Raw genomic sequence first — 64,384 nt, 5'->3', positions numbered from 1 at the left:
TACAATTTTCACCTTCTATCTGAAGAAGCAGGGGCTTCCTCAGGCTGGGTTTTCTGGAATGGCAGGGTGACACAAGGTTGAGCTCCCAGAGCCAGAGCGATGGCCAAGGTGGCATAAACCAGGTATGGGTCAGACAAAAGCCACAAGGGCTCCTGTGACTGTTGTGGTCAAGGGTCAGCCAAGTAGGCATTAGGCCATCCATCAGGTAAAAGCGGTAGCCCACGAAAGGCATACTGTGAACTCCCCCAACTAGCTCCCCTTCATTAGGACCCTTCAGACCAGGTAAAGGGGCTAGCTTCTCTGGTACTGGAACTCCAATTTAGCTGGGGGCTCTCAACTAATTGATCTGTTAAGATTTCCAGTTCCTTCATGATTCAGACTCAGTACATTATAGGTTCTAAGGAATTTATCCATTTCTTCTAGGTTACCCAACTTTGGACATATTCACAGTAGTTTTTAAGGATCATTTGTATTTATGTGTTATAAGTTGTAATGTCTCCTCTTTAATTTTGATTTTACTTATGTGCATCTTCCCCTTGTCTCAGTGTAACTAATGATTGGTCAATTTTGTTTAGCTGTTCAAAAAACTAACTCAGTTTTAGTGATCTTTTCTATTTTATTCTAGTCTCTATTTCTTTATTCTGTCTCTGATCTTTATTATTTCCTTCTTTTGCTAACTTTTGGTTTTTCTCCCTAATTCCTTGAGGTGTAACATAAGGTTGTTTATTTGAAAATTCTTTCTTTCTTTTTTTATGTAGATATTTAATGCTATGAACTTCCCTCTTAGAAGTGCTTTGTATCATATGGAAGTAACTGAAGATGACACAAAGAAATAGAAAAATATCCTACGTTCACAGATTGGAAGAATTAATACTGTGAAAATGTTCACAGGACACAAATCAGTATATAGAAACAATGCAATCCCTATTAAAATTCCAATGCCATTCTTCACAGATATAGAAAAAGAATCATAAAATTTATTTGGAACCACAAAAGAAACTAAATAGCCAAAGCAATCTTGACTAAAAAAGAGAATAAAGCTGGAGGTATGACACTACTGGATGTCAAAATATATTTCAAAGCTATCATAATCAAAACAGCATTATACTGCCATAAAAACAGACATGACAATATGCTGAGTAGGATAGAGAGCCCAGAAATAAACCCATACATGGAGGTCAATTGATTTTCAACAAAGATTTCAGGAATAGACAATGTGGAAAAGACAATCTCTTCAATAAATTGTGCTAGGAAAACTGAATATACACATGCAGTAAAATGAAAATAAACCCTTATCTGACGCCTTATTCAAAAATCAACTCAAGATGGATTAATGATTAAGTGCAAGAGCTGAAACTGTAAAGCTACTGCACGAAAACATAGGGGAAAACCTCCATGACATTGTTCTGGGCAGTGATTTTCTGGATATGACTCCCAGAGCACAGGCAACAAAAGTAAAAATAGACAAATGGGATTGTATCAGACCACAGAGCTTCTGTGCAGTAAAGGAAACAGAGTGAAGGACAATACACAGACTGTAAAAAAATATTTGCAAATCATACATCACGTAAGGGGGTAAGATCCAAAATATGTAAAAAGATCTCAAACTACTCAGTAATAAGAAAAAATAAATAAATGTATTGAAAGATGGACAAATAACTGGCATAGGCATTTCTCAAAAAAAAAGTCATACAAATGGCCAATAAGTATATGAAAAAATATTCAACATATCTACTCATGCATAAGAGAAAGGCAAATTAAAGCCACAATGAGATAGCACATCATGTCTGTTAGATTGACTATTATCAAAAAGATGAAAGATAATACATTTTAGTGTGGATGTGGACAAAAGAGAGCCCTTGTGTGCTGTTGGTGGTATTGTAAATTAATATAGCCATTTTGGAAAACAGTATAGATGTTTCTCATAAAACTATAATTAGAATTACTATATGATATAGCAATTCCACTTTGGGGTATATATTTAAAGGAATTGAAATCAGTATGGTGAAGAGATATCTGTACTTCCACGTACATTGCCCCCCTATTCACAATAGCCAAGATATGGAAGCAACAAAATGTTCATCAATAGAGGAATAAACACAAAAAATTTGGTATAAATACACAATGGAATAATGGAATAGCCTCATTAAAAAATCAGGAAATTCTGTCATTTGCATCAACACACATAAACCTAGAGGACATTATGCTTAGTGAAATAAGCCAGGCTCAGAGAAACAAATGCCACATGGTCTCACTTATATGTAGAATCTAATAAAGGTTAACTCATAGAGGTACAGAGTAGACGGCAGGTTACCAGAGCTGCTGGCAGTGGCGTAGAAGAGGTGGACGAGGAAAGGGGAGACGTTAGTCAAAAGGTATACTTTGGAGTTAGGAGAAATAAGTTGTGGTAATCCATTACACAACAAGTTGCCTATAGTTATTAATAATGTGTTGTGTATTCCAAAATAGCTAAAAGGGTGGATTTTACATTATCCTGTCACAAAGATATGATAGGTATTTTAGGTGACAGTTATGTTTATTAGACTGATTTAATGATTCCACAATATACATTTATTGAAGCATCACGTTATACCCTTTAAATATATACCATTATTATTTGTCAATTAAAAATAAATTAGAGCTTTATAAAGAACCAGGTTCCTGGCCACTTTACATTCTGAACAAATACTACAGGGAGCTTCCACTGCTCTGCATCCTCCCCTGCCCTTGGTAATAAATCTTCCAATCCATGAACAAGGATTATTTTTCCATTTATTTAGATCTTCTTTTCTTTCTTTGTAGTTTTCCACATATTTGATTCTGTACGCATTGTGATAGAATTTTACCTTAGTATTTCATTTTTTGGGTGCTATTTTAAATGATACCGATTTTGTCTTCATATCCAATTCCATCTTATCATTGCTGGCATGTAGGAAAGCAATTGACTTTTATATGTTAATTTTGTGTCCTGAGGGCATGTTACAATCATACATTAATTCTAAGAGTTTTTATTATTTGGACAATTATTTGCTATTTTCTATATATGTTATGTTATCTGCAAATAAAGACAATTCAATTTTTTTCTTTCCAACACTACATAATTTCCATTTCTCATCTTATTGTTTTAGCCAGGGCTTGAAGTTTGATGTTAAGTAGAAGTGATAAAAGAATACATTTTTAGATAATTTCAGATCTTAGGCTTAATCTGTTAAGTTTCTCATAATTAAGTATGTTTTAGCTGTATATTTTTAATTTTTTAAAGATTATTTAAAAGTAAAATAAGTTGTATACAGTTTTTCTTTATTTCTATGTGGGTACTATCAATTTATTTTCCTTGTCTTCTAGCTTTTAGGTACAATAGGACAATATAGTGATGAATGTGTAACAACAGACATCCCTGGCTCTTTCCCAGTTTCAAAGAAAATACTTGTAAACTCCTAAGATTATGACTTTGCATGATGAAGTTTACTATAAATGGATTGAATCAGGTTAATGAAGTTTTCTTTCATTCTTACTCCTGAGTTAGAACAGAGTTAAGTGTTGACCCCACAACTGCAGCCAGGGGAAGGGCTGAGAGCCACCAAGGCCACACTCCTCAGGCTGATGACCATAGCACACACCTATGGATGAACCTTAATCAGAAGAGCAGAAACTGTCCTTCCACTCACACACCCATGATCAGTCTAAGAAGATATGAAAATCCAGTAACAGTAGAATACTGCTAGGAAAGGGATAAGAGAGGAGGAGAGATTGAAATGTGATTAAATCTAAGTCACAGGAAGACTTGGAGGCCCTGAGGGAAAACCTTCTTTCAGTAAACCATCTCGTCCCTGACATACAAGGTAGCACTTCAGCAGTCTGAAGACTGTGGTATACTGAGGGTACTTTCTGCAAAGATCAGGAGCACAGCAGCAAGTTTTACTTGTAAACATTTTACTAGCCATTTAGTGCCTTCCTAGCAAGTGGAAGAAAGAAAGTATAATACGTATTTCAGCAACAAATAATTGAAAATAAAATTTAATGAATTCAAGTTAAAATAGCAAACAAATTATAAAATACTTAGGGGAGAATTTACAAAGCATGCAAAATTTGTCCACTGAAAACTAGAAAGCATTAGTGAGTGTATTTAAAGAAAGCCTCATTAAATAGGGAGATACATCATAGTCATGGAGTGAAATATCTGTGTTTTCCTAATTAACTAGTTTGCTTTCCATGTCTCCCCTTTCAGGACTAGTCTTGATAGAGAATAGGTGTTAAAGAAAGGTACGTAGAAAATAATAAATGTAAATTACATAAATATGAAAACAAAATTGGATAAAATCATAAAGAGGGCCATGGTATGTTTTATGGAAGAAAGCTTGGAATTAGCCTTGAATAATGTGGAATTATTAATATTAATTGGAGTGTAGTAATCAATGAATTAAAAGGGGGTCTATATGTTTAAAAATATAATGGATCAAATCAAGATGTGGCTTTCTCTGGATCATTGTAATACAATGTAAGGATTAAGGCTGGGGGATATTTGAGAATGTTGGTAGTATATAAGTAGAGTTCTTAGCTTTTTATTTTACTGATATTTATACCATGCCTAGAACAGTGCCTGGCACCTATCTATTGTCAACTAATTATATATTGAAAGAAGTAACTGATAAATAATGGAGTTCATTTACTACCAGGTTCAAGAGCTTTACTACAGTAAAGGCTGGAAGGCATCTGAGATTACTGAAATATTCAAGTAAGATAGTTTCATATTCAAACATTTTTGAACTATTTGTTTTGTGCCAGTTAAAACTTCATGAAAAAGTGGTTATGGATGTGGAAAACACTCCTTAGTTACTGATAGTGGAGGAAACAATCTTCTGTCATTGTGGTTTGTTTTGTGTTCTTTAATTGCTTTTTTGTCCATTTTTCCATTTCCTAAGTTTTTGTTGTTGTTGTTATTATTCTCTTTCTTTGTTTTGTTTCTTTTATCAGAAGCTCAGTAAATAAAGAAAAAGTTAAGGTCTCAGATGAGATGTGTATCTCTGGATGACAGAAATATTCTCTGTCTCTAGATTGCCACCAGACTCCTAAAGGACATGTCTTCAGTGTTATAAGCCCTGTTGCAGTCATGGTCCTTGCTGCCCTGAAGCACACTTCCAGGTTAGCCCAACATACAGGGACTCACACATTTGTTTTCTGAAGCTTGGATTTGTGTATTTTAGCACTACTAATGGGCATTTCGATATCAAACATGCTATGAACAGATGGTAATCTGTTCCTTATACTAAAGAGGTGATTATTATGAGAGAAATTAAATGTTATAGATAACGGTGAATAATGGTAACCAGGGAAGATGATGAGAAGACAACATGTAAATAATCGTGCTGATGCAATGAGGGGATATCTGTTCTGTTTTTTTGTCTCTCTTAACCTGACACTACCAAGGTGGGCTTTGAAGAACTGAAGCCTCTTGAATGTAAAACAGACACTATCAAGCAGAAACTACATAATATTAATATCACTTAGCTGCACAAACGATGGTGTCAGATAAATCTTGTTTTAAAGTTCTAGATTGGCCAGACATGGTGGGTCATGACAATAACCCTAGTACTTCAGATGCCCAGGTGGGAGGATCACTTGAGACCAGGAGTTTGAAATCAGCCTAAGAAACATAGCAAGACCCAGTCTCTACAAAAAAATTTTAAAAATTAGCCAGGAGTGGTAGCATCTGCCTGTAATCACAGCTGCTAAGAAGGCTGAGACAGGAGGATCGCTTGAGCCCAGGATTTGGAAGCTGCAGTGAGCCGTAAGCTGCACATTAGCCTGGGCAACAGTGAGACCTGTCTTGAAAATAAATAAATAAATAAATAAATAAATAAATATACATGTAAAGTTCTGGGTCCATGATCAAGCTATTTAACTTCCTAGAGAGGAAAATTTCATGGTGATAATACCTTCTCCATGGGAATTGCTTTTTACAATTATTTGTAATAATGCAGGTAGATGTATACACAACCCTTAACACTGCAGTGTTTTTAATCTAGTAATGCTAGATCTTATGATATTTTAAATATCACCCTATGGGATTATAGTTTAAATCTGGCTTGTACCAATAAGCAAGTGTTGAGATTAGCAGCTATCTTTTTAAAGCGATTTAATGTTCCATTCTGGTAAAATCTGTTACGTAATGAATATTATGTGGTACCGGGGACAGTTTGGTTTGCAATGGTTCTTTTAGTGGCTGCGGTCCTACGTGTTGGAAAGGTGCCTGGGACACATAATATATTTTTGGTTTTTAGTTGCATAGATGTATAATTCATTGAGCTAAAATATTTAAGGGACAATATTCAGTTGCTCCCGGATTCTCTTTATAATTAACAGGTTCAGAGAGGTCTACTTGCTCTACAGGTAAGTGCAGCCTAGGCTATTTTCCTTTAGCTCATGACATTTTATTTGCTCTATATTGCAGCATCATTACTGGCTGATTTAAATATAAGTTCTTAGAAATCAGAGACTTCTATTGCTTATTTACATCTAACACACAATCTCATGCTGGAGGAAATACAAATAATGGATATTTCAATGATGATACTTTTATTGAAAACATTTTGGCATTTCTATAGTTTCACTGAGGAACAGAAAAAAAATTATTTAATTTGTATTCTTCCTTTCAGTGTATTTATTATAAATTTTAATATAGCAGAATGAAGAAAATCCCCCAACCCCACACCTATAGATTGTTATTATTATTATTTACTGCAATTTAATATGCATTCAAAGTACATTATCCTTCTTGTGCAAATTTTTTTTAAATGAAATGCATCACACTATATATCTAGAATCAGAACACCATAGGATTAAAAATAAGTTTACCCTGGACTTTACTACTTGTTAACTTCGAGGCAATATCTAAGATACTTGACCTCTGTGATTCATTTAGATGAGGTGTGTAATGGAACATTACCAGGTACATTATTAAGTGACCAAACCAAGTTAAGTATTTTTAAACAATTTGTCTTCTGCCTTCACATATAACATATTATGGAATTTGAAAAAAAATACCAATAATATTAAAACATTTTGTTAGTTGCTCTGTTCATCAAATCAGTATAGTATTAATATAATATATTCACCTAATCTAATATGTCTAAACTTACCTAATTACCCCTCTTCATACCCTCAGAAAGATACAGCACAGACAAGACTCCAAATTAACAGAAAATAATTATTTGGGAACACTTTTTCTCTCTTGAGCCCCTATCTATCTGTTCATTACCCTGGTAGACAGTAGAGATAAACCTTCAAGGGCTTTTCCCTTTCACCTACATCAGAGACAGTCCACGTCAAATATCTACTTGGTTTTTCTTTTTCCAGCGCCCCAAGCATAGGCCACCTGTAATCTCTCTAGAGCCCTAGATGACTTAGGTGAGTAAAAGGCAGATAGCCCCTTTCCTTGTTTTACTCCCTTCCTAATTTCCCTGTAGAATATGGAATCGATGCTTAAAATAGAAAAAAAGTGCTTTGCAAACTTGTGGGCCTCCCCACAGACTGGCCCACCTTGCATAATTTTTTTAACGTAATGTCTGTGGAACTCTCTATTTTTAGAATTTTCAGACTGTAGTGTAACCAAAAGGGTGATATAAAAAATTGAGGAAGAAAAATGAAAAAGAGATCAAAATAAATTGCAATTTGTATTTGAAAAGATAAGTACTTGGAAAGGCTAGTAAAAAAAGAGGAGCAGTTTGAGAAATTTTTAAATTTTATAATAAAATGTAATACTGCTTAAAACTCATCTTTATAAATTTGAAAAAATTATTATAATATTTTGCTAAATGAAAAAGTTTATAGTTAATATCAATATGTAATATAATACAAAAAGAAAATAGAGACATACTTAGAAATTAGGATATAAATTGTTTATATATATAACTCATAAATTTTGTTTTTATTTTCATTGTGCTTCTTTACATATGCTTTAAGGAATAAGCAAAAGCTACTTAAAATAACATCCTACTTTAATTTCCAAAAGCCCTTAAAAAAAGAAAAACTAATTTTCCTTGTAATAAAATCTGGCTGAAGTCCAGTTTGGCAATAGAGGAATGCAATCAGTTATATTATTTTCCAAATATTTCTCTGGTGTCGTACAGGATGATGGATGCTATCTGTATATTTTATTCTTTCTCATTATACTTGAAGATTGGAGGTGTTTTCCTCACTGCCCCATCATGCCACTTACCAATGGCACCTTCTTCAAACCGTCTATCTTCACGCTAACTGGAATTCCAGGCCTTGAATCTGTGCAACACTGGATCGGGATCCCATTCTTCATTTCTTTTATCCTGGCCATTATCGGAAATGGCGTCCTCCTCACCATCATCCGCACTGAGCGCAGTCTCCATGAGCCCATGTATATCTTTTTGGCTGTGTTGGCAGCTACTGACCTTGGCCTGACCTTATGTATTACCCCTAAAATGCTGGCGATCTTTTGGCTGCAATCAAGGGAGATTCACTTTGAATCCTGCCTAATCCAAATGTACTTTACTCACACTTTCCAGTGCATGGAGTCTGGCACCCTCCTGGCCATGGCCTTTGACCGGTACGTGGCTATCTGTGACCCCCTGCGGCATTCTGCTGTCCTCACTAAGAGGGTGCTCATCGTCATTATTATGGTGGTGACCATCCGAGCCTCTGTGATCATCATCATTTGTCCACTTCTAATTAAGTTGCGCCTGAAGTATTTCCGGACCACACTCATCTCTCATTCCTACTGTGAGCATATGGCTGTGGTCAAGCTGGCTGCCGAGAATGTCAAAGTCAACAAAGCATATGGACTCTTTGTGGCTTTCTCTGTACTTGGATTTGATGTGATCTTCATTTTCTTGTCCTACGCCTTTATCTTTCAGGCTGTCTTTAAATTGCCACAGAAGGACGCACGACTCAAGGCATTCAATACGTGCACAGCCCACATCTTTGTCTTTCTCCAGTTCTACATTCTCACATTTTTTACATCCTTCATACACAGGTTTGGCTTGAGTGTCGCTCCTTATGTGCACATTCTACTGTCTAATCTTTATCTCCTTGTTCCACCCCTGCTTAACCCTATCGTCTACGGAGTGAAGACCAAACAGATCCGAGAGGGAGTTATCAAAATGTTCACTCCCAAGAACTAAATTACAAGCACTCTAATTTCTCTTCCATTCTTCATAATAATGTACCTAGCGATTCTTGTCATGCAGAGTTGTACCATGTTAATCTTTGTATTAATGTTATTTTAGTTTCCACAGGATACAGATTTTATAAATAAAATTACAAATAATTTACATACACATTTTCAGACAGCATTTTAATTATTTAAATCATTTTTACCAATGCTAATAATGTTTTTTATGAAACTTCATTTATAGTTTTTATTATCCTTTTAGATGTATTCTATCTTTGGGATGAAGTCAATTTTATACAATGTTACTTTAAGTTGTATGCTTTATACCAGATATTACTGTCACCAAGTATTCTCATACTTTCTACCACTAGGTTCTAAATTATGGATGCATGGTGAAATTTTAGCATTTTATTAATAATTGTTAGTAAATTCTCAATTCTGTAAGGCCCCAATAGCTCATATATACATTTACATATAACATGCTACAGTATGCATGTAAAATTCCAATCTCATTTTTTTGTAGTCACTGTGAGTTTTACACTGTATGTTCTTATTAGAACCAAATGTTTCCTATGAAAACAAAAACTAAGTGTCATTTAATACTATTTTTATCATCTTTTAATTTTCTAGAAGTGACTTATTGCAGACTGAGAGTTTATTTAATTTTATAAAAAGCTTTTTGTTTATTTTTTCTCAATGTCCCTATAGAGTAAGGAGAATTGTGTTTTTCAGGGATAATAAAGAGATAAATCCATCTAACTTCCCTGGTTTCCTACCTACTAAATCCAAGAGTGTGGGAAAAGGCCTTACTGTCTGTTCGTCACCAGGCTTTAGTCTCTAAGTAGCTCAAAATTCTAATTATTCATGTATAATATTACCTATTTCTCAACATTCTCAAAGAATATAACTCTAATGGAATATGTGTACCTTACAATGATTTAAAGACTTTAATATCATCTTAAGCTTCTAAAAATCCCCACATTTGCTTCTATGTAATGATACATGAATTACTGTATACTCCATGAACACTTTTTGAGTAGAAACTTGATTAAAAAATAAATACTCAAACTATAGTTTCAGGAGGCACATTTCATATTTTTGTCTTCTATAAGGTCCAGATAATGATTAATATCTCACCTTTTATTTCATTTTTGTAAACATCAGTTCAATATTCTCACTTGACTTATTTTTTTCTAATTTCTCTTGGTATTTGGATTAAAAATGCACATTATGTACCAACTTGGTATTTGACTTTTCACCCAGAGCTCTACTTGTTTTCCACAACAGCTGCTCCATTTTATATTCACTCAAGTAATGTCTGAGGGATCCCATTTTTCCACATCCTAAACGTCACTTGTTAAATTAGCTTATTTTTATTATAATCATCCTAGTTTATGAAAAGTGGTACCATTGTAGTTTTAATTTGCATTCCCCTGATGACTAAAGATGTTGAGGATATTTTCATGTACTTATTGGAAATTTATATATCTTCTTTAGAGAAAAGACAATTAAAATTCTTTGCCCATTTTTAATTTTTAAAATTTTGTACTGATGTGTAATATTTTTGCATATTGATGGGGTGTGTGTGATATTTTGTTATGTGCACAGAATATGTAATGATCAAGTCAGGGTGTTTAGGGCATCCAACCCCTTGAGTATTTATCATTTCATTAGTTGGTGCCAGGTTTTGGGAGCTTTCAAGTCCTCTCTTCTAGCTATTTTGAAATACACACTGCATTGTTGTTATAGAACATTAGAACTTATTCCTTCCATCTGACTCTATGTTTATACCTCTTAACCAAACTCTCTTTATTCCTCCCGGGACACACATATGCATCCCTATCAACGTCTGGGAGTTTTCATACTATTCTCAACTTTCATGAGATCAACTTTTGTGGCTCAAACATGTGGGTGAAAACATGTGACATTGTCTTTCTGTGCCTCACTTATTTCACCTAACATAATGACCTCCCGTTTCACCATGTTGTGGTAAATGTCAAGATTATATTCTTTTTTATTGCTGGATAGTATTCCATTGTGTGTGTATAGACATATATATTCATATATGTATATTATATATGTATATATACACACCAAATTTTCTTGATGCATTCACTTGATGATGAACATAGTTTGATTCCATATATTTGCTGTTGTGAATAGTGATGCAAAAAACATGAGGGTGTAGGTATTCCTTTGACATACTGATTTCCTTTCCTTGGATAAATGATATACTGATTTCCTTTCCTTTGGATGAATACCAAGTGGTGGATTGCTGGATCACATGGTAGTTCTATTTTAAGTTATTTTTTTTGAGAAATATCCATACTGTTATCCATAATGTTGTTCTAATATACACACCCACCAATATTGTATGAGTTCCCTAATCTCTGCATCCTTGCCAGCAGTTGTTATTTTTTGTCCTTTTAATAAAAGCCCTTTTAATTAGAGTGAGATGATAGCTCACTGTGATTTTCATTTGATGGTTAGTGATATTGAATATTTCCTTCACATACTTGTTGGCCATTTGCATGTCTTCTATTGAGAAATGTCTATTCATATTCTTTGACCACTTGTTAATGGGATCATTTGGGTTTTTTTGTTGATTTGTTGAGTGTCTTGGGTTCCTTGTTTATTCTTGTTGGAAGAATAGTTTGCAAATATTTTCTCCCATGGAAAATGTTGTCTCTTCACTCTGTGTTTCCTTTCCTGTGTAGAAGAATTTTAGTTTATCATAGTCACGTTAATTCTATTTTTCATTTTGTTGCCTATGCTTTTGTAGTCTTACCCATGAAATCTTTCCCTAGACCAATGTTCTAGAGTATTTCTCTATGTTTTCTTCTAGTAGTTTTAAAGTTTTAGGTCTTATGTTTAAATATTCATTTTGACTTGATACTTTCATATGGTGAGAGAGAGGACTCCAGTGTTATTCTTCTATGGATACCCAATTTTCCCAGCACTGTTCATTGAAGAGGGGCCCCCTTCTTTGGTGTATGTTCTTGGAGCCTTTGTCAAAAGTCAGTTATAAGTACTTGGATTTAGTTCTGCGTTCCCTATTCTGTTCCCTTGGTCTATGTGTCTGTTTGTATATCAATGTCATGCTGTTTTGCTTGCTACAGCCTTATAATTAACATGCATTGAAGTCAGGTGCTTTGACACATCCAGCTCTAGCTTTGTTCTTTTTGCTCAGCATTGCTTTGCCTATTTGGGTTCTTTCTTGGCTCCATATGAATCATAGGATTGTTTTTTTTTTCTATATCTGTGAAAAATGACATTGATATTTTGATAGGGATTGTATTGGATCTGTAGGTTGTTTTGTGTAGTATGGTCACTTTAACACTATTAGTTTTTTCAATCTATGATCATGGGATATTTTTCCATTTGTTTGTGTCCTTTTCAATTTCTTTCACAGTGTTTTCTAATTTTCTTTATAGAAATCTTTAATCTCCTTGGTTAAATTTATTCCTAGGTATTTTATTATTTTTATAGCAATTGTAAATGAGATCATTTTCTTGATTTCTTTTTCAGGTAGTTCATTTTTGGTACAGAGAAAATGCTACTGAATTTTGTTTGCTGATTTTGTATCCTGCAACTTTACTGAATTTTTTTATCAGATCTAAGAGTTTTTTTGATGAAGTCTTTAGCGGTGTTTCTAAATATAAGATCATGTCATCTGTAAAAAGGAGCAATTGAACTTCCTCTTTTCCAATGTGGATGTGTTTATTTCTTTTTTTTGCATGATTGTTATGGCCAGGACTTCACTATTATGTTGAAGAGGAGTGGTGAAAGTAGGCATCATTGTCTTCTGCCAGTTCTTAGAGGAAAGGCTTTTGGCTTTTCCCCATTCAGTATGATATTAGCTGTGGGTTTTTCATATATGGCCTTTATTATGTTGAAGTATGTTCTTTCTATGCTTAGTTTTTTGTGAGTTTTACTCAGAAGATATGTTAAATTTTATCAAATGCTTTTTCTGAATCTATCCTAATAAGCATAGAGTTATTTTTCCTTCATTCTGTTGATGCTAGCATATGTTGAACCATCCTTGTATACTGGGATAAATCCCATTTTGATCATGGTGTATTATATTTTTCATGTGCTATTAGATTTGGTTTGCTAGCATTTTCTTGAGGATTTTTTTGTCTATGTCCTTCATGGATATGGGCCTGTAGTTTTCTTGTTTTGTCCTTATTTGGTTTTGGTATCAGTATAATGCTGGTCTTATAGAATGAGTTAAGAAGAATTCCCTCCCTCTAAATCTTTTGGAATATTTGATGAGAATTGGTGGTAGCTTTTCTTTATAAATTTGGTAGAATTCAGCAGTGAAGCCATCTGGTCCTAGACATTTTGTTTTGACTGGGAAATTTTTATTACTGTCTATCTCTTGCTCATTATTGGTCTGTTTAACCTTTTTATGTATCCATGGTTCATTCTTGGTAGTTCTATGTATTTAGAAATTCATCCATTTCGTCCTGCTTTTCCAGTTTGCTAGTATATGGTTCAAAATAATCGTTGTTGGTTTTTTGTATTTCTGTGGTATCCATAGTAATATCTTATCCTTGTTTCTGATTTTGTTTATTTGAATCTTCTCTGGTTTTCTTCCTGGTTGATCTAGCTAGCAGTGTATTGATTTTGTTTGTCTTTTCAAAAAAACATTTTTTTCTTTTGCTGATCCTTTGTATTATTTTTGTAGTCTCTATTTTGTTTGGTTTTTCTGTGATTTTTATTATTTCTTTCATTTTACTAAATTAGGGTTTAATTGTTCTTGCTTTTCTAGTTCTTTAGGTTGAATCATTAAATTGTTTATTTGAAATCATTGTACAAAAGCTTTTTTTAGTGTTTATTGCTATAAAATTCCCTCCTAGCACTGCTTTTTCTGTATCCCATAACTTTTGATAATTTGTGCTGTCATTTTCACTTGTTTAAGAAGACTTTTTTTTTTTCTTAATTGCTTTATTGGTCCAGTGGTCTTTCAGGGGCATTTTGTTTAATTTTCCTGTATTTGTATAGTTTCCAAGGTTCCTCCTGTTATTGATTTCTAATTTTATTCCACTTTCATCTGATTTTTTTGTTTGGTTGTTTGTTTGTTGAGACTGGTTTTTGGCCTAACATATGACATATTCTGGATAATGTTCCATCTGGTGATGACAGTAATGTGTCTTTTGCAACTGTTTAGATGTAATATTCTATGAATGATTTCTAAGGCCCATTTCGTCTAAAGTGCAGTTTAAATTCAATGTTTCTTTTTTTATATTCTGTCTACATGATCAGTCTAATGGTAATAGTGGGTGTTTAAGTTCCCAATTATTATGGCATTAGAGTCTATCTCTCCCTTTAGATCTAATAATATTTACATCATATATCTCTGTTTATATCATCCTGTGATGGGTATATATATATTTAGAATTTTATATATCCTTGCTGAATTGATTTCTTTAACATTATGTAATGATCTTCTCTGTCTCCTTTTGTGTTTTTTGATTTAAAGTTTATTATATCTTATATAAGTAGAGCTGCTCCTTCATCTGTTTGCATGGAATAGTCTTGTCCATCCTTTCACTTCCAGTCTATGTATATCTATACATAGGAGGAGAGTTTTCTGTTCATTGGATTCTTCAGTTCCAGGATTTCTTTCTTTTTTTTTTTTTTTATGATATCTACCTCTTGGTAAATTTCTCATGCATTGAATTGTTTTTATTATTCATTTGTATTGCTTATTTATGTTCTCTTGTATCTCACTGAACTTCTTTAATATCATTATTTTGAATTCTTCTTTGACATTTCATAAATTTCTCTTTCATTGGAATCTGTTGCTGGAGAATTATTGTGTTACTTTGGAAGTGTCATATTTCCTTGTTTTTCACGTTTTTTGGGTTCTTTCATTGATATCTTAGCATCTGATATAAGGGTCCATTCTTCCAATTTTTTGGATTGGCTTTCCAAGGGGAAGACTTTTTTCTGAAAGTTTATCCATGGTGTTGGTTGGGTAAGACTCATGAGGTTTAATTCTGTCAGCATGCATTCCTGTAGTCTCCATATGATTTCATCAGCTATAAACAGCATCAGTGATGTCTGTGATTTCCTCAAGGCTTCAGCTTCAGGCTCTCAAGTGAGTAATGCTAGTAGCTGTAATGGGTTGGGCAGGCCACACTCCAGCCCATCAAGTGGTGTGTGGGGGTGAGTGCCCCTTGTGGTGTTTAGAGGCAGGCTAAGTGGGCCTGTCCTCAGGTCCCTGGGAAGAATACACAGACACTGGTGATTTTGGATGAAGTGGGGAAATCCTCACCAGGTTTCATGCTCAGGCATGGAGGTGGGGTGGGGTGGTGGTCTTAGTCCTCGTGATGCACAATGGCACGTATTGTGGTAGGCAGGGCAGGTTGATCCCTAGGCCTTCTGGGGCAGTGTGCTGCGTTGGTTGCAGCATGTTAATGTTGGTAGGTAGGGGGATCCTGTCCTCAGGGCCCATGTGAGTGTGGAGTATGCTGTGGCCCTCCTGCTGGTAGCTGGCGGGGGGGGGGGGGGGGGGGGCTGTTGTTGTCAATGGCAACAGCCTCAAGCAGGAGACTCTTTAGTTCCAGGGAACATGCAGTTCTTTCCCTGGCAGTGGAAGCACTAGTGGGAGCCCAGGGGAAAGCCAGTTTTCAGGGCATGTACAAGTACTTGACACCCCTGGTACTGGAAGTGGTCACTGCCAGAAGCACACGCTTTGGTCCTGGCAGTGTCACTGACACGTGACAGTGGTCAGAGGGGAGAGTCTGTCTAAAAGGCATGTATAATACAAGTGCTTTGCAGCCCTGCTGTTGGTTGGGACAGGGTTGCTGTTAGTCCCAGTGGCTCCAGGCAGGTATGTTTCAAACTCTGGGGAGCACATTCTTTGGCTCCCTTTTTCCTAGGTGCAGGCTCTCCAGGAACACTATCTGTGCTGATGTGCTAGGGATCCTCCTACTCCACTGTGTCCAGTGAGCATCAGACCACTGCAACCCTCTGGGTGGATGATAGGGGATGTCAGTGGGACTTCACGGATAGGAAGATGAAGGAGCTTTTGAGCCCCAGGGCAAGATGTAGTCTGGTGGGGCTTGTACTCTAAAAATGGTGTTGTGCTGCAGCTGCTTAGGCCTGGTGGCTGTGTGCAACCCAGTGTGAGCTCCCGTTCTGGAGCAATGCCTTCACATGGTGTCCAGGCAGCCCCCTGTACTGGTTTCAATTCCTGCAGTAGTTGAGACACTAGTGAATAGGGTTTTTCCATGGATAACTTTGCAGGAGTCCATGGTGGGATTGCTGACTGCTGAAGAGGTCTCACTTACCCTTTGCCCTCACTGGGGAACCTCTGTGGGCTCCCAGCCTATCCCTGTCTAGCCAGTTGCCTCCCTTCCCTCTCCTTCTGTGCCTCAAGTGTTCCCTGACAATTCTCTGTTGAATTCCAGTATTCTTTCTTAGATACTGTAGTCAATGTGTGATTACATACTTGCTATTTTAGTTCTTTCTGGAGGAGGTGGATGCCGGATGCCTCTAGTCAGCCTTCTTTAAGACCCTCTTGCCTTGTATCTAACCAGAGGTTTAACTGAGTTATCACCATTTCATTATTTTGCCATGAGTTCTTTATGATACAGTTTCCTGTCAGATATGTGATTTAAAAATATTTTCTCCCATTCTGTGATCTGTCCTTTCGCTTTCTTGATGATATCATTTGTAAAGTTTTATATTTCAATGTAGTCCATTTTATATATTTGTTCTATCATTGCTTTTTTGTGTCATCTAAGAAACTATTGACTAACGCAAATTCATAAATATTTACTCATACGTTTTCTCTTGGGAGTTTTATAATTTTATCTCTTATAGTTAGGTCTATGATTCGTTTTGAATTACTTATGTATTTGATTTTCTGTCTATGGTGAAATGTTACAATTTTATATTTTGCATGTAGCTATCCAGTGGGCTTACCACCATTTGTTGAAAAAAACTATCTTTTTCCCCCAGCTAATTTTCTTAGCACCCTTAGCACTCTACTTGTCTTAGACTCCCAATTATTTTATGTTGATATATATGCCCATGTTTATTCCAGTATCATGTTGTCTGTATAATGTAGTAAGTTTTGAAATCAGGAAGTCTGAATCCTCCATCTTTATTTTTCTTTTTACAGATTATTTGGCTATTTGGGTCCTTTCCATTTCCTTATGAATTTTAAGATCAGCTTCCATATTTTTGTGAAAAGAAACATTGTAGATCAATTTGGAAATTATTGTCATCTTAACAGTGTTGGTTATTATACATAACCACAAATGTTTTCCATTTATTTAGATTTTCTGTAATATATTTAAAATATTAAATATATTATATTATTTATTATAGTTTAAATTATTTATTTTGCAGTTTGCAATAAAAAATTTCTGAACCTTTTTGTTAAATTTATACCTGTATATTTTATTATTGTTAATACTATTATAAATTAAACTGTTTTCTTAATTTCAATTTTGGATTATCCATTTGGTATAAAAATATTACTTTTACATCATGTTCTTCTAATTTATTAACAATTATTGTGTTTAAAATATATACATATAACATAAAAAGTGTCATGTTAGCCATTTTAAGTATAAAATTCAGTGAATTTAATTATTATACATTCACAATGTGCAACTATCACAACTATTTCCTAAATTTCGAATAACCCCAAACAGAACCTCTACTTATTAAGCAGTAATTCCTTATTCCTCTCAACCTCTTGTACCTCTAATCTATTTTCTGTTTACATGACTAACTTATTCTATATTCCATATACATGGAATCCCATAACTGGTCCTTTTATGCCTGGCTTATTTCACTAAGCTTGATGTTTTCAAGGTTCATCATGTTGTAGCACATATAAGAACTTTATTCTTTTGTAGAATTATTTGTTTTATTCTTATTGAGTGGTATGAGTTTTCTGCATAGAGTGGATAGTAACTCCTTATCAGATATATCATTCTCAATTTTTCCCCATTCTATAAATTTTCATTTTGTTGATTGTCACCTTTGCCATACAGAATATTTTTAGTTTGATATAACCTTATTTGTTTATTTGTGCTTTTGTTGCCTGTGCTTTTACTGTAATATTCAAGACTGATTATCAAGATTGATATCAAGGAGCCTTTTTCCTATGTTTTCTTTTTGAAGCATTACATTTTAGTTTTTACATGTATATCATTAATCCATTTCAAGTTTATTTTTGTGAGTGGTGTAAAATAGGTGTCCAATTTTATCATTTTGCTTGGACATCCAGTTTTCCCATTACAATTGAAGAGACATTTTTTTCCCTCTACTGTATTCTTGGCACCCTTGTCAAATATTAATTGACTGTATATGTGTGGGTTTATGTCTGGGCTTCCTATTCTGTTCCATTAGTCTTTGCATCTGTTTTTATGCCAGTACTGAACTGGGTTAATTGATACATCTTTGTAATGTAGTTTGAAAGCAGGGAGTATGATGACTCCAGTTTTGTTCTTTTTTTCTCTAGGTTGCTGTAGATATTCAGATCTTTTGTAGTTCTGTATGAATTTTAGAGATTTTTAAAATTTTTTTTGAAAATTGTCATTAAAAATTTCATAGTGATTGCATTGAATCTGTAGATTGCTTTTGGTAATATGGGCATCTTAACAATATTAATTATTTCAACCCATGAACATTGGATATCTTTCCATTTATTGGTGTCTTCTTCAATTTCTTTCATTGATGGCTTGCAGTTTTCAGCATATAGATATTAATATACATTTTTCCAAAGAAGATATACAACTGACCACCAATATATGAAAAGATGCTCAGTATCACTAATTGCACAAAATGTAATTCAATATCCAATGAGATACGACCTCACACCTGTTAGGATGGCTATTACCAAAAAGATAAGAGCTGACAATTGTAAGAATGTAGAGAAAAGGGAACCCTTGTATGCTTTGAGTGGGAGTATAAAATGGTACAACCACAATGGAAAACAGTATGGCAGTTCCTAAAGAAAATAAAAATACAACTACCATATGATTCAGCAATCCCAGCTCTGATAATATATCTAATAGAAATAAAATCAGTGTCTGAAAGAGATATATTCACCCCCATGTTCATTGCAGCAGTATTCCTAATAGCCAAAATATGGAAACCGGCTAAGTATCTGAATGATAAAGAAAAGCACATAAAGAAACACACTTACACACACAGTAAATATTTAGTCATTAAAAATAGAAGGAAACCCTGCTATCTTCAACATGATTTTGCTAATTCTGTGAATACACCATACTAAGGTTGTGACTTTCATTGACTTGCCATGAATTACTTCTAGAAGGATTGCATGATTTTTTAAATTTTACAATACAGTGATTTTATAATGACAATATTTATAAAAATTGAATTTTATTTTTATATTCTACAAAATCAATATATGTCTGTCAATTTAGCAAATTTGGCCAGCATTTAGCTTCCACTCATTTCATTTTGTCTCTAAATTCTGCATAAGTACGGTAATGATCACAGCATCTACAGAAATCTGGTATCACATCTACAATATTAGTCAGGATGCTGCATGTTGGTAGCAGACATGTATGTGCAAATTGGTAGAAATTATTGAAGTAATTCTTTTCATCATCATACAAAACATAATGCCATACATTCTTGATCAGAGATCACAAAATGCAAAATTACTCCTGAAAAGGCGAAGCTATAAAAGTAATGGTTTATGTTTCTTAACATTTGGAGTAAATTTTCAGGAAGCAAAATTAAAATATATGGAATACACATGTAATAATACTACCAATAATACTTACGTAATGTTCAAGAGGTTGCACACTAGGTTTATCATATAAACTTAATACTGCAACATATAAGGTAAGTAACAGGAAGATCCCTTTTGAAAGTATAACAAGGTGAATGTATAAAGTAACAAACTTGCCATGCTGGTCATTATTTGTAGACTCAGAAATCTAAACCCGTTTTTTTCCTCCATAGTCAAGCTGTTTATGTCTTACAAGATAGGACAGTAGCTCTTAGTTGTCTTTAATGGAGTTGTATCTTTTCAAAACTTAAAATATACACGGGAAAATTATAAGCTCTGGAAAGATATTTCAACATTTCATTAAAGATATTCAGACAAGGAAACTATTACATAGCTGCATGGACTGATAATGTAAAATTTTATATTAGGACACGTGTTTGATTTTTTCCCAAAAAACATTATGTAATGTCACCTTGGGTTACTATGATACCTAACCAAATTTATTTATTTGTTTATTTTTTATATCAGCATATTATGGGGGTACAAATGTTTAGATCACATATATTGCCTTTGCCCCGCACGAGTCAGAGCTTCAAGCATGTCCATCCCTTGATGGTGCACCACACTGAGATATTATATTGGACACCTACCTTGAACCTTAATCAAATATCAATTTTATTACATTTAAGTAAACACTTTATTTTGTAAATGAGAATTCTACCAATATCTTTTTCATTTACCTTTGAATTTAGTTCTTTTTTGCAGAATAAATCAAAGCAGTTGAAATCAACTAATTGTGCCCAGCTGTAATGCTACCCTACTTTCCAATACAGAGAAATGGAGTTTTGCTTGATCTCCATTGTTAAAAACTGAATGTTTTCCCCCACTGTAACAAAGCCCTAAACTTGAAGAATAAACACTCAACACCAATATGAAGAGAAAACGTGGAGATTTAAGATCAGAAGGCATTCTCCAAAGTTTGTTCTTTTAGGATCTGCAGGATTTTGATATGAGGTTCATATACAAAGGAAGGGTCAAAATTGACTTCTGCCAGTTATATTGACACCGTCAAGAACTACAGAAACCAGAGACCCTACTTTGAGGCGAAAGCACGGATGACACGCTCACGAATCTGCTTCGTTCTCACGCCATAGATAACAGGGTTGAGGGCAGGCGGGATGACCACATAGAGGTTGGCAACAAGAATGTGCACATAACGGGGGATTTTTTTGCCAAATCGGTGAGTGAGGAAGGAGAAGAGGGAGGGTGTATAGAAAACACACATGACCCCAACATGTGAGCCACACGTGTTCAGTGCTTTGTGGCGAGCATCTCGAGATGGCAGGCGGAAAACAGCTCGGAGAATGTACATATAGGAGATTCCGATGAGAGCAACATCCAAAATAAGAAAAGAAGCCACAAAAAGCCCATAAATGGCATTGACGCGAATGCTGGCACAGGCCAACTTGGCGATGCCCATGTGCTCACAGTAGGAGTGGGCAATAATGCGAGCCTCACAGAAGGGCAGGCGATGGGTTAGGTACAGAATGGGCAACATGAGCAGGACTGGGCACATTATAATAGCCACACCAATGCCTGCCAGCACTCGGGGTGTCAGAAGGGTGGTATAATGGAGTGGTGCACAGATGGCCACATAGCGGTCAAAGGCCATTGCCAGCAGGACAGAGGATTCCATTCCTGTGAAGGTGTGTATCAGAAACATCTGGGCCACACAGGCTCCAAAGCCAATATTATGTGCTGCAAACCAGAAGATACCCAACATGCGTGGCACTGAGGATGTGGAGAGAGCTAGATCTATGGCTAATAAGATGGCTAGAAAGTAGAACATAGGATTCCGCAGAGCACGCCCAGACCAAATGATTAGCAGAATTGTAGCATTGCCCAGCAGAGCCATTAAGTAAACAGAGCAAAAAGGCAGGGAAATCCAACCATGGAAAGCCTCCAGTCCTGGGATGCCTATAAGAAAAAAGGTGTCTGGGTGGAAAGTGGTAGTGTTGGTGTGGACCATCTTGCATTTATTAGAAGAGAAGTAGCTGATCACCTCTAAAACCAAAATTAAGATTCATAAATACTTGGTTCAAAATCTCTACAATAAACTTAATTTTTTTCTCATTAAAAAGCTGATGCTAAAACTTAAATCCAAAGTCAGATATAGACACAAACTGAGCATTTGTCAAGTGGAAGGGACCTTAACTTTGTCACAGGTCTTCCTCTGAGGTTTTGGACAATAATATCTAATACTCCTTTGCTCAAATCCTATACAAAACCTGTAATAAATTTTAAAAACATGAAGTGTATGTTATACTGAGATCTCAGTCTTCTTTGAAGACATATCAAACCTTACTTAAATATATAATTATAAAAATTGCGGAAAGACAATACTTGCAGACAGAACACTTAAGTGGAACTAGACACAAAGATAGAAAATCCCATAAGATTTCTGAAACTGGTTTGTTTAGTATTAATAATTTCAATGATACATATTTAGAAAATCAGACTGAAAATTAAGAGTTAAGCTTCATTGATTCATCCTTTCTGTGTTTACTCATATACCAGTATAGACACAGTGTACTATACCACAAATACTAAAATAGTTGCACAAAGATAAAAAACATTATAGCTTGAAATCATCTTCAGGAGAGAAATCACCTCAGGAGAGAAATGTATCTCTTTGCCACTAGTATTCTAATGGGAATTAAACTCATAAAGAAGTCCAAATTTTTTACTGGTAGACAAATTATAACGAATATCTCAGGATATCCAACAATTGTATCCCTCCCTGCACGGGGCAGTGAAGAGATTCACTGAAATGAGATTTGAGAGAAATAAAGAAAAAATAATGATGGTTGTCAATATCAGGCTGAAAAGATCCATGTTCCTGATTTACCTACTGCAGGTGTGACCCACCTTTCCTTCGTTCCTTCCTCCTTCCTTCCCTCCTTCCTTCCTTTCTTCCTTCCTTCCTTTCTTCCTGCTTCCTTCCTTCCCTCCTATTTTTTCTTCTTTCAGAAAGAAGAAAAAATATAGGTCGATAAAAAAGAATGAAGGGACCGAGGTATGTACAGGAAGAAAGGGAAGGAAGGAAGGAAGACAAAACGTAAATAAAAAAGAAAGGAAGGAGAGAGAGAAGGAAGGAAGAAAAAAGGAAGGAACAGAGGAAGAAATGAAGGAAAGAAAGAAGGTAAGTCTCCACTTTAATTTAGCCTAGAGAAAAGTAAGAGGGAAAAGTCCAAACTTTGAGAAGTTTTTTATTAATGACGTTTAAAAATAGATTTCCCAGTAGTAAATCCTGCATGATTATGTGTGAAGTCCATCTCCATTCTTCCTATATCTCTGCCTATCTCTTGTAATCAACTTCATAAATCTACAGTTAATCTCAATCCTCTGATAATCTTATTTACTTCTATCATTATCATTTTTATTATTATTAAAACCATGTCCTAATATGCAGTTATCCCTGGGAATGAAAATTATTATTTATACCACACCTTAAGTTCCCTCTATAGATGTTTACTTTAAAAAGTCAAGTGTCACAGCCTGATCCAATAAAGACATCTTTCAATCAGGAAGTCTTTCTGCAGTAGTGATATGGAGAATATCAGCTTAATAAGCTCAGCTAAGACCTGCTTGTCATCTGTTAGCTGAGAGTTTCTGATCACTACCCATCTCCATCACACTTTCAATGGGAAACTCACCTCCAGCAGGTATGGGGCTAGAGAGTTCTACAGGAAAAAGAGTTTTATACTATCACTGCTTAGGGCCCTTGGGGGCATGTGTGAAATCACAGCCTTCTATGAACTAGAACTAATACCTCAAAATCTCCTGGGGAAAACCTGACTTTTTGCACCAGGGACAGAGGTACTGATGTGGAGGCAGACACCTCTCCAAACACCTCCCCCCGACACACATACTGTCAATAGGAAGTCAGAGATAGAGAAATAAATCTACCAAAACGTATTCGTGTGAGTTAAAACAAATCTTTTCTTGAGTAAATTTCACATTCCGATTTTATTTGATATTATATTAGTGCAGATTTGGGACATTAACAATGTGTACGTCTCTACTTCCACATCCACGTCTTAGCACTCATCAATAATTTATTAAGATATCATGGTTATTAAATAAGACAAAACCTCTCATATCTTCTCCATGCAGTGTTCACCTCACTGTCTTTAAATGTAAGTTAATATAAATTAATTCAAAATGTCATAAAAATAAAATAGCCTGAAATGTTACTCGTATTTATAGATCTGAAATATGTAGGCACCAAATAAATCTGTGATTTATTCAAATAAATATAAAATTCATCACCTACAATATAAGGTCAAGGTAGGAGGATCGCTTAAGCCAAGGAGTTTGAAGTTGCAGTGAGCTATCATGTTGTCACTGAACTCTAGCCTGGGCAACAGAGTAAAACCCTGCTTAAAAAAAAAAAAGAAAGAAAGAAAAAATATATATATATGTAATTTATGATGGATGTGGGGTAAATTAGCATTTATCTTCAATTTCCTTTGAATAAGAATTTCAAGGAACTCACAATATTTTCATAAAATCTGAATGCATTAGTTGTACATTGATCTCTTATTTGTGTGTACATATGTACATATAAATACATACAAATGTACATAACACTAATTGTACTTTACTTGGGTGAAAATTTCAGGGAATTTTAAATGAGGGTGATATAAAAATGAAAACACATAAACTTCTCTAACAGTAGCAATTTTGTCAAGGAGTAGAATAAAAAAACTCATTGTAAGACAAGTAATAACAATGGTACTAGTAATGATTAACAACTACTTTGTGTTTTCTGCAAATACATGCTAATTACTTTACAAGCATTATATCATTAAGCCCTTCATGCTTAATATATGAAATGGAAATTATTTATAAAATAAAGAAACTGAGGGTCATTGAAAAATAAAAACAGGGCAAGAACTGAACCTGACTTTGTTTAATATTAAAATCATATAACTAAAGACAGAACAAAGCATATAATCAAAATTGAGTCTAAAAATAAGTTAGAAAACAAATAAAACTATGAAAGGAATAAAAAAGAAATGTCTCTAGGCTGTAGGTGGTTTTTTGTGTTTAAATCATACTTTGGCCCATAACAAATGAGATATATTTGTGACAAACTTTGGACAAAAATTTGTATTGAAATTATTTGTAGTTTCATTTATTTTCTTTCTTTCCCTGTACAAAATCAGTACTTACTCCATGGCACAATTTTGCATATTTTTAATATTTATGATGAAATCAAAAAATTGTGGTACTCTCCTTACGATGGAATGAAAATGAATGATATTTCTGGGAATAGAACAAAAAAGAAAAAAATGGAGATATAGGGGTTGGATGCAAAGTAAGAAGAGAGGACATAAGTAGAGAGAAATATGAAAATGCCCACATGAATGATAGAAAGTGAAGACTGCACAAAAATAAGGTAAACTCTTTAAAATCCTACTTTAAATCTACTGACATCAGCCATCAAAAATCACATACAAGAAATGAGCTGTCATTTATCATATGAATTGGATAAGAAAGCTTAGGCTTTTGATTTCTGAACTCGATAACATACTTACAGGGGGGAGCTAAAATAAATAAACTTTTCCATCAAACATAATTTAATTTACTTAATATGATAAAGGGTTTCTCTGCTCAACACATCCATGTTATATGTACTAGCTACTATTCTATTTAAATTCTTTATTTTTGTAATAACATTTTCTTCACACGGTCATAGATCTGCTTGGTCCTGACTCCATATATGACAGGATTGAGCATTGGTGGCACTACAACATAAAGATTGGCCAGGAGTATATGGATATAGCGTGGCACATTTTGGCCAAAGCGATGTGTCATAAAGGAAAAGAGGGCTGGAATATAAAAAGCAAGGATTACACAAACATGTGAACCACATGTGCTGAGGGACTTGAGTCGGGCTTCACGGGAAGGAAGACGGAAAACAGCACGGAGTATCTGAACATAAGAAAGGGCAATGGCTATGATGTCAAACACCAGGATTGAAATGGCACCCAAGCCATAGATGATGTTGATCTTGATGCTGGCACAAGACAGACGAGCAAGACCCATGTGCTCACAGTAGGTGTGGGGAATGACATGATTCCCACAGAAGGGCAATCGCAAAATGAGAAATACAAATGGAATAACAGAAATAAACGACCTCATTAACACACCAAGACCAATTACAGAAACAACCTTATTGGTGAGGATGGTACTATATCGGAGTGGGTTGCAGATGGCCACATGGCGGTCATAAGCCATTGCCAAGAGGACTGCCGACTCCATGCCAGTAAAGTTGTGGATGAAAAACATCTGGGTGAGGCAGGCAACAAAGATGATCTCCCTGAGGCTAAACCAGAAAATCCCAAGCATCTTAGGGATAGTAGCTGTTGAGAGGCCCAAGTCAATAGTAGCCAACATGGCCAGGAAGTAGAACATGGGCTGGTGTAGGCTTTTCTCGGTCTTGATCACCAGCAGAATAGTGAAGTTCCCTATGAGTGCAATCATGTACACAGCACAAAAGGGAAAGCCGATCCAGATGTGAAGTGTTTCTAGCCCTGGGATCCCCAGCAGCAAGAAGGAGGAGGGGTGCATCTGGGTTTCATTGGGAAGGACCATCCTGCTTTGGAATACATAAGTCCACGGTCTTTACAAAAGTATGTTTGGCAATGTTCAGGGCACCTATTAAACTCTGAGAGTTGGAAACCTAAAGAAAAATGAGAACATCATACAACTGTATACATTTTATTCCTCAGTGCATTCACACAATTGGAAATGTACTAGGTAAAGAACAACATGAAAATGTAAATTATTAATGAGAAGGCTCTGGAAGAAGTTATGCAGTGTATTATAATAAAAAATTCGGCCGGGCGCGGTGGCTCACGCCTGTAATCCTAGCACTCTGGGAGGCCGAGGCGGGTGGATCGCTCGAGGTCAGGAGTTCGAGACCAGCCTGAGCAAGAGTGAGACCCCGTCTCTACTAAAAATAGAAAGAAATTATATGGACAACTAAAATATATATATACAAAAAATTAGCCGGGCATGGTGGCGCATGTCTGTAGTCCCAGCTACTCGGGAGGCTGAGGCAGTAGGATTGCTTAAGCCCAGGAGTTTGAGGTTGCTGTGAGCTAGACTGATGCCACGGCACTCACTCTAGCCCGGGCAACAGAGTGAGACTCTGTCTCAAAAAAAAAAAAAATAAAAAAATAAAAAAAAATAAAAATAAATAAAAATAAAAAATTCTACATAATATATTCATCTCTGTTATCACCTTTTTTCTCTGTCAGTTTGCAATGGTTTCATCACTGCTATTATGCCTATATTTTACCTTATACCTACTTCAATAGTTACCTTCTCTCATCATCATCAATAAAATTTGTTTTCAATTTTGACATACGTAGAGCTCTGTTCCATTTGGATAGATGGTAACATACAGGAGTCAACACACCAAATGGGTAATAAATTATTAATGCACAGATTCATTAAAATGTAATAAAATATTAAAGATTTTTCAACACAGGCAACTGTAAAAATTATTAATACATAATAGTTGTACATATTTATGGGGTGTGTGTGATAATTTGATGCATACATACAATATATAATGATCAAATCAAGGTAATTAGCATATTCATGCCCTCAAATATATATCATTTCTTTGTGTTGGGAACATTCCAAATCTTCACTTCTGGCTACTTAGAAATATACTATAAATTCTTTTATACTACAGTTGCCCTATTGTGTTATTAACACTAGAAATTATTTCTTCTAACATTATTTTTGTACTCATTTAAATAACCTCTGTTCATTCCCCTACTCCCACCCTTCCCTGCCTCAGTTAACACTCATTCTACTTACTACCTCCATGAGATCAATTTATTTTAACTACCATATATGATTGATAACATGCAGTATTTGTCTCTCTGTACTTGGCTTATATCACTTAACATAATGTCTTCCAGTGCAAGCTATGTTTCTAAAGGATTAAAATGGGCTCATTTGTTAATATTTATTCATTATTATTACAAAATAACAAAGTGAATGTAGTTAAAACAGCCACATCAACTACCATTTACTTTAGGTACTGCCTGCTACTTGCAGAGCTATGTTAGAACCTGTGCAAATATCATATGTAATCCTTATAAATAAATATAGGAGAACATATTTAACCCTATTTTACAATGGGTATTGACCTCAAATAGTTTAAAATCTTCACCAGATGCTTGAAATGTGTATAGTTATATTAATAGAACTAGGAAAAGAAAGTAGAGGAAAGCAATGAATTAAAATGGAAAGAGACTACAAATAAGGAAAAGATGATTCATGCTTTATTTGTGTCATGTACAAATCTGCTCCCCTCACACACACATCACACACATAATCTCTTTTAAACTCACATCCATCTGAATAAGAGATACCAATAGCTTTATTTTAAATATGATTTAAACATGATTTTAATTGTTTAAGATATATGGCAAATACCTTGAAGAAAAGACAGGAGAGAAAGAAAAAAATATTCTGAGCACTGAATTATTAGAAGCAAATAAAATCTATCATTTTTTAAAGTTATTTAAACTCTTCTAATATACTTTCATTGTACCTTACTTATGGCATTGATTAGGGAAATATTTCCAAAGATTCAATGATTCATTATGTGTAATTGTTTTGTTGTAAAAAGTCACTTTTGATTATTAGAACATTCCAGAGGAATGATAATAATTATGAAAACAATTTCAAGAAGACAATCAGGATATTATTTAAACATTGATTTGAGGGAAGCAAAGCCAAGAAGAGGGTCCATGATAAACAGGTAATGGAATGAGCAATACAATATGGGTGGGGAAACAGGGAATCCCTATAAGGAAATGGTAAACATTTAAAAAAAGCAAAGCTAAGAACAGGAGATGTTACTTGCGGAAGACAGACTATGAAATGTTTATAAGAGTACTATTTCTTCTACAGTGTTCTTACCTTGTAATAGAATAGGGAATATTTAAAGAAGGTGTAACATGCAAGACATAAGGACCAAAAGTAGGATTTAATCATGGAAACAATTTTATGTTTAGGATTTTTCAATGTATATGCCAATGTTTTTATTAAATGAAACTTTCTGCATTCTTAAATAGCATCATTGAAGAACAGAAATGTAGGCAACAGTCTCAGAAAGCTGTAAAAACATTTTATCTTTTTCATCATATCAATAAGTATGATGAAAGTATGAATCTCAGTAAATAAGAAAAATTACTTTAGCATATAAGTGCAGAGCTAATCACTAAAGGAAAAAAATAAGCTACATATCTGGGGGTTTTTTGTAAGAGGGAAAATGTTATTATATTCTGTGTTTGCAAATAAAATAATGAGGAAATTATATCTCTCAGTTCAGATTATTAAATTGTAACATGGAGGCAGTGTTTCAGTATTCAGTTAAGTAGACAGACAGTAATATGAATAAAAAGTAGAAAAAATTGGAAGACAGGCCGGGCGCGGTGGCTCACGCCTGTAATCCTAGCACTCTGGGAGGCCGAGGCGGGTGGATTGCTCAAGGTCAGGAGTTCGAGACCAGCCTGAGCAATGAGCGAGACCTCGTCTCTACTAAAAATAGAAAGAAATTATCTAGCCAACTAAAATATATATAGAAAAAAAAATTAGCCGGGCATGGTGGCGCATGCCTGTAGTCCCAGCTACTCGGGAGGCTGAGGCAATAGGATTGCTTAAGCCCGGGCGTTTGAGGTTGCTGTGAGCTAGGCTGACGCCACGGCACTCACTCTAGCCTGGGCAACAAAGCGACACTCTGTCTCAAAAAAAAAAAAAAAAAAAAAAATTGGAAGACATACACAGAACAACAAAATTGTGTAATTGTTTGTCTTACATCATTACCATTCAGTGAACTGGTTACATAATAAATCTGAAGAGCATCCTCCTCTCCTGTCCACACATTAAAAAATAATGCTGTTGATTGTCCTTCTCTAGTATCTTTAAAATCACTACATTTATCCTCATCCTAATGGGACTAGTTCAAACCATTATCATGTCTTCAGTTGATTATGCACAGTATTTTGCAGTGCTTAAAAGCATGACTTCTGAAGACACTGTTGAAACCCAGCTTCATAACTTACTCTGTGGTCAAATAAGCATTACCTGCCTGCTGTGTGACTTTGCACACACAATTTAAATCCCTATACCTCATTGTCTTCATCTGTAAAATAAAGATAATAATGCTAAATGACCCAAAAATGTCATTACTTTTAAACATATATTTATTTTAAGACACTTCGAACCATATGCCAAAGACACTATGCTATCTATCATTATTTAGACATCAGGAGACTGATTTTTTCTAAAATGTACACCAAATGGATTTAGTTTGAAATCCAAATCTTTTACTAGTATTATATGACCCTTTCTAGCCATAATACTATTCATTCTCTAAGCTTCATCCTTAATCTCCTTTCCTCAAATCTTTTGTTTTCTCTTCCTCCCTTCTCCCCTTGTATCCCTCTATCTCCTTGTCCATCACTGTATCTTAAGGATGCACCTCTGAGCTGGGAGATAGGGGAGACTCACCAGCTTTGGCACCAGGATAGAATCCTGTCTCTGTTTTGTTGCAATCTGCCCAGTCTTTATGATGGGACTGATCTTTGCCTGAAAGGAGCTTTTAATAGAAAATCCCTAGAGCCAGTTTTGTAAAGGACACAAAGTCTCTTAGGATTCTAGTTTATAATCGGGCCCTGACTCGAGAAGAGAGAGTCATTAGAGAGCCCTGACTTCCAAGAAAAGGATGGAAGAAAAGTGAAGTTTAGGTCAGAGATGACATAACAGAAGGTTACAGTCCTCCTCCCCACACAAAACCACAGATTTAACAACTATCCATGGACAAAAGTACCTTCGTGAGAGCTCTGGAACCCAAGTGAGAAGTTACAGCACCCTGATGGAGCACATAATGAGAAAAGACACATTAGAAAATGTGAAAAGAGCAGTTTTACTTACACATGTGACTCCTCCTCCAACCTGGCACAGTACAATGCCAAGAGAGAGCCCTTAGCCCCAGAGTTCTCTCCCAAGTGAAAGAGGGAACGAAGAAAATGTGGGGTGTGTGTGTGTATACACACTCATACACATACAGAATATTATTCAGCCTTAAAAAAGAAAGAAATCCTGTTATTTGTGACAACATGGATAAACTTGGAGGACTTTATTAAGTAATATAATTTAAGCACACAAAGACAAATACTGCATGATGTCACACACACACACAGAGTCAATTCTCACTATTCTCAATATTTATGTTTTATAAGGTTGCCATGAAACACTGAAGTAGCAAATACGGAACCATTCATCACTCCTGGGGAAAATGGAGTTTGGTTCCTACAAGGCCCTGGTCATGACATTTTTATAGACTGATTAATATATTCTCTTGTCTTGTGGGTGTTTCTGATTAAAGATATATTATTTAGTATACAGTTCTTAGAAATAATTAATTTTACAATCTTCAAGTGATTTAAAGTTAAGGACTTTGGAAGTGATTTGCATCATACAGGTTTCTTTGCCTATATTGTTCTTGCATGATAAGCCAGTCTCACAAGTATTGAAAACCTGCTCTTCCAAATAATTATTTTCCTGTATAACACTTAACAGGCATTTTAAAAATTGTTCTGCAGCCTTGTAATATACAGAGCATACAATGAGTTGCAAGGTTAACATTGTTCATGCTTTATTGTTTTTTCAAATGTACAAGATAGACAGTATCAGGTGAAAAGAGGTTGACATTATTTTTTAAAATTGTTAACTTGAATGTAAATTTCTTTGGCTTTCAGCCTCACAACAATGCTGCCTCCTACACCTTTTGTATTAGGTGACATCTCATAGGTCCACAAATTTAGCCTCTTTTCATATATTAAGGAACGAAAATTTCAACAAATTTACTTTAAAGATCTAATTGACTTTCATTAGTGATTCATGAATGGGGCATGATCCCATTTAAAAATAGAGCCAGCTCCACAGAGCAGGGCAGAGCAGTTGGGTTTTAGAAGGTAGACTGAGCAGTAATAACAAAACAGAGTAATATAAAAAAAGTGGATTAGTCAATACCAGGATACTTCATTTTATTTTTCTTCTAAGTGTTAAACAGAAGGCATTTCCTCATCTTGCTGGCTCAGGTTGATTGGGCCCTTTCTGACTGATTGCTTTGAATCTCATGTGTTTAGGAAAAACTGGTCTGTTTGGGGATTTTCCTGTTCCCTTAGAGTTTCAGTTTGATTACATGGCACTTAGAGTAAGTGACTCCATTTGGTTCTGTTTAGTGTAGGAGCTTAGTTTAAAACAATGGCCTTCCATAAATTTTTTTCAACAGGTTTTCCGTACCCATATCCCACACTATAGATGTTACTCTAGCACTTTGCAGAGTAACCTCTTATACAGCTAAGCAAACTTCCTCTTCTTTTTTCTGGGGGAAATACACTGTTGAGTAATTAACTTGAACTCTCAACCAACAGCACTATAATTCACTTCTGAAAAAGCTTACGTCACAAAGTTGTTTTCTCCATAAGGCACATGATCACCCTCTTGCACTTAGGAACACTTGACAGCACTTCAGCATGACACTTGGGGTCCATTTTAAACAATGGCATCATCAACAAAAAGCAAAAAAAAAAAAAAAAAAACAAAGAGAAAAACATGGCACTAAGTAGACTGCAAAAAGGACATTTGTTTATGTCATGAGAGCTGAAACTAGAAGTCAGAAACTTACCTTGATCAACCTCAGCCAAAACATACACATCAGGCCACTCAAATTGTTGACAGTCTTTTGAATATTTGCAGATGACTGTGGAAATTTCATCAGTATTGATTTGTAGTTACAACACATTTTAGGGAGCAGGCAAATTCTCTACATGGAATCTCCAAATTATGAGACTCAATTGCATATGTGTTATTTACACAGGATTTATATGTATAACATAAATAAAGGATATTAATAAATATAACAATAAATTTATATTAATATTCTAAGTTCGAGAATTAACAAAATTGATGAGATTGATACAAAAGTGTCTAAAAAAATTAATGTATAATGAGCTGGAAATAAGTTTAAAACATGCAATAAACATAGATATATGAGAGAATTGCATGTTTTAAGATGTCAAATTTTCCGTACTAATGTTTAGAAGCAATTCAATTTTCATCAAAATTCCATTTTGATTTCTATTAGATTTTTTTTGACAAAGTATGAAAGAACTAAGGTATATATCACAATATAAAATTTGGATTATGATATCAAACTTCAAAGTATAATATGATTTAAATATTTAAAATAATTTAAATACAAAAAAGTAAAAAATAAAATTAAACCTAATATCAAAGTGGCATGAATAATGTTATTTTTTAAATATTTTTCTATATTAAAAATAAAAAGGTATTTAAAAAAACTGTTGTGATGCCACCTTTCATTTTTTGATATATACATATGATATTTTAAGAGCCAACAATGCTAAGATTCAAGCAATCCTTCTGAGAGGCAGGCTCCAGAGACAGTTGGGGAAGACCCAATGCCTGCCTGCTTACTGCCTGTCCTCTTATTAAGTTATTAGCTGAGCTCAGTCCTTCAACCCCCAGAGGCTTCTTTCCCTGACACCAAGGGGATGCCATTCCCACTCCCTGCCCCTGGGAAACTTAGACATCTGGAAACTGTCTATAACCGAGCTCATTTGGAAAAGCTATAAGTTAAGAGAGAGCTGAAGGCTCCCTCCAGCCAGGGTATGCTCATCCTGAGCCGCACAGACCCCCTAGTGGAATAAGGCATTGTACAGTTGCTCTCATTATGTCCTGAGCAAAGTGGACAATCGTCAGATGGAAGATTTTGAGGCTCTAATCAGTGCAGACAGGCTCTGAAAAACAAGCTTGTGTAAGATCTCTTGAGTCAATTGATCCCTCTTCGGTTTGTGGCCCCCGAAGAGACCACATCTGTTTTGCAAGTAATGGCATCTCTACTCTGTTATGGGTTGAGACTAGGCTGCAACTTTCATTAAAAACAAATTTGTACATGGGCTTCTCTGCTAAGTTTAGTGCATCAGATGAAGGCTGATGAAAAGGATGGAAGTGTGGATGCATTGGCCCTAAACTCTGAGCAAACCTTAGAAATTTGTGACATTAGAACTATATTTCATCCTACTTAAAACAGTCTGAAATACATTTTATGTTTTACATTTACAAACACTTTGGGGGTACACATCTCCTAAGGTTTAATGTAAAGGTTACAAACTTTGTAATTATACTTGGGTTCAAATTCTAGCTCCATAAATTCATAGTAGAATAGCTTTGGGCAAACTAATTGAACATTCTTACCTTGTTTTCTTATCTGTGTTGTAATTGTGATTACCTACCCCCAAAATTTCTTAAGGCTAAAATGAGATAATGCCAGAAATGCAATTTACATGGAAATCAATAGATGTTCAATTCATGCTTTTCTATCTTATTTTTGTAAAGATATTGATGGGGGTATAAGATTTAGCCAAAAGACATTATAGTCCATTTATTTTATTCCTCCCCAAAAGCATATGTGAGTTTCTTCTCCACCAATCCCTCATTTAATCCATCATGTAGTTAGACAAGAAACAAAATACTGACAGAATTAAATTTTGTTAAAGACTGATCCTTGTGTATGTCTTGAAATTTAATATGATAATCAGGAAAGAGGGTTTGGGATTAGTGTAGACTATAATAAATTTATGCTGATAGATTTATAGTGATTTAAGTCTTGTTGTTTTAACTTTAGATTGAAATTATTTACCAGAAAAGTAATTATATTTCCTTTCTCTTTTTCTCTTTATTAATTCATTAGAACAACAAGCATATATATGGAAATGCATTATTTCTGCCAAGTAAGAATTTGCAATATAATAAAGAAGAAAGATTCAGAAACATGAAATGCAGTATGACAAAAGATAGACAGGTGAGTGCAAATATCATAGGAACACCAAGGAGAGGTGCCAATAGTGGTTCAAGGTAGCTATAAAAATAATTTCAGAGGAGTTGATATGTGAGTAGAATCTTCAATTCTAAGTAAAAGTTATTAAGGGGTTTTATGTATAAAAAAATATCAGTTCTCTATCCAGAGAGATATGGGGAAGGGCATTTTGAGTGGTTAGAAATATTTCGTAATATTTTACAAGGCAAGGGATGCCACATCTCATTTATAATGTCTTGATTTGTAACTTTTTATGAATAAAATTGTAACTTCCATTATTCATTTACTTATTGTAAACACTACAGGTAATACATTAATACATTGAGTATATTTTCCTTGTTTAAAAAGTCACATTGTGTGATAAAGATAGATTATACTCTGCCTCTACTCTTTCCATCCATCACCTATTTTAGACTCCTCCTAAGTTGAGTGTGTATTGTATTAGATTGTTTTCTGTGCTCATAAAATTTTCAGTATAAATGTACTTATATATATATATGTATATTTAATTTGTGTTTGTATAGTTTAATATCAGTGGAAAAACAAAGTTCTGCTTTATTTTTACTTGAATATCTTCTGTATCAGGTTATATAAATATGCCATAATCATTTTAAGTGCTACAATTTATACTATAAAATAAATTTGCCCTACATTTTTCTACTTTTATTTTTCATTGACACATAATAATTATATATTTATTTATAGGGGACGTGATATTTTGTTCCATGTGTATACAATATGTGATGATCAAATCAGGATAATTAGGATATTCATAACCTCAATTATCATTTATTTTGTTGAGAACATTCCATACTCCCCCTTCTAACTATTTGAAACTATGTAGTTTATTATTGCTAACAATCGTTGTCCTACAGTAGTATAGAACACTAGAATTTATTCCTCCTATCTAGCTGTAAATTTTTTTTTTATCCATTAACTAATCTCTCCCTGTCCTTCCCTTCCTCTTATCCTTCCAAGCCTCTAATGAACATAATAATACTCTCTACTCCTAGGAGCTCATTTTTTTTTTCTTACACATATGAATGAGAAGATACAGTATTTATCTTTCTGTGCCTGACTTAACACAATGTCCTCTTGGTTCATCCATGTTGCTGCAAATGATGGAATTTCATGTTTTCTGGCTTTACTGTGTTCCATTGTGCACATACACACCAAATTTTCTTTATCCATTCATCTGTTCATGGGCACTTATGTTGATTCCAGATCTTGGCTATTGTGAATAACACTTCAATAAACATGGGGTTGTAGATATTTCTTGTATATGATTACTTCCTTTCCTTCAGACAAATAACAAGTAGTGGGCTGCTGGATCATATGGCAATTTGAATTTTAGTTTTTTGAGAAACCTTCATAATGTTTTTCATAATGGGCTATACTAATTTACGTTCCCACCAACAGTGTAAGAGAGTTACATTCGCTCCACATCCTTGCCAGCGTTTGTTACTTTTTGTGTTTTTCATAACAGTCATTCTAACTGGGGTGAGATAACACCTCAGTGTGATATTGATTCGTATTTCCATGACGATTGGTGATGTTAAGCACTTTTTCATTTTAAGTCTATTCAGATCCTTTGGCCATTTGTTAATTGAATTTTTGTTTTATTTTGTTTTTGTTGCTGAGTTGCTTGAGTTCCTTTTGTATCCTGGATATTAATCACCTGTTGGATGAATAGTTTACAAATCGTTTCTTACATTTTACAGGTTGTCTCTTTACTATGTTGATTGTTTCCTTTGCTCTACAGAATCTTTTTAGTTTTATATAGTCCCATTTGTCTATTTTTGGTTTTGTTGCTGTGCTTTTATAGTCTTATCCATAAAATCTTTGCCTAGATCAATGTCCTGTAGGGTTTTTCCTATATTTTCTTCTAGCATTCTAATAGTTTCAGGTTTTACACTATGTCTTTAATCCATTTTGGGTTGATTTTTGCATATGATGAGAGATACAGGTCTAGTTTCATTCTTCTGCACATGGATATCCAGTTTTCCCAGAATCATTCATTGAAGAGACTATGCTTTCTCCAAAGTATGTTTTTGGCACCTTTGCTGCAAATCAGTTGACTGTAAATACGAGAATTTATTTCTGTGTTCTCTATTCTGTTCCATTAGTCTGTTTTCATTTTTATGCCAGTACCATGATTTTTTTTGTTTGTTATTGTCTTGTAGTATATTTTGAAGTCAGATAGTATGATGCCTCCAGCTTTGCTCTTTTTGTTCAGCATTACTTTGGTTTTTCAATGTCTTCTGTGGTTTCATACAAAATTTTAAGACTTTTTTTTTCTATTTCTGTGAAAGTTGTCATTGGTACTTTGATAGGGATTGCACAGAATTGGTGGACTGCTTTGGGTAAGCATCATCATTTGAACAATATTAATTCTTCCAATTCATGAACATAAGATGTTTTTCCAAATTCTTTGTGTCTTCTTCTGTTTCTTTCATCAGCGTTTTGTAGTTTTCATCACAGAGATCTTTCACCTCCTTGGCTAAATTTGTTTTGAGGTTTTCTATTTTATTTTATTTGTAGCTATTTTAAATGGAATTGCTTGCTTGATTTATTTTTCAACTAGTTTATTATTGCTGTGTAAAACACTACTGATTTTTGGATATTGATTTTGTATGCTGCAACTTTACTGAATTCATTTATCAGTTTTAAGAGTTTTTTGGTAGTCTTTAGGTTGTTCTATGTATATATCATGTCATCTTGAAAAGGAAACAATTTGACTTTCTCTTTTCCAATTTGGATGCCTTTTGTTTTGTTCTCTTGCCTGATTGCTTTGGCTAGGACTTTCCAGACTGCATAGAATTACAGTGGTGAAAGGGGGGCATCCTTGATCTTAGAAAAAAGAATTTCAGCCTTTCCACATTCAGTGTTGTCAGCTGTGTGTTTGATATATGGCCTTTATTGCGGTGAGATAAGTTCCTTCTATATCTAACTTATTGAAAGTTTTTATAATGAAAGGATGTTGAATTTTATCTAATGTTTTTTTCTACATCTATTAAGATGATCATGCTTTTTGGCATTTGTTCTGTTGATATGATATATCATATTTATTGATTTGCATATGTTGAACCATCCTTTCTTCCATGGGATAAATCCCACTTGATCATGATGTATTTTTTTGTGTGCTGTTGATGTGCTGTTGATGTGCGCTTTTTGATGTGTGCTGTTGGATTCAGTTTGCTAATTTCTTTCTTTTTCTTTCTTTATTTTTTTTTTCTTTTGTGTCTGTACTCTTCAGGATATTGGCCTATAGTTTTCTTTTTTTGTTTTGTCTTTGTCTGGTTTGGGGATCAAGGTAATGCTGGCCATGCAGAATAAATTAGAAAAAATCCCTCCTTTTCAATTTTTTGAAATAGTTTAGAAACAATCAGTGTTAGGATTTTTGGTTTTTTGTTTATTTTTTTAAGTTTTGTAGAATTACCAAAAAGAACCATTCATTCCTGTGCCTTTTTTGCTTGAGAGACTTTTTATTAATGATTCAATCTTGTTATTTGTTATTGTTATGTTTAGGTTCCCAATTCCTTCTTGGTTCTATCTTGATCAGTTATATGTGTCCAAGAATTTATCCACTCTGTATTTCTGTTAGATTTTCTAACTTCTTGGTGTGTAGTTGTTTATTATAATAGTTTCTAATTATCATTTGTATTTCTGTGATATCAGTTATAATATCTCCTTTTAGGTTTCTGATTTTATTTATTTGGGCTTCTCTCCTTTTTTTTTTTTTTTTTTTTTTTAGTCTAGCAAATGGTTTGTCAATTATTAAAGTATTTTCAATAAAGCAAGTTTTTGTTTAATTGATCTTTTGTATTTTGTCTCTATTTCATTTAGTTGTGATCCAATCTTTATTATTTCATTATTTCCACTAATTTTTGGATTATTTTTTCTTGCTTTTCTAATTCCTTGAAGTGAATTATTAGATTGTTTATTTGAAATCTTTCTATTTTTTGATGCAGGTGTTTGTTGCTATAAACTCCCCTCTTGGTACAGCTTTTGCTATTACCCATAGGTGTTGATATGTTGTGTTCCCATTTAATCTGTTCTGAGAAATTTTTTTATTCCTTTTAATTTTTTCATTGACCCATTGGTCATTCAGGAAAATGTTTAATTTCCATGTCTTTGCACAGTTTCCAGAATTTGTCTAGTGTTTTATTTCTAGTTTTATTCCATTGTGGTCTGAGAAGACATTTCATATTATTTTGGTGTTTTAAAATTTGTTGAGACATATTTTGTGACCTAACATATGATCTATCTTGTAGAATGCTCCATGTGCTGAAGAGAGGAATATGTATTCTGCTTCTGCTAAATAAAATGTTCTGTAAATGTCTGTTAGGTCCATTTGGTCTATGTTCAATGTTTCTTTGTTGATTTTCTATCTAGATGAGCTGTTCAATGCTGCAAGGGTGGTGCTGAAATCCCAAATTGCTATTGTATTGGATTCTATCTATCTCTTTAGCTCCAATCATATTTGCTTTATATATCTGGTTGCTCTAGTGTTGGGTGCATATATATTTATATTTATTATATCTTCTTGCTGAATTGATCCCTTTATCATGATCTTTTTTGTCTCTTTTTACATTTTTTGACTTAAAACCTATTTTGTCTATCATAAGTATAGCTACTCCCACACAATTTTGGTTATTTCAGTTTTTGTTTGTTTGGGATATCAGTTTCCATCCCTTAACTTTGTGTCTTCACAAGGAAAATAATTTTCTTAAAACCAACATATAGCTGTATCTTGCTTTTTTTTTTTTTTTTTATCTGATCACCCACTCTATGTCTATATTTACCTGGGGAATTTATTAATAAACCATTTACATTCAAGGTTGTTATTGATAGGTGAGGACTTACTCCTGTCCTTTTATTAATTGGTTTCTGATTATTTTGCATATCCTTTGTTCCTTTCTTCCTCCCTTATTGCTTATCTCTTTCTCATTTGTGTATATGTTCTACTTTCAAATTTTATATTTTCATGTGTTTTCATGATGATAGATATCCCCCTTTCTTTTCTAGATGTAGTACTGCCTCAAGCATTTCTTGTAGGGTTGTCTAGTGGTGAGGAATTCCCTCAATTTTTGGTAGTCTGGGAAATACTTTATTTGTCCTTCATTTCTGAAGGATAACTTTGCTGGGTATAGTATTCTTGCTGAATTTTTTTTTTTTCTTTCAGCATTTTGAATATATCATCCCATTCTCTCCTGGCCAGTAAGGTTTCTGCTGAGAAATCTTCTGTTAGTCTAATGGGAATTCTCTTATATGTGACTTTATACTTTTGCTTTTATTTTAGAATTCTTTCTTTGTGTTAACTATCATTTTATTGATGAATATTTTGAATTATTTAATTTTTATCCTATTATAGGCAGCATTACAATAAAATTATGGTGTATAATTTCATGTTTATCTGTAAAAATTATTCCCTAGCATAGCAAGTAGTTAAATTGTTCTGCCAAAAATATTATTTTTAATAATAATTGTTACTACACAAATTTTCTCTAAGTGTTGTGACAAGTTACACTCCTACCAATTGTTCTTAAGAGTGTGTCTTTAACTCAGTACTCACTAACTCTATCATCAATCTTGATATCCTATTGGTTGAAAACATAATGTATGATTTGTGTCATACTCACTTTAATTTTTAATTTCCTGATTGCAATTAAAGATAAAACTTATTTTAAGTTTTTGGACACTTGCATTTAATTCACTGTGGATTTTGTCTCAACATATCTGTCCACTTATTTTCCACTGTAAAATATATTTAAATTGTGTAAAAGGAAAGAAAAAATAGAAAGAGTGCAGGTTAAAGTGCATGAAAAATATGAGAATGTTAATGGAATCATGGACAAAAAGATACAAACATTCTTTTTAAGACAAAAAACAGGGAAATATTTTAAAATGCATTAGCTTGATGAGTATATACATAAATCTAATTATAGAACAGAGCAAGTTTGAGAGAGTTTGATTATGTTATTAACAAATATCTTTCTCAGGTAAGGTCTCATTTTTTGAGAGTAACTGCATTGGGGAAGGATTAATTAGAAAGACTAAGGCTTAGATTTGGATCAGCTTCTTTATGGAATTTAGAAATGGAGGGACTTTAAACCAGTATTCATAACCAAATTAATTGTGATGCTATTTTTAATGCTGTGTACAGAATAATTGCCATACTCTATTTTCACAAATGTAAATGGACTGACACATAATTGGGTCAATTTATCATTACAATTGAATATGATGTTTCTTGAATCTGTATCTGGGCTAGAAACCAGGTCTATCACATACCCGATATATAACCTTTTACATGTTGCTTACATTCTCCTCATCTGGAAATGGGAATAAAATTTAAATGAGAGCATACATGAAATGTTATCAGGAAAAGAACTGATTCATAATCAGTGACTGACTCATTTAGATATGTCAGTTATATTATTATGTAACTTTCCAATCATGTGGTTTCCCTATATTCCTATTCTGTCTGATATACGCCATGATTCAGAAATTATAATCCCTATACTTTCTGAATCTTCCTAGACACATGCATCCAGCTACTTCCATGCTAAAGAAAATATCCATCCTTTGAGACACTGAACAGGAAACAGCCAAAGTAACCAGAAACTTTAGGTATGAAACTTCAAAGACAGATGAAGAGGCTAACACGTGCTTCATCATTGTAATTCAATATTGAAGCCCAGTCTGCTATATATATATTCCAATCTTCATTTCATTGGATTTCTGGTTATTCTTTCTGATCACAAAAAATCCATACAATAACAAAGGATTGTTTCAGGAACAATGTCAATTTTGTTTCTAAAAAGAAGAACACAAACAAAAGAAAGAATATGCCTGTTAGGGGACCAGTGTGACTTCTAAAATATTTTTCTAGTAGTCTTAATAAAGGGAACATGTGTGGTCAGCAAATTTCAGTATGGGAGTAGAGGTGGGGATCAGCCAGTGCAGAAGAAGTATGTACAGCATAGGAAAAAATCTTGAGCCAAAGCGTAAATAAAGTATATTGCATACAAAGTGAACTTAACCAGGAGCAAAACATAATGTTTCACTAATTGGATACATGGGAGGAAGTGATGGAAGCTCAGACCACAGGTTACAATCCAATTGTAATTCTTGCTGGTCAGATCAGGAGTAAACACAAATTCTGTGACGTGGGGAGTCATGAATCGTGCAATGATTTGTTTAATTTCTGACAGAGTGTCATCAGGATCACTCTGTTCATCATTCTGAATGAATCTTATGACGTGAATCAATCTCCTTTTGATTATTACATAACAACACACAACAATCAACACATTTTTCCAAATGTCAATTTTCCTATTCCCAAACCACACTTTGTAACCTGGTATGTCCCAAACCCATTATGGCTAAAATCTAAATTAAAAAAAAAAAGGAAGAAATAAAAGGAACCAATTTTTCTATTCAAAAACTGTTATCATCCCTCTTGTCTTACTCTATTTCTTATCTTAGGACTGCATTATTTCTTCCTAAGTCCTCCAAATCCATGGCTTTTATACATTCTCTTTTTTTCCTTTCTTTTTTTCTTTTTTTTTTATTTCAGAATATTATGGGAGTACAAATGTTTAGATTATGTATATTGCCTTTGCCCTGCCTGAGTCGGGGCTACATTCTTTAATTTTCAATTGATATCATTCTCTTCTCAATGGAAGATTATCTGATTTTTATATATTTAACTCTGGGTTTGGTATTAAATGTTTTTCTTCACTTAGCATTTACACATTAATAAAATTACAAATTACAAATGTATATATCAATAAATATATCAATGGCAATATATTGGTAAAAGTTATTGAAGCTGTTTGTACATGGATAAAATGTTTCATGGAGTTCAGTGCATTTCAATGAGGAGAACACCAGACTTGTTTTAGCTTTCACTGCAGATACCCTCCATATATTTATTTAGGTGGTACCTTTTTTAAGGTGAAGTAACCCTGTAATAATATCTGACTCTCTGTCAAATAATGAAATAATATTTATCTAAACATGTATATAGGCATTGTAATTACTCCATTGCTAAGAATTTCTTTGTGTTTTAACTCAAAAGAGATTTTAAAATTTATAAATTATTATTTTGTTTGCTTTAGAGGAAAAATTCATGAAGAGAGAACTGAAACATCTGACCCTTGTTATGTCAGCATACAATAAGACCGATGCCCACCCATCAACCTTCATTCTTATTGGCATTCCTGGTTTGGAGGCTGTTCACATCTGGATCTCCATCCCCTTTTGTGTGATCTACTTTTTGGCCCTCCTGGGAAACTGTTCTCTTCTGTTTATCATCAAGACAGACTCCAGCCTCCATGAGCCAATGTACCTCTTCCTTTGCATGCTGGCTGTGGCCGACCTTGTTGTGTGTACTACAGCTGTGCCCAAACTTCTCAGCCTCTTCTGGTTCCATGATGGAGAGATTCGCTTTGAAGCCTGCCTCACACAAGTGTTTCTGATTCACTCTTGCTCCACCATGGAGTCTGGCTTCTTCCTGGCCATGGCTTTTGACAGATATGTGGCCATTTGTAAACCATTAAGACACTCAGCTATTCTGACACACTCTGTCATCGGGGGGATGGGCCTAGCAATTGTACTCAGGGGCATAGCACTTCTCTGTCCTCACCCCTTCCTGCTATATTGGCTTCCCTACTGTAGAACCAACGTCATTTCTCATACCTACTGTGAATTCATGGCCCTCATCAAGATTGCCTGTACTGAGACAAGAATCCGCAAAGCCTACAGCCTCATTGTTGCCTTCCTTACTGGAGGGGTGGACTTCGTATTTATCATTTGTTCTTATGTTCTCATACTGCACACTGTCTTCCAACTCCCATCCAAAGAAGCCCGTCTCAAGTCCTTAGGTACCTGTGGCTCCCATGTCTGTGTCATCTTAGTGTCCTATACTCCAGCCTTCTTCTCTTTTCTCACCCACAGGTTTGGGCATCATGTGGCTCCCTATGTCCACATATTCGTGGCCAACATATATCTTCTTGTCCCACCCATGGTGAATCCCATTATCTATGGGGTAAGGACCAAGAGGATATGGGACAGGTTTCTTAAATTCTTCAGTTTTCCAAAGCCTCTAGACTAAATTATTTTTATTGGTGAGTAATATATACACAAAACATGTATCTATCTTAGAATGTGTGATTCTTCATTAAGGTCCTCTTTTAATGATAAAATAGCTCAGGTTATTTTGTGGGAAATAACTTATTCAAAGATAATTATATGTTTAATCAGATATAACTATAGATTATCTGTTCACTTCAGAAACATTTATTAAATAAATAGTGGGGTTACTGTAAAATAAGAATTTCATTAGAGAGCTTAAATTAATAATTTAGATCTAATCATTATGAATGACACACAATGTATTTAAAAGTTCCAGTTGGCCTAAATGCCTGAATCTTGTCATTATATAAAAAACCTAAGTCTGAGCATGTTTGGAGACCAGGTTTATAAAAGAGGAAGAGTCTATGAGAAAATATTACTTTCAACTGTCTTTCCTGGTACATTTTGATGACATTCTGGAGTTTTTTCTAGGATGCTGTAATTGTTTTTGTATTTATTCCTATATTATTCACCTTCCTCTCTCTTTGGGGAAACCTTACTTTACCATTCACTTTTTCTAATATATGAAGTGGAGATCAACTAAATTTGCCCTATTCATCTTTCATGTGTCAAGAAAAGGTCTTAATGTTTTAAACTGATAATCAAAGCCCAGTGTTTTATCTAATATCATAAATTTAAAAAACATTGAAATCATATGTTTTATCTGTAAGAATATTCGGTCTGAGCTTATGTCCAATGACATTTGACAATTTGAATTATATAACTCTACATATTTTATATTCTCACCTATATTTACTTTTTGTGTGATTCCTGAAGAGATTGAGATAAAATAGAAGAATGGAAGATGTGAGTTCCAAATATTATCTTTCAATAATAGTGATGAACACTTTTGTGAAAGAGCTTAGTTTGGTTTGAGAACCAGTGAACTCTAACTGAACTCCAGAGTTGGGCATATATTCCTCATTAGAATGAGAAGACAGTGTGTGGACAACCACTAGGGAGCACACATGGCTTCTTTAGAAAGCCTTACTACCGGGAAATATGTGTGAGGATGGGGAGCTTAATTAAACTTAGTTTATTCTTACCAAATTTTCAAACCTATTACTACTTCTCCCTAGCACATAGTGAATAAGGGGTGGAGAAAGAATGGGTTGTACAATACTTGAACTTCAAGAGTGGGGAGAAACCATTTGTATCAGTAGTTTGATAAAGTTAAATCAAACATAAAAACATTCATTTTCAGTACAACATATGACTCTTCTACAGGGTTTACTTTTACTAGTCCATTCTGTATTTTTACATGCTTTAGCCCAGTCATTTCTCACGCAAACTTTATAAGATTTGTAATGCTAATATGCTTATTTTATAAGCGAGAAAACTGAGGCACAGAGAAATTAGTTGATTTTTCCATGGTCACAGGCATCATAAAGGTGGAGCTAGCATTTTAACTTAAGATGTCTGGCTCCAGATTTACATGCTTTTTTTTTTAAGTGTAAGCACAAATTTATTGTCTCACAAATTAAGAATTTTGGAGTAGGAGTCCCCACGGTTGCTTACTACACTGACTTGATGACATTATGGTTCTGTTTCTCCACCTTTCTTTTTTTATTTCAAAATATTAAAGGGGTACAAATGTTTTTGTTACATGGATACCTTGTATAATGCTTAAGTCAGGACTTTCAGTGTGCACATCACCAGAATACTGTTCATTGTACCCAATAGGTAAGTTTTATTCGTTATCACCTTCCAACCTCGCCTCTTGTTGGTTTCCAATGTTCTTCACATCGCTTTGTGCCATGTGTGCCCATCATTTAGCTCCTAATTATTAGTGATTACATGTGGTGTTCGTTTTTCTATTTCTGAGATACTTTGCTTATGATAGTGGACTATAGTTCCTTCCAAGTGCTGAAAAAGACATTATTCCTTTCTATGGCTGAGTAGTACTCCATGGTGTGTGTATGTGTGTGAGTGTGTGTGGATGTGTGTGTATGTATATATTTTATTTATCCTATCATGACGTGATAAGCACTTAGGTTGATTCCATGTCTTTGCAATTGTGAATTGTGCTGCAATAAACATTCGAGTGCAAATGACATTTTTATAAAATGACTTAATTTACTATGGATACATACCCAATATGGGATTTCTGGATCAAATGGCAAATCTACATTTATTTCTTTGAGGAATCTCCATACTGTTTCTATAGAGTTTGTACTAATTTGCAGTCCCACCAACAGTGTATAAGTGTTCCTTTCTCTCTGCATCCATGCCAGCATCTATCATTTTTTGACTTTTTGATAATGGCCATTAACATTAACATTAATATGGGAAAGCCAAAGATAGCATTCTTTTTGATAGTGAGTCCAGCCATATGTGAAATATTCCAGTGTTTATTATTTTGGGACCAGTACTAATGAGGCTGACTCAGTGTTTTTGATTAAACTCAGAATATGAATGGCTTTATAGTTTTTTGTTTTTGTTTGCCTGTTTTACTTTTTTGCTTAGTTTTGCTTTAAACTGGTTGTGACTGTGATGTGCTCAATCATAATTGAAGTGTGTTACTTAATAATAAAGTGTTAGATTTCCTCCACATTAGGAATCTGAATCATTTCCAAGCAAAAAAAAATTATAAAACACTTTTATTTATTCATTTACTTTTATTTCAATAGATTTAGGGAATACAAGTGTTTTTTGTTACATGGATGAGTTGTTTAGTGGTGAAATCAGGGCTGTTACTGTACCTGCTACCTGAATAGTTTACATTGTACCCAATAGGTGAGTTTTGATACCTCACTCTTCTCCCACCTTCCCCACTTCTTAGTTTTCAATGTCCATTACTTCACTTGTATGGTCACATATATCCATCATTTAGCTCCCACTTATAAGTGAGAATATGCAGTATTTGTTTTTCCATTCATGAGATACTCCACTTAGGATAATGGTCTCCAGTTCCATCCAGTTGCAGTAAAAGACATTATTTCATTCCTGTATATGCCTGAATAGTACTCCATGCTTATATATATATTCATATATATACATACACACACACATAAATACATGTAGACACACACATATATACATATACATACACACACACATTTTATTTACCCACTCATCAGTTGATAGGCACTTATGTTGATTCCATATCTTTGCAGTTGTGGGTTGTGCTGCAACAAACATTGACAAACCCGCAGCCAACATCATATTGAATGGGGAAAAATTGAAAACATTTCCCCTATGAACTGGAACAAAACAAGGATACTCACTGTCAACACTCCTATTCAACGTAGTACTGGAAGTCCTAGCCAGAGCAATCAGGCAAGAGAGAGAAATAAAAAGCATTCAAATCAGAATAGAGGAGGTCAAACTATCCCTATTTGCTGATGATATAATCTTATATCTAGAAAACCCTAAAGATTCCTCCAAAAGATTCCTAGAATTGATAAATAAATTCAGTAAAGTCTCAGGTTATAAAATTAATGTTCACAAATAAGTAGCATTTATATATACTAATAACAGCCAAGCTGAAAGTCAAATCAAAAACTCAATACCATATACAGTAGCTGAAACTAAAATAAAATACCTATAAATATACTTGCCCAAGGAAGTGGAAAATCTCTACAAGGAGAACTACAAAACATTGATGAAAGAAATCATAGATTACATGAATAAAACACTTATTCATGCATTTGATATGTGCTTAACTTTTCATTTCTTGGTTGAAGAAGGCAGCTGCACGGTCAAAGAATTGCCATTGACAATTCCCCCAAAGATAGTGCTGAATACTTTCCAAATGTTCACTTTCCAGTTTGAACATGGAAAATTAGTGCACACACTTCTTAAATATGAATTTTTATGAATACAAGAGCTATATTTTATTTCTTGGAAAACACTTTCAGTACTTGTTCCCTAATCTGTTTAGTTCTGACACCATAAATTACAGGGTTGAGAGCAGGTGGAATAACTACATAGAAATTGGCCAGAAGAATGTGGATATAGCGTGGTATATTCCGGCCAAACCTATGGGTCATGAATGAAAAAAATGCAGGGGTATAGAAAGTCAGCATGACACACACATGTGAGCCACAGGTGCTGAGTGCCTTGACTCGGGCATCACGGGAAGAGAGTCGAAATACAGCACGAAGGATCTGGACATAGGAAATGACAATGGCTATGATGTCAAACACCAAGGTAGAGATGGCACATAAGCCATAGATGATGTTGACCCGGATGCTGACACAGGACAGGCGGGCAATGCCCATGTGCTCACAGTAAGTGTGCGGGATAACTCGGTTTCCACAAAATGGTAACCTTAGGATGAGTAGAACAAACGGTAAGGCAAAAGACAAAGGCTTCAGTAGGATTACCCATGCGATGCTGAATACCACCTTGTTTGTCAGCACCAGCATGTAGCGAAGAGGGTTACAGATGGCCACATAGCGATCATAGGCCATGGCCACAAGCACAGCTGACTCCATGCCCGTGTACAGATGGATGAAGAACATCTGGATGAGACAGCCCTCAAAAGTGATTTCTCTCAGGGTAAGCCAGAAGATGCCAAGCATTTTAGGGATGGTGGATGTAGACAGGCCCAGGTCGATAGATGACAGAATGGCTAGGAAGTAGAACATGGGCTGATGGAGAGTACTCTCAGTTCGAATCACAAAAAGGATACTGATATTTCCAAGCACAGCTGTCAGAAACACAGCAAAGAAAGGAAAACCAATCCAGAGATGCATATTTTCCAGCCCAGGGATCCCCAGAAGGAGGAAAGAATAGGGATGAAATCGGGTGGTATTAAATGGGTCCATTACTCTGGGATCTTTTTATACTAAAATATATCATAGACTAAATATCTTTCATTCATCGAGTAAGTCTAATCCTTACCTTAGCGCACGGAGATAAATGAAAAGATTAGTGAAACTTCTATCATATCTACCCATGTTACTTCACTATAGACACTTGAAAGTACATAAAATTTAATGGTAAAATATGGTGGCATAATTTCAATGTACCATGTTAGATTCATTCAATTAAATTCAATATTTTAGTTCAACAAACATTTCTTAATCTACCACGTATGTACCAAGTTCTACGCTAAGATTGATTGTAAAAGATAAACTGGAGAGGGTTTCTTTCCTGAGAGAACTTAATTAGTGGTTTAATGTTTGTGTTAGTTGTTGTAATAGTCACATAAATCATCCGTCTAAACTAATAAAGTATGGATAAGATAAAATTGTTCTTTTGCTATGTTAGATACACAAAAGATTCTCCTGGAAATATCTTAAAATAATTTTATGTAAAAATTATTTAATTTATGAATATATATTTTATAGACAAAGAAGTAGATCCATAATTTAAACATGATGAAAGCCATTATAATTCACATGGGCCACATTTCTGAGCTAAGCATTTATAATTCACTCTTCAAAGAAACCATAAATGCAGCAAACTGGAACATTTAAGTCAAATTTGGGCAAGTGCAAATTTCCCATTGTTTAAGCCTCTGAATCCACTTCTCATCCCACAGTCATCTTCCAGTCTCTTCTGTCTTGCTGCTGACAACATGAGAGAGATATCCTGCCTTAAGCTTTTATTAATGAAAGCCCTTACTCTGGATAATCCTCTCAGGATAATCTTCTTACTCTGAGTCTGCTTACAATGTAATGTATATATCCCTCTTCATCTCCAATCTGATGATAAGCTTTGCCATTTATAAGTGTCTTTCTGCTGATGACTGCCAAGAAAGAAACACTTATTTACATATATATGCACACATAGACATTAATGTTCAAATTTATAAAACATCACAAAATTGTCAAGAAAGTGACAATTTATGAGTTAATTTACACACACCACTCCTTGATACTGAATCTATCATTTCTCTTGCCATGATATATCACTTTAATAAAGCTAAGCAAGCACACTGTGATTAAGAGCTTTTTTCTCTTTTATACACATGTGTGCATGTGTGTGCATGCGTGTGTGTGTGTGTGTGTGCATGTGTGTCTTGGAAGGGTGTATTGCAGCTTGGGTCTTAAACAAATTTCTCAAGAATTTCTAGAATGCAGAATTTGATCCCAAATATAGGAAGGAGACAAAAAATTGAGTTAAGATAATTACTCAAAGGCAAATGAATTACTAGATTGGGAGAGTAGAAGAAAGATTCCAGGGAAGAAAAAAAATAACTATCCCTTATTTGAGCAGAGATGACTGTATGCAAGGAGTTGTATTTAAATTTAGGGGATTGAGGAAGGAGATGTAGTAAAAGCCTGTAATCAGATTTCTCTTCTGTGACTTGGGCTTAGCTAATTTAACAGAGCTTAGTTTATGGAAATAGAATAAAATTAGAAACTGATACTAGGAATTGAATCCAAGTTCTGTTGCTCATTGCCTCTAAAACTCCTTCCCTACGAAATGAGACAAAAATGTCTACATTATAAGATTCTAGCAAAGTATGCTCAATCCAAGATAGATCAAAAAAAATATCATCACAGTGACTGCTTATACTATTGGGAGGAATATGATAAAATAAAAAGCTATAGAGAACTTAGTTCTGATATATCTTAGTTTGTGAAGGCAAGATTTTCTTAAGCGTATATGAGATTATGGCAACATATTCTTATAATCAGTTCCCTTATCCCCCTCCCTCAGCCAGAAAGTTTTCCTTTTTTCCCCTTATTTTATCACCTACTACATCTCTTTTCCTTGTTCTCAGCTAGCCACAGATAAGGATCTGTATTTCTAAAATGTTACCTACCAGCAGACACCTGGAGAAGTTAGTGGATCTCCTTTAGCATCCTTCTGAATTCCATTTGCTTAGGGAAGAGGTGTTTTGTATTGTGACCAAAACCTCCAGAGTGAGATCTTTGCAATGCCCTGTGTCAGAACACCCTGGAGATAGTGGAGCCTGCAAAGCTCTGAGCTCGGTATTAACCTTTTCCTTGTGAAACTGAATGGTAATGGACATAGATAACCCATGTCCTGATTCTGGGACCATATCCTCAAGTTTAGGAGTATTTTATTTCTAGGAGAAAATCATTATTTTCTTTTAAATCTTGTAAAATCTTTAAACATTTTTTTTTCAACTGGATTCCTGGAATTGGTTCTGGGCTCCTTATCCTGAACACTTCAAGGAGAGTGGGGCTGGTCCTTGTCCCACAATATATAGGCTAATGACTGTATTAAATCTGGGTATATCTTCTTAAAATTGTGCAACTACCACATTGATTCAATATTTCATATAAATGTGACACTGCAAAGTAAAAAAGTATACTATGATATCATTATAACTAAATATTTAACATAATTGCACTACCTTAAAGCGAATAAATGCATATAATTTTGCATCCCACTGAGATCTATCATGCCATTCTTCTGCATCTTTCCTATAATTAATAAAAAGCAGATATGAAATTTCAGGGGGCAGAGCCTAGTTATTTTGTCATCACTTTCCCACTGATTACTTATCTAAAACCATGTAAAATTGCCTTATCTTATTTTTTTAATTTTTCATTTTTAATTATTATGGTTACATAGTATTTGTATATCTTTGTAGGGCACTCTTGATTTCAATTCTGAAGTCTATACAATGAGGAAATTTGTCAAATAAGTTTTAGTCTCCTTTATTCCTAACATCATATGAGTTTATCATCCCATGTTACTGATGAGGGACAGAAATAGGGGAAAAGAAGCACACACAACACTATAGCTGAGTTTTCAGGCTTTTATTCCAGAAGGCTTATCCATGAGTGCTGGGAACTGATCTTGGTCCCTGAAAAGGATGAATAGGTTTCATGGTTCATTCACTGATCATTCAGAAAATATTCATCAATTATCTACTACATGTTAGGCACTGTCCATACAGGTGTGGTTAGAACCAACATGATGCCTTTTCTCCCTAGTAAGAGGAAAAGGACAAAAGAGAATAAATGAAATAAATGTGTAAGCTTTATGTTGAAACATAAAGTGCAGGGTGGGGGTGGGAATGGTGATGGTTTGTGTCGGTAATTCTAAGGAATATTGTTAGGGCGACTGACACCAAGAATGTGACATTTAAGTAAAAGTTTGAAGGACGTGAGGAAGCAAGGCATGTAGAATCTGGGGGAGGATGGGGGGAAGCATTCCAGGCAGAGATAACACAAATGCAAAGAAATGGAAGCTAAGGCATGTATGGTGTGGCCAAGGAAAAGACAAGTTTCAAAGAATTAAAGTCTTAAAATTGTGACAACATTGGGAACCCTCAGAATTCCATAAACATACATCTCATAGGGTCATCATTCAACAGATAAACACCAAAGGAGACCCTCATGTAGTGGCTAGCAATCAGGGTAGCCCGTGGATGTTATTTTAGTCAAGGAGTCATTTTGAAGTCAACTCAGTTTTTGTTGTCTTGTTTTGGCATCTGTTCTTTCTTTTATTTTTTGTATAGCACAAAACATGGTAACAGGAAGAAAGACATTGCCAGATTACCAATAGTTTCTGTCTTTGTTTAATTGACTGCTCATACTTAAGTATCTTTGCATGCCTTCTCATTCCTTCTTCTACTAAGTTATTAATATAATAATTACTATCAAATATTTAAGAATGCCAAATCTATAAAGGAAACAGAGAAAAATGAGTGTTTTGTTCAAGTAGTTAAATTAGGTGAAGAATGAATAACAACATTCACAAATGAAAAATTAGGGAGGATTTTTTTATAACTGTTCCCTATTTGCATACATTTAAAGCATCTATATCACACAGTGGGAAACTCTTTTCAGCAAGTGAGACATACCTACCACTAAAGCAATATTTGCAAATATTGCTTTAGTGCTCTCCTGGATCTAGTGCCACTGTGAAAATTTTAATTCTGATATGATTATTATCACTGTGTGAATGATATGATTTTACTTTTTGGAAAATTTTAGAATTTACCTTTACTTTAATCATAGTTAATTATCTCCATTACATTGCAGATTTTTAAAAAATATATTCTTTGACATATCTTATGACCTATAAACCTGAGATTTTATATGCATCTTTAATTTTAGAAACTAGTAGTCATTGAAAAAATATTTCTTTTCTTAATTAATATTTCCCTCTTTCTACTATTCATATGTTTTTGACAATTCTACTTTAATCCTCCAATTCTGTAAACTTTTTAAAAATGCTCTGAAATTTATAAATTTTTGATAATTTCATACTTGTTTTGTGATTTGTTATTTAACATTTTTGTGTGTGCATGCTTCAAAATAATATTCTGTAATTTTATGAAAAGAGTGTTATAAAAATTGATTAGCATAAATCTAAAAATCATTGTTTTTGCCAAATATTCTTTTAGATATTTAATTCTATGGGGTTGTATTAATTTCCTATTGTTGCCATAATATACTCACAAATGTAGTGGCCTAGGATAACACAAATTTATCTTTCAGTTCTCTATGTTACAAATTCAGAACATATGTCACTAAGCTAAAATCAAGATGCTGGCAGATTGCATTCTTTTCTGGAGGCTTTCGGGGAGAATCCACTTTTTTGACTTTTTCATCTTTTGGAGCCTACTCATATTCTTTGGATGAAGGTCTCCTTCTATCTTCAAGGCTGGCAATGGCAGTAGAGTCTTTCTCACACCCCATCCCTCTGACACTTAATTTTCTGCTGCCTCCCATTTCCACTTTTTAAGGACCTTTGTAATTACATTAGACCCACCAAAGATAATCTAGATTAATCTCTGGATTTTAAGGTCAGATGATTACCAGCCTTAATTCTATCTACCCTCTCTGGGGGATGGGCACACTTGTAGCTCTGACTCCGGCTATGCAAAGGCAATATATGTAACCAAAATGTTTGTACCTCCATAATGTTCTGAAATAAAAATAAATAAATAAAAAAAAATAAAATAAAAAATAAAAATGGTTGTAGCATTAAAAAAATTCCGGTTTTTAATGAACATTTCAATCTTACAATTAATTATTTTGAGTATATATAATTACAGTTCTTATAAAGCCTGTAGGAAAAATGTATTATTTGATCTTTTATATGTATTCCTGTGTTCCATTTTATGTCACATTTGTTTCATTCTTTCTCTGCTTAGTTATGTTAATGCAAGACATTTAGTGTAAAATGAAGTCGAAATAATTTGAAGCCCAGGATAATGTTATATAAAGCTATTCTGATTTAGAATATTTAAATTTATATTTACTCCTGGCCCGTGGCCATGACCACTAACAATCTAAGATCTTCTTAATCAAATCAGGATTTCAGATGGTTTTAACCTATGTCAGTTCCTCTCAGAATGTATCTATTTCTGGCTAACCCTTGCACTTAGGGATGTTCCCTATGAGATCATATCCAAAAGTCTGAGTAGTTTCTAGAACCTGTACACGTATTAGTATACTGATATTAGTACACATATTAGTACCATAGTCTTTTTACTCTATTGTACAATTTTAGTATGCATAATCTCTTAATTCTATTGAAAACTTTCACAGTAGGAATCTGCCCACTCCCCATTGTATATCTAAGCTCATCCAGCCATCCAGGATAGAGTCAGGGTTTCCTTGATTTTGTCCCACTTGAACCTCCCTTAGGCATTCTTTGTTCCCATGGAAATTTCCTCTATCTCATCTTGAGCAACTTACATCCCTTCGACTCATAGGTCTCTACTCATTATATAGCATAAGTAGCTATGCTACAGTTCCCTCAGGCTTCCAGAACTCCTATATAACAAGGGCAAAACTTCTTTCATCACAGGTATATAAGCTGATAATGTTCCAGACCCCTTAGGTAGCACTGTCTCCGACTGAGCATTCTAACCAGGAGTAAGAAAGCAAAGCAGTAAGTTAATGAAGTGATGGGTAACCATAAGTGGCCTACACCCTGAGTAAGTCTGATGGGGGAGAAGGGAAAAGTGAGGAGGAAAAACTACTGCCATTTGTGAAAGGAAAGAGGGAAGAAAAGATAGATCAAAGAGAGAAGAGATTGGCATTGGGTAGTTGGAGAAAGGGGATTTGGAGGAAGAGAAAAAGGAGTGAATTTTGTAGGAAAAAAAACATGTGTGGTGTGATACAGTAATGTGAGATCAGATGTGGCTGGCTGTTTTAGATAATTGGACAGAAAATATTTGAAGAGTGGTGAGAAAGAGGCTTGGACTGTTATACAAATAGGAAGAGTTAAAGAATGCCTACAGTTTGGTGAAGAAAGTGTCAACGGCATGTTTGAGATTAGAATTAGTAAAGCTGTCAGAGAGGCTATTGGGGGGTTTGAGGAAGAGAGCACAGACGTGAGGAGGAGGGGGAATAGGGGCAAAACCAGATGTAAACTTCCATCTCTTCTTCCCATATGTGAGGAAGGAGTCCATTATGTACAGTCTCACAAATGATAGCAATGATTTTCCTTTTATTCTGAGAGCAATAGGAAGAAATTACTTTATAAGCAGAGAAATGATTTGAGGTGCCAATTCTTGTTAAGAATTTCTACCTGCTATAAGAAAATGGATTTGAGGAGAATGGCACAAGAATGAGAGGATTTAAGAAGCTAACAAAATATTGCAGAAATGAAATCATGACAAAGGCACTAAAGATCAGAAGTGAATAAATTAAAATATGTTGTACATAAAAACAAGACTTATTGATAGCTTTGACACAACTTAAAGTGTTTGAATGATGGAAAACAAGGCCTGGTTTTTTTAATTTGGCCGACTGTATAGTAAGAGTTATATTTACCAAGAAGGGCGCATTAAAAATGTTATTAAGAAAAATTCTTCAATGACTATGTAATGTTTCTTGTGTCTCTTAGACTTTCAAGGATCCAGTAGACTGTTGAATATACCACTTTGGAGATCATTAGAGAAGTCAGGGATAGAGATATACAGTGGAGTCATCAATGTATAGACAGTTCTAAAAGTCACATTACTGGATAAAACATATTACGAAAGGGTTATACTTATATAAGTGAAATAAAACCAGAACTATGACCTAGAGTACCCATGACAACATTTAAAAATCTTACTGTGGAAGAATATCCAACAAAAATTATTTTAAAAGGATCAGTTGGTGAGATGAGAGGAAACAAAAGCAAGAGTTGTCAAAGAACAGAATTGTCAACATTGTCACATGCTGCTGGGAGTTGTGGTAGGATGAGACAGGGATATTTGTGTGGGATAGGTGGCCAGAGATCATTGATTAACTTAACTAGAACTGTTTCAGTTTCAGCAAGGTGCTGGGTGGGTTAGTAAAATAGATATTGGATGATGTGAGGAAAGACTTACTATATACCTTATTATACTCTCACAGCTCCTCTTCATGCATAATACTTTTAGGTGATTTCAATTGATCCATCTTCCTTGAGGGGTTACATTGTTTAATCACATGTTTTCAGTGATTGTCACCAGAAATATGTACACATTCCTATTATACTTCCAGTTTTAGGCTTTCACTTCTCATCTTTGGAAGTTCCACTTGTGTCTAATAAATTCTCAAAAATTAAAGACAAAGAAAACTTTGAAAGCAGCCAAAAAAAGCAATTCATAAGACACAAAGCAACCCACATATGATTACCAGCAGATTTCTCAACAGAAACTTTGCAGGCCAGAAAAGAAGTGATAGGATATATTCAAAGTGTTGATTAAAAAAAAAAAATACCTGCCAAGTGAGAACACTGCCCCCAGTAAAACTGTTCTTACAGATGAAGGAGAGATAAAGACTTTCCAAGACAAACAAAAACTGAGGGACTTTGTCACCACTAGAACTGACTTATAAGAGGTGCTAAAAGGAGTTCTTCAATATGAAATGAAAGAATACTTAAACAACGTGGATGAAAGTATAAATCTCACTAGTAAAGGTAAATATATATGTATATATACATATACAAATGCAGAATAATGTAATACTGTAATGGTGGTGTATAAATCACTTTTAACTCTAGTATACAAGTAAAAAGAAAAAAGTATTAAGAGTAACTATAACCACAAAAGGTTGTTAATTGATACCCATTATAAGAACAAATAAATTCTGACATTAATCACATAAAATGTGTGGCAGTAAGTACAAGTGTAGGGTTTTGGTAAACAAGCATGCAAGTGGAGTTATCAACTTAAAATACTTACTAAATTAAGAGGTAAAACAATGAGTACATGTGTGTTTGATTGTTTTCCTTTTAAAAAACCATTTGCATCTGAAGACCTCTTTATCTCCAATTCGCATTGATTGAGGTATGTCTTTCTCAAATGATACTTTGATTTTCAAAATAACATAATTCAGAAGGAATTTTGTAATCTTTCAAAGTTTGAAGAGGTCATATTTATGTAACTTTCTCAGGGGTGAGCAAAAACCTCTTTGTTTTAAAGTGGATATATAGTATTTCACTGACAAATTAGCTTGGTGATCTCACAGTTGTAATGTCATTCAAAATAGACTTTAATATATGAAGAATGTTTGATGTAACATGTAAGACTAAATGCGTAGCACTATTTCTTAGCAAAATATTGCACTGCCTGATATTATGATTTTGATATCTTCTGACAGACATTATCTACATTTTATGGAATTTTATGTATTCAGAAATATGATGTCTGGGATTTTGTTCATTTACACATTTTTCATGAATATGAATATTTTATGTGTACAAATAAGACTTTTCTAGCAGTCTGTTATTCTTTACCTGTTAAGCATTCAAAATTTTTAAAAATTAGAGTATACATTTGTACAACATATAATTTACATCCTTATCACTATTCTTAAACTGGGTAATAATCCCAAAAATTTATGTGGATTTTTCTATCATATTACCAAGTTTTGTTACCCTTTCTAATCTTGTATATAGCACTTTTCTTTGGAACAGCAAACATTTCCTACTGTCAGAAAGAAAGAAAGAAAAAGAAATAAGGAAAGAAAGAAAGGGAGAGAGAGAGAGAGAAGAAGGGAGGGAGAGAGAGAAAGGGGGGAGAAGGAAGGAAAGGAGGGAGGAAGGGAGGAAAGGAGGGAGGGAGGAGGAAAAATAGGAGCTAAGGTTGAAGGTTAATAAGAATCACTAATATTTAATGAATCATCAGAGAAACAAATATTTTTAAAGAAGACTGAGATGATGAAGTTAGAGAAAAAGAAAGAAATTCAGAAGAGTTAGAAAACACAGCATTCATATTTCCACAGCCTACAAAAAATGCATTACGTAACTCTACAGTTACAGATGTCAGCATGAGAGGTAATGCTGACGTGGATAAGGAAGGATTTGATCTTGCTATTGCTATTCATATGCATGTATGAATCAGCATGTTTTATAATTATGAGAAATGATACTCTATTAATTTTAAGCATATAATTTATGGTTAAATAAAAATATTGGTGTAGCACTTACTTCAGTACTGATGGGATAGTCAATTTATTTTTAGAAATTTGTTTCCCTTGAATATTCTTGTGTATAAACACTGCATCATGTTATAACATTTTTGTTATGTGACTGCATAGGCCTCAACTTTAAAATGCCTCAGAATAGATTCTAATAAAACACATTCAATAGAGGATGAGCAAAAACCTACCTAACAGGTACAATGAACACTATCTGGGTAACAGGCACACTTTTAACCCTGCCTTAAGCATTACAAAGTGATCCATGTAACCAAACACATGTGTACTCCCATAACACTTTGAAATAAAAAATAATAATAAAACCCATTCAATAATATTTATTTAATGAATGCATAATGGATGCATACATAAACCTACTAACAAGAAAATTAGGGTACAAATCACATCTGGCCTAGGAAATTTTATAGACATTCATCATTTCCGTATTATCTTGTGAATTGATGCCATGGACTCTAATAAGTGATGGTGAGGATACAAAAATTAATAAAATACATCCTATCTGCTATTAAGGGACTTATATTTTGTGAACATTTTATTGAATTTTCATATTCTTAAATTAAATGCACATTTTAAGTATGCAGCTCAATTAACTTTTTTACAAACTGATCATACCTATATAACCAATATATAAATCACTAAACATTATCAATGCCCCAGAATCCCCACTCATGCTGACTGCCAGTACCCCACCAAGTAACAACTATCTTGACTTCTTAGATTATAGATTAGTTTTTACCTGTTTTGACCTTTATAAAAATGGCTGACTTCTTTCTCTCATCATTATTTTGTAAGATTCTCCTTTGTTGTTTCATACAGTTGTAGATTGTTCATATATGTAGTATTTTACAATGTAAATGTATTGATATTTATTTTTATACTGTTAATGGACATTTGGTAGCTGTTTACATTTTCAATTAGATACAGATACGTTAAACATGAGTGATCATTGTTAATAATTCTATAATAAGGATTAGTATTAGGACTTGTGAGAACATAGAACAGGAAGGGATCAAGCCTGTATGAAGTAATTTACCAGTGTCCTGAAGACATATCTAAGGTATGTGTTGAAGAATGTTTTTTGACAAAAAAATCTGATGAAACTTTCTTTTATTTTTACATGCTTTTGTCCATTAGAAGCCTAGACCTTTCCTTTATTCCTTTATTTTTAGATGCTTTTGCCAAACCACATACAAGGGAGTCGGGAGAAAATATCAGAATGTTCCCATAGTAACATCAAAGGGGCAAAATTCTTCAGGAAAGGAGTGAAAGTTCAAGAAGTTTTTAAACACAATATTGTAGCTATCCTCGATTGGAAGATAAGAACCAAGATTACTAACAATGCTTGCTTTAAAACACTCATCTCTCTGTAACTTTTCCCCAGGAATCTTTTGTAATTCCTGAAGGTCTTGTCAATAGGTATGAGGTTGCCCTTACTTTCCCACATTCATGTATCTTTACAGGATAGATGGTGCCCTTGGGTTTAAAATATATGTTCCTCATCAATCTTCTAAAACAAACCAATGTCCACAGAAATATTAAGATTTATTAATCTACATCTGAGAAAGCAGATCTTGTTATTTCCCCATATACCCTATTTTCACTCCAGTTTTTTTGTGTCCCTTGGCTATATTTGTCTTCCTCATGGTTTATTCATACCATATTCTGGATACTCACCTAACACTTACACTCAGTACCATTACAGGACATAATTATATCATCATGGTGACATAATTTCCTTTCATTTTGTTTACAATCACAGAAAATAGTATTATTGTTTCCCTCTTAGAAATGCCAAAAGGTAGCTATTTTTATCCATTAATGATTAAAACCACATCTTTCGCTTAAAGTCAGTTTCCCATTTACTGAAAAACTGTTGCATATGTGTTTATTAGAAAAGAGGAAACTTTTGTTGATCTTTTTGACTCATGGGATTCACAGAAAATGTTGCCTCCATGACTAAATTCTTGTTTTACTTCTCCTTTTATCCATTGTCATAAAATCCATGTCAAAAGTATTCAGAATTGCATTGCAATGACACATGGAAAAAGCTTCTGCTCCTGTTGGAACTACCATGGATTATCTCCTGCTAACAGTGCCTCCTGACCCCAGCTTTGCTTCTCTGCACATGCTTACCATCCGTAGGGGACTACTCATTCCAGGACCTGCTTGTCACAGACACGCCTCTTGTTTTTGTTCCCTTTATATTAGTGCCTGGATAATACCTTGACTTTGCTTGCTAAAAATGAGATCATAATTGTATTGCTCTCTGAATAGATTTTTACTACAAGATAATGGCACATATGAATTTAAAAAATGCTCTGGACATACCTCTCCCACATCAAATGTTATAAACAATATACGTGAAGACAGATAAGAAGGGTTTGGATAACTTTGAAAATGATTGAATTGTCCCGGACCTAATTTTCCAATGCTCATACTTTTTTATTCTTTCTCCAACTTTTAATTCAACATTTTGACATGTATCTTAAATTCCTAAAGTCATGATTGCCTCAGCTATGAATTGGGTATAGTATCATATGTTATCCAGATGTATGTTGTGAGTTTTAAATATATATATATATTTAAAGGAAGATTATGAGGAAGATTGTGAGGAAGATTATGCCTGTGTGTATGTGTTTGTTTCAATGTATGTGTTACCCAGTGTATATAACACAGGTAAGGTAGTCATTATTTTTTCCTTTTTTTTCCATTTTTCCTTTCATTTCCATTCACCACTTTTTTCCTCCTTACCTTGATATCCCAGATACTCCAGTAAAAGCATTTTAAACTTCTAGTAAGCCTCTTAAACTCCTTGATCCTTAGATCGATTACTTGTAAAATATGAGAATTAATATTCTCTTTGTAGAGTGTTTTTTGTTTGTTTGGTTGGTTGGTTGGTTTCTTAGAGTCTCACTCTGTTGCCCACACTGGAGTGCAGCAGCCTGACCATAGCTCACTGCAACCTCGAATTCTTGGGCTCAAGTGATCCTCCTGCCTCAGCCTCCCGAGTAGCTGAGACTACAGGTATGAGCCACACCTGGCTAAATTTTATTTTTATTTTTTAGTAGAGACAGAGTCTCACTATGCTGCTCACGCTAGTCTAAAACTCCTGGCCTCAAGCAATCCTCCTGACTGGGCCTCCCTAAGTGTTGGGATTATAGGTGTGAGCCACAGTGTGCAGCCAAAGGGTGTTTTTTTTAATTTAAAGATTAGAGATGATTTTTTGCACAGAGTCTAACATAAAGCCTAGCCTTGCAAAGAGTAGGCAGTGCTTCAGTATTTGGTAGTTGATGCTGAATTTTCACTATTATTCCCTATTTTATTTTATAAATATTTGAATATTTAAAAATGAGCCAATTTTAATATTTCAAATGATTTTTTAAATATTTTGGCATAAATTTTGATGACTTTGTGTGTTTATTGACTAGATATTACCTATCTTGTATGTCAGTCCCTATGTGTTGTCATTCAATTTACTGGAATTAACTTTCAATATTATATTTAGGGGCTAGGTAAGCCATAAATTGCTCAAAATTCAAGAGAGTTTCTGTTGGTGATGATGGTGATAATGAGAGCAGATAGCTAATGTAGAGAGTATTAAGGCAACTCTTAGCATAATATCAGTGACAGGGTTCTTCATAAGCTATCAGAAGGGTAAGATGCTAGCAAAGTTGAAAGTACCACATATAACATTTTATTTCAACTTAATATGTAACTTCCTCCAGGCACTTTTTCTTGAGATGTCACTTATCTAAAGTTCTCTGGCCGTAGTACATTACAAATTGCTATAATTTCCTGCAGAAAAGCACATACACAAATGTATAATGTTCCTTATGTTATCTTTAGGTCTCTAAAAATGCAGAAAACTGTCTGGTAACCCGCAGATTGGGTGAGCATACATATCTGAAGACTGTGGACTTATGCGTTACCAATCAGGATGTTCTTTCCCAATGAAACTCGGTTTCACCCCTCCTCCTTTTTGTTACTGGGAATCCCAGGACTAGAAACATTTCACATCTGGATTGGCCTTCCCTTTTGTGCTGTGTACATGATTGCACTCATAGGGAACTTCACTATTCTTCTGGTGATCAAGACTGAGAAAAGCCTACACCAGCCCATGTTCTACTTCCTGGCCATGTTGGCTACCATAGACTTGGGCCTCTCAACAGCTACTATCCCTAAGATGCTTGGAATCTTCTGGATCAACCTCAGAGAGATCATCTTTGAGGACTGCCTCATCCAGATGTTTTTCATCCACAAGTTCACACTTATGGAGTCAGCAGTCCTCTTGGCAATGGCTTATGACCGCTATGTGGCCATCTGCAACCCACTCCGATATAGTACCATCCTCACCAATAAGGTCGTTTCTGTAATTGGTTTTGGTGTGTTAACGAGGGCATTTATTTTTGTCATTCCATTTGTATTTCTTATTTTGCGATTGCCCTTCTGTGGGAATCATGTCATTCCCCACACCTACTGTGAGCACATGGGTCTTGCTCGTCTGTCTTGTGCCAGCATCAAGATCAATATCATCTATGGCTTGGGTGCCATTTGTAATCTAGTGTTTGACATCACAGCCATTGCCCTTTCTTATGTTCAGATACTCCATGCTGTTTTCCGTCTTCCTTCCCGTGAAGCCCGACTCAAGTCCCTCAGCACGTGTGGTTCACATGTTTGTGTAATCCTTGCCTTCTATACCCCAGCCCTCTTTTCCTTTATGACACATCGCTTTGGCCAAAATGTGCCACGCTATATCCATATACTGCTGGCCAATCTTTATGTTGTAGTGCCACCAATGCTCAATCCTGTCATATATGGAGTCAGGACCAAGCAGATCTATGACCGTGTGAAGAAAATGTTATTGCGCAAGCAAGGAATGGAAAAGGAATAGCACCTAATACATGTGAGGTTTCATATACAATTTTATGAAAATTTAGTCAGAGAAATACTTTGTCACAAAAACTTTGTCACAATATGTGGCTATATTGGCCCTCTTCTGTATTTAATATATTGAATTTATTTATTCATACTTATGTCAGGAAGGGTTCAAGGAAAAATACAGAACTACTATAAATACTAAGGAATAAAGAATTGATTACAGGAATAGACACAATTGTGGGAGGAACTAGAAAAGAATAGATCTGAAAACAAATTTAATGACCAGTACTTGCCTGCATGAATGAGTCAGCCCTTACAGAAAGCAAAGTACATTCAGACTCTTGGATGGAGTCATAAACAGAATGGGTATAGAAATGTATGGAAGTCAGTTATTCATAGGTATACCTGTGCACGTTCCTAGTAACATATCTGATGGTGATGACTGTTGGTCAGAAGGGCTGGTAGCTGTAGAGAACTTGACATGGAGCTGGGGAAAGGTGAGGGGAAATTAGAATTCTCTGGTAGGGCCGAGTTTATCTGTCACTGCCTGTAAACAGTGGTGAACTATGGAGCATCATCACTGCCTAAAAGGGGCCGTCTTGCTAAAATATTATTAACAAGAAAATATCTAATCCCACAATTTCCTAAAAACATCTAAAGATCAATCATGAGCTCTCCCAACTCTCTTCCCTCCCTAGTTGGCAGGCAACCTGCAGGGACTCTGCACAAACATCTGAAAGGAGCCCAAGGGACAAAAAGGAAATGTGAATCTTTTTTTTCCATTTACCAGCTCACAGCCTTAGAATCTGTTTCTATAGCCTCAAGGTGTTCCTCAGAAGCTCCTTGAGGGACAGCAGGGGAGCAAACTCCAGGTCTTAGTTTCCTGCCCAAAACCATATCTCAGGGGCAAAATCATATCCCTTTTGATAAGCCTGACTACATTTTAGAGAAAACCAAGACTCCAGGAGCAGAGAAAAGCAAGAAAGACAGACAACCTGACATCTCCAGCTGCCTCCTAATTACTCTGCAACAATCAATATTTCTTTTCTCTTTGTCCCCATAAAATCAACAAGCCACTTGGCCTCGCTGCTGGCACCTCCCTTCTCTTTCTTTGGGATGCCGCACCATCTCCCTGCTCTCTTCCCCCACTTTCCCCTCTCTCTTTCATTCTCTGACTC

General features: G+C 34.6%; 6 protein-coding genes across 6 annotated transcripts; 3 read left to right on the top strand and 3 right to left on the bottom strand.

The window, feature by feature from the left end:
* Positions 1–8,207: 8,207 nt before the first annotated feature.
* LOC138384840 (olfactory receptor 52A5-like) lies at positions 8,208–9,152 on the top strand. The gene has a single exon (XM_069470504.1). The coding sequence runs from the start codon at positions 8,208–8,210 to the stop codon at positions 9,150–9,152; it is 945 nt and encodes a 314-aa protein (XP_069326605.1).
* An 11,818-nt stretch (positions 9,153–20,970) lies between these two features.
* Positions 20,971–21,906, bottom strand: LOC138384093 (olfactory receptor 52J3-like). Its single transcript, XM_069469362.1, has one exon. It carries the CDS (start codon positions 21,904–21,906, stop codon positions 20,971–20,973), a length of 936 nt encoding a protein of 311 aa, XP_069325463.1.
* A 3,698-nt stretch (positions 21,907–25,604) lies between these two features.
* LOC138384092 (olfactory receptor 52E2-like) lies at positions 25,605–26,540 on the bottom strand. The gene has a single exon (XM_069469361.1). The coding sequence runs from the start codon at positions 26,538–26,540 to the stop codon at positions 25,605–25,607; it is 936 nt and encodes a 311-aa protein (XP_069325462.1).
* A 16,478-nt stretch (positions 26,541–43,018) lies between these two features.
* LOC138384839 (olfactory receptor 52K1-like) lies at positions 43,019–44,002 on the top strand. The gene has a single exon (XM_069470503.1). It carries the CDS (start codon positions 43,019–43,021, stop codon positions 44,000–44,002), a length of 984 nt encoding a protein of 327 aa, XP_069326604.1.
* A 3,856-nt stretch (positions 44,003–47,858) lies between these two features.
* LOC138384091 (olfactory receptor 52E1-like) lies at positions 47,859–48,794 on the bottom strand. The gene has a single exon (XM_069469360.1). It carries the CDS (start codon positions 48,792–48,794, stop codon positions 47,859–47,861), a length of 936 nt encoding a protein of 311 aa, XP_069325461.1.
* A 13,471-nt stretch (positions 48,795–62,265) lies between these two features.
* Positions 62,266–63,219, top strand: LOC138384090 (olfactory receptor 52E2). Its single transcript, XM_069469358.1, has one exon. It carries the CDS (start codon positions 62,266–62,268, stop codon positions 63,217–63,219), a length of 954 nt encoding a protein of 317 aa, XP_069325459.1.
* Positions 63,220–64,384: the final 1,165 nt, after the last annotated feature.

Source organism: Eulemur rufifrons, chromosome 6 (assembly GCF_041146395.1).
Source record: "Eulemur rufifrons isolate Redbay chromosome 6, OSU_ERuf_1, whole genome shotgun sequence".
Classification (NCBI taxonomy): Eukaryota; Metazoa; Chordata; class Mammalia; order Primates; family Lemuridae; genus Eulemur; species Eulemur rufifrons.
Note: the sequence above shows the minus strand (reverse complement) of the source record. Positions and strands in the feature narration are given on the sequence as shown.

Coding starts and splice junctions, on each gene's coding strand:
- LOC138384840 (XM_069470504.1), top strand. CDS start 8,208: ATGCCACTTACCAATGGCACCTTCTTCAAACCGTCTATCTTCACGCTA.
- LOC138384839 (XM_069470503.1), top strand. CDS start 43,019: ATGAAGAGAGAACTGAAACATCTGACCCTTGTTATGTCAGCATACAAT.
- LOC138384093 (XM_069469362.1), bottom strand. CDS start 21,906: ATGGTCCACACCAACACTACCACTTTCCACCCAGACACCTTTTTTCTT.
- LOC138384092 (XM_069469361.1), bottom strand. CDS start 26,540: ATGGTCCTTCCCAATGAAACCCAGATGCACCCCTCCTCCTTCTTGCTG.
- LOC138384090 (XM_069469358.1), top strand. CDS start 62,266: ATGTTCTTTCCCAATGAAACTCGGTTTCACCCCTCCTCCTTTTTGTTA.
- LOC138384091 (XM_069469360.1), bottom strand. CDS start 48,794: ATGGACCCATTTAATACCACCCGATTTCATCCCTATTCTTTCCTCCTT.